General features: G+C 37.7%; 8 protein-coding genes across 9 annotated transcripts; 5 read left to right on the plus strand and 3 right to left on the minus strand.

Moving 5' to 3' along the window:
- Window positions 1–3742: 3742 nt before the first annotated feature.
- On the plus strand, window positions 3743–4129 carry LOC113271905. Its single transcript, XM_026521829.1, has one exon. The coding sequence runs from the start codon at window positions 3743–3745 to the stop codon at window positions 4127–4129; it is 387 nt and encodes a 128-aa protein (XP_026377614.1).
- A 12185-nt stretch (window positions 4130–16314) lies between these two features.
- On the minus strand, window positions 16315–19472 carry LOC113273485. The gene is made up of 9 exons (XM_026523190.1): window positions 19305–19472; window positions 18949–19219; window positions 18737–18838; window positions 18571–18653; window positions 18372–18488; window positions 17898–18000; window positions 17095–17803; window positions 16752–16939; window positions 16315–16630 (listed from the first exon to the last, which is right to left on the minus strand). The coding sequence occupies exons 1-9, from the start codon at window positions 19424–19426 to the stop codon at window positions 16511–16513; spliced, it is 1815 nt and encodes a 604-aa protein (XP_026378975.1). The 5' UTR covers window positions 19427–19472; the 3' UTR covers window positions 16315–16510.
- A 15641-nt stretch (window positions 19473–35113) lies between these two features.
- LOC113274675 (protein SAR DEFICIENT 4-like) lies at window positions 35114–36377 on the plus strand. The gene is made up of 2 exons (XM_026524069.1): window positions 35114–35445; window positions 35569–36377. The coding sequence occupies exons 1-2, from the start codon at window positions 35127–35129 to the stop codon at window positions 36252–36254; spliced, it is 1005 nt and encodes a 334-aa protein (XP_026379854.1). The 5' UTR covers window positions 35114–35126; the 3' UTR covers window positions 36255–36377.
- Window positions 36378–36536: 159 nt separating this feature from the next.
- Window positions 36537–39607, minus strand: LOC113274674 (uncharacterized protein At3g49140-like). The gene is made up of 11 exons (XM_026524068.1): window positions 39420–39607; window positions 39243–39339; window positions 38975–39155; window positions 38748–38850; window positions 38606–38673; window positions 38322–38486; window positions 38085–38213; window positions 37456–37791; window positions 37150–37302; window positions 36940–37035; window positions 36537–36806 (listed from the first exon to the last, which is right to left on the minus strand). Exons 1-11 carry the CDS (start codon window positions 39508–39510, stop codon window positions 36702–36704), a joined length of 1524 nt encoding a protein of 507 aa, XP_026379853.1. The 5' UTR covers window positions 39511–39607; the 3' UTR covers window positions 36537–36701.
- An 18267-nt stretch (window positions 39608–57874) lies between these two features.
- On the plus strand, window positions 57875–60282 carry LOC113274677 (pentatricopeptide repeat-containing protein At4g21190-like). The gene is made up of 5 exons (XM_026524071.1): window positions 57875–57966; window positions 58053–58239; window positions 58363–58506; window positions 58670–58882; window positions 59445–60282. The coding sequence occupies exons 2-5, from the start codon at window positions 58054–58056 to the stop codon at window positions 59886–59888; spliced, it is 987 nt and encodes a 328-aa protein (XP_026379856.1). The 5' UTR covers window positions 57875–57966; window position 58053; the 3' UTR covers window positions 59889–60282.
- A 147-nt stretch (window positions 60283–60429) lies between these two features.
- Window positions 60430–61953, plus strand: LOC113274678 (putative wall-associated receptor kinase-like 13). Of its 2 annotated transcripts, XM_026524073.1 has the most exons (4): window positions 60430–61095; window positions 61255–61329; window positions 61599–61676; window positions 61802–61953. In XM_026524073.1, exons 1-4 carry the CDS (start codon window positions 60777–60779, stop codon window positions 61858–61860), a joined length of 531 nt encoding a protein of 176 aa, XP_026379858.1. In that variant the 5' UTR covers window positions 60430–60776; the 3' UTR covers window positions 61861–61953. The 2 variants fall into 2 exon arrangements, with proteins under 2 accessions (XP_026379858.1, XP_026379857.1); XM_026524072.1 differs by having other exon boundaries at window positions 61599–61953.
- A 36-nt stretch (window positions 61954–61989) lies between these two features.
- LOC113271906 (wall-associated receptor kinase 5-like) lies at window positions 61990–62801 on the plus strand. The gene is made up of 2 exons (XM_026521830.1): window positions 61990–61994; window positions 62126–62801. Exons 1-2 carry the CDS (start codon window positions 61990–61992, stop codon window positions 62799–62801), a joined length of 681 nt encoding a protein of 226 aa, XP_026377615.1.
- Window positions 62802–63065: 264 nt separating this feature from the next.
- LOC113274676 (dnaJ protein ERDJ2-like) lies at window positions 63066–68278 on the minus strand. Its single transcript, XM_026524070.1, has 11 exons — window positions 68166–68278; window positions 66601–66828; window positions 66392–66487; window positions 66142–66262; window positions 65922–66028; window positions 65566–65783; window positions 65067–65244; window positions 64846–64965; window positions 64627–64713; window positions 64232–64339; window positions 63066–64124 (listed from the first exon to the last, which is right to left on the minus strand). Exons 2-11 carry the CDS (start codon window positions 66784–66786, stop codon window positions 63285–63287), a joined length of 2061 nt encoding a protein of 686 aa, XP_026379855.1. The 5' UTR covers window positions 66787–66828; window positions 68166–68278; the 3' UTR covers window positions 63066–63284.
- Window positions 68279–70603: the final 2325 nt, after the last annotated feature.

Consider the following 70603-nt stretch of genomic DNA (forward strand, 5'->3'; position numbering starts at 1 on the left):
CAAAATAGAAAAATAAAAAGCCCAAAAGATTGGGTTAATTATTACAAGCCCACAATAAAAAAATTGGAAGCCCACAGGTTGGGTTCTCTCAATGAATGGGTTTAGGCTTACCTTTGTAGCACAGCCCAGCTGCTCTGATATTGTTGCAAAAACCCAGTTGGGTTTTGGTTCTTTTCCTTGGTGGCGTCCCAGCAGAGGAAAAACCGGTTCAGAATCAGCAGGTCCAACAGCAAATGAAATGAAGCAGATGCAGATGCAAATGCTATGAAATGAAGTGCAAAATAGCTAAAGAAAAACACAGATAAAACACAGCACCAATCCCCGGCAGCGGCGCCAAAAACTTGGCAGGCCTCGAAAGGGTATAGAAATTGAGCGCAAATAAAAACGGGGGCCTACAGTAATACCGCAAGTGCACGGTCGTCAGTTGTAGCTCGTGCAAGTACGGGTCGATCCACAGAGATCGGGTGTGTTTTGTTGTTTCTAGCTATTTGGGCTCTAAATTGCTATTGGGCTTCTAATTGTGCTTTGGGCTTAGTGGGTTTGTTTGGATTAACTGTGAACTGAACTTGGGCTCAACAGTTCACTTGTGAATTGGGCTCAGTGTCTTTTGATGTGAACTGGGCTTTGGATTCAGTCAAGGATCTGGGCCTTTGGGCCTTTGGTGAACTGAACTTCAGTTTTGATTTAGCTAGGCCTTTGGGCTTACCTTAACCTAAACTGTGGTTGGGCCTTAATAATGAACTTGGTCTTTGGTCTTAAACTTAGGCTTGGGCTCAGTTGTACAAACAATAGACAGTGGACTTAGAACTGAGAACTAGGCCTTGAACTGGACTGATGGGCTTTGGAGAGGAAGCAGCAGCAGCAGCAGAGCAAAGAAAGGGCAGCTGCAGCAACAGCAAAAGAAAGCAGCAGCAACAACAGGAAGGAAAGCAATGCAGCAATGCAAGTGCACAGTGCAGTGAAAGCAACAGCAGCAATAGCACAAGCAAGGAAGAAAACAGAGATGCAACAGACAAGGCAGTGAAGCAAAAACTAAACAGATTAAAAACTAAACAGCAATAAAGCAGTGAACAAAAACAAAACAAAACAAGATGAACCAAGGCCTAAGGCCAAGGGCAGGGGTGATAAAGAAACTGAATTGAGGCAAGGCTAGGCAGAATACAGGCAAACAGGAGGTATACTAAAAGAATGGAAGAGAACTAGCTTGCTATAAGCACTAGTTTCTCCCAATGCACAATCAACACTGCATCCTAAGCATACAACAAGAATGGCAAGAAAATCAGCTTGCTATGAGCACTGATTTCTTGCCATTGCACAATTAGTTCAAAGCTTCACAGATGTATCTAACCTAGCATTCCTTCAAATGTAACAATACATTAAACACAACAGGAACATTTAACAAACATCAACAGGAATGAAATGCATTAACAGGACACAAGTATTAACAATGAACATTTAACTAACAGCAAGCAAGTTTAGCAAGTTTAACATAACAGTGAACATAAACATCAACAATGAACAATTAACAATGAACATGACTGAATTTTAACTGAAACATGGATATAAAAATTAGCAGCAAATTGAACTGAAAAGTGAACTGAACATGAAATTGAAATTGAGTAGTAACATGAAAATTAACAGGACATGAAAATTAACAGAACTTAGCAGTTCTGGATGCAGGCTAATCCCAACATAAAGTTTTTACATCACACCCACAGTCATATTTATACTTACAAGCACAATTAGGGTTCTACCTAAAAAATTCCCAAATTGACAGTAGACTAGGGTTTGTGAAAAAAAATACAATTAAACCCAAAATTGGTTCACCTAACCTTCTGATAACAACCCAATCAACCAACCCATGCTTCAATTAGACGTACAATCATGTTCCCCCAATTATCCCCAAATTATGAAATTAGGGTTTATAAGAAATAAAATCAATTCATACCTAATCTCTGAAAACTGCTACTGACTTCGACCCATGCTTCTCCTTAGTATCCTGCTCCTTCCCATGCCTTCAATTTCTCTTTCTAGCTTCACTAATTCGTCAACCATTCACCTAGGGTTTCGGCAGGGGAGAAATTGACGAATTAGGGGGCTATAAAGATGGGTAATAGTTGTAGGAAGGTAGGGGTGATGATGGTGGAGGTGTGGTGTTGGTAGAGGAGTTGGTGATGGAGTCAGAGCAGGTGGAGAAGGTGGTGGTGTACGGTGGTTCTGTGGAGAAGATGGTGGAGAGGGTATGGCTCGACTGTGTTTGGGGTAGGGGGTGTGTTTGGGTTAGGTGGATGGGCTCGGGTACTAGGGTGTAAGGCGAATGCATCGAGTCTTGATGTTCTGTGACTCTGAGCTGCGAGATGCGAAGCTGGTAGGTAGATCGGACGGTGATGCGAAGGTAAGCGATGAGCGACCGTTGGATTATATGATACAACAAAATGAACGGTACTTGATGGAGTTAGGTACTGTAGTGTTAGGCGGAGATATCAAACTTTGATGCACAGCAAGGGAGCGACCGTTGGATTCAACTACCATCTAATCTGAAGGCTTGGAATTTCAGCGCTGTGGTGCTCGGCAGAGACTTCAGATTTTGATGCTCTATGAAGGAGCGACCGTCGGATGCTTCTGAGAAATGATCTGATGGCTGAGAACGGAGGCGCTTTTGTGTGTAGAAAATGAGGTTGTGCGCCTCATTCTTCGCGGCTTCCTTGCGTAATTTCTTCCGGCTTTTCACTACTTTTCTGCTCTTTTCGCTCCGCGACTCATCCGAACTTTATTTATTACCTAAAAATGCAAAATTAATTAATAAAAATATTTATTCTTGAAAACAATGAAAATACAGAATATGGGATAAAATGTAGAATTAATGCGCAAAAGATGAGTTAAAATGCCAACAAAAAGGGATAAATATATACAATATTTGGCACTCATCAGCAAATACCTAGAAATCCATCCAAGATAAGTCTTCACAAGAAGATATACGTACCGGGGTCGGGATGAATGACACGAGAAGCTGATGCACGATTATTTTCTTCTTGACTGTGTGTTCTCTAATGAAAATTTTCAAGGTCGATTCCGCATGCCCATCCATTTGGTGCTAAAGATTATTGGTTAGCTTTGTAAGGTAGAACCTCAATTTAATTATCAGTATGATGCACTGAATATTAGGGGTCATAGCCCTAAACAAAAGGTTACTTCGGCTTTGAGGATTTTAGGATATGGCATACCTCCAGATTCTAATGATGAGTACCTTCGCATTGGCAAAACAACTGCATACAAGTATCTTGCATTTTTTTGCGAAATAATGATTAATCATTTTGGTCCCACCTATTTACGAAAACCAACTGATGCAGATGTTAGAGAAATATTAAAGCAAAATCAGGAAAGAGGATTTCCTGGAATGCTGGGTAGTCTTGAATGCGTGCATTGGGTATGGACCGGATACCCTACCTATTGGGCCGGTCAATTTAAGGGTCACTGCGCAAAACCAACGGTGATCCTTGAGGCTGCTGCTTCTTATGATTGTTGGATATGGCACGCTTTTTTTGGTCGCCCGTGATATCAAAACGATATAAATGTTTTACAAAAATCGCCTTTGTTTGAAGATTTAAAGCATGGAATTTATCCTCAGGTAAATTTCAGTATCAACGGGAATCACTACAATCATGGTTATTATCTTGTAGATGGAATTTATCCAAAATGGTCAACTTTAGTTCAATGTTACCGTCATCCACCTGCCGGTGAAATGGGTCGTTCATACTCGTATTTCAATAGTAAACAAATGTATCTGAGAAAGGATGTGGAACGAGCTTTTGGATTTCTGAAGCGGAAGTTCGCAATCATTTGTGGGCCTTATCGTGGTCTAAGTGCTCGTGAAATGCATAAGACTATGCTGATTTGCATCATTATGCATAACATGGTTATCCAGGAGACTCGTCGTAATAATAATTGGACTAACCATCAAGATGAAGACTTAAGGCCTGAGATTATACCAGCTAGAGGATTACCTGCAAGGAACTATGCGCAAATGACCAGTCATATTGAGAACAGAACTCTGTATAACAGGTTGAGGGAAGATCTCAGAGCGAATCTGTGGGCTGAGTTTGTAAGATTTGGGGGACGAATTGAGTAGTGTTGTTGTTTATGTTTTTTTATTATTGTTTCATTTGTTATTTATTTTTATTTTTTAAAATTTTTTAAGTTTCATTTTTTGTTCCACAATTTTGTTTTGTAGTTGTTTTTTAAGTTTAAATTTTTAACGGTCATTAAAAGTAGAGGTCTAGACTTAATCGCTAGCGGTCTAGACTCAACCGCTAGCATTCCTTATAAATCTTTCACTTCATCCGTTTCAAACTCACACATCACTTCTCTACAAAAACTTCTCTGCTTTCTGGTTAAATTATGGATGATCCTAGATTCACTGAAGATGAAGATTTATCTCTTTGTAGAAACTATGTAATACACTACCCGAAGAGAGGTGAAGAACGAGGGATGAACGGTTTACCTAGTATGAGTTATTTGGGTAAAATTCATGATGCCTTCTGCACAGAGACAGGTAATCCCTCATAAACGGGATGCTGCTTTGTTTTTCCGATTCATGACTATCAAAAAAGATCTTGTGGATTTTATAGATATGAAAATGATTGTCATTCGATACCGTCTTAGAGGTGAGACCAATGTTGAATTGGGAATACGAACTCGAGACGAGTGGCGAAGATGGAAACGAAAAGATTTCGAATACGAAGCACATTACCAAATTCTTAAGGAGTTTTTAATAACTCGTATGGGATGTTAGGCTTAATAATTTTTTCATGGATATTGTCAAATTTAAGTTTTAATGTAATGCAAAAAAAATAGTTTAATTCTTAATGTAATGAAAAAGGTAGAACAATTTGTAATGAAAAAACTAGAACAAGAACAATCTCATTCACCATAACCACCACATATTCATTCAAATTAAATTTGTTACATTAATTAATTAATTAAGTGGCACTACTTCATCGTCGTCTTCATCATCCTCATCTTCAGCTTGAACCCAATTTTTTTTCCATGTTTCTCTTGTTTAGTTTTTCTTCCAATTCCTCTGTTAGCGTGTCCATCTCCATCTCCCATGCCATCAATTGTCTGGCGTTCATTTTTTCGGTGTCTGCATTTAGAATCTTATTGAAAAAAGCGGGTCTAACAACACCACCCAATATTTCTCTTAGCAATCTGTAAGACTAACTCCGAAATACTTTGCTAGAGAATCAACTAGACAGTCAGACTCAATCTAGATAAAAGTATCTCAAGGAGTTAATATCTCTCTATTGTTTTTGATATTACTCAAGCTAATAGAAATCAGCGAGTGCTAATCAAACACAAGTAATACTTGGACGGTACCAAAGACCAATGTCCAAGGATCAATCAATATCAATCAACAACCAAAGGTCGGATTTCCAATTGATGATCACAAACGCACAATCTGTATTATTTCAATTATATAACAAATATAATGCAGAAATAGAAATAACACAGACACCAGAATTTTGTTAACGAGGAAACCGAAAATGCAGAAAAACCCCGGCACCTAGTCCAGATTGAATACACACTGTATTAATCCGCTACAAACACTAGCCTACTCCAATCTAACTTCACACTGGACTATAGTTGAACCCCAATCAGTCTCCCACCGATCCAAGGTACAGTTGTACTCATACGCCTCTGATCCCAGCAGGATACTACGCACTTGATTCCCTTAGCTGATCTCACCCACAACCAAGAGTTGCCGCAACCCAAAATCACAGACTTGATAATAAACAGATCTGTCTCACACTAGAGAAGTCTATCAAAGGATAAATCTGTCACCCACAGATAAACCCTAGGTTTTGTTCCGTCTTAAGATATAAAATCAAGGTGAACAGGAACCAATTGATAATACGGTCTTATGTTCCCTAAGAACAACCTAGATTAATCGATCACCTCTCTGCAATCCTTCCTGGCTACACAATTAGATTGTCGAGGAATCACAAACAGTGAGACGAAGATGTTTGTGACTTCTTTAACTTGCCTATCGGAGAACTCTCACGATCTCAAGCCAATCAATTGATGTACTTGTACGATAGAAGATGCAAGATCAGATCACACAACTATGATAAAAGTAGTATCGGTCTGGCCTCACAATCCCAATGAAGTCTTTAAGTCGTTAACCTGGTTTTAGAGAAGAAAACCAAAGGTTAAAGGAGAATCGACTCTAGCGAGCGCACTAGTATCACACGGACGTGTGGGGATTATTTTTGCTCAAAGATAGATGTCTCCTTTATATAGCCTTCAAATCAGGGTTTTGCCTTAGTTACAAAGCAATCCGTATTCACCGTTAGATGAAAAGCTGATTTAGATTCAAGCTAATATTTCTCAACCGTTAGATCAAAAACTTAGCTTGTCACGCACACTTGGGTATACGTTTAATGGGTTCGTGAAAAACCATGCCCAAACGTGTACGTGTATGTTGGTTCAAAACAGTAACCCAAAAGGTTAACCATATGAGCATTTCATATTAACCTTGTTCTTCTTCACCATAACTAGTTCAATTGACTCAAATAAAATAGTTAAAGAGTTTTTCAATTGCTATGAGATCTTATGTTACTACACAAGACACAATTGAAACAAAGATGATTTGATTCGATTGAATCGGCTCATGAACATTATAGCCACGGTTTGCATAAAGCATTCCTTAGTAATTTAATGTTTCATGTTCAGAGCACATCTTTAGATCATAACCTCTTAAGTTCACAAACAAGTTCGCGGACTTAAGTTAATCGGTTGAGTTTTCCAAACTCAGCAGAAATTCTCGGAAAGAGAACTTCCGCCAGTTCGCAGACTGGGTTCACGGACTAAGCACACAAACGAGTTTTGGAAAATCCAGCAGAAATTCTCGGTCGAGAACTTCCGACAGTTCGTGGACTGGGTTCGCGGACTTGGAAAGACAATTCCACAATCCTCCCGATTTCTCTTGATCAACAAAGTTCGAAACTTCGGTTCAAGGAATACATGGTTATGTAATCTAAAATCTCATTTCAATCATTGGGACATTCTCAGAGGACGCTATGTAGCCGTTATTCATAGACCGATTCACGTCAGAGCAATTCTCAAAGTGATTGAAACTTTTCATGACTTTCGTCACTAGGTGAAGATAAACTTGATCAAAGCGAAACGCCTTACCAACACACGATTTCGAGAAAAAGATAAGCAATGAATGCTCAGCTCGAAATGTCAAATGTGTATGATCTAGTCTATATAGCTTACGACTTTTTGACTCATAAGAAGTAGGAGATAGAATAGATAGACTTTTGAGTGATAGATAAGTTCGAGTCTCCACATACCTTTTTTTTGATGAAGTTCCACGGTTCCTTGTATAGATCTTCGTCGTTGTATGATGAATTGCCATGAAGTCCTTGAGATCAACTACACTTTTCTATCCTAGTCCGAGACTTATCCATGTAGGATAGAAATCAAGACTCATAGTTTTGATAACTAACATTGACAAACATGCTTGAGATAGCAACGCATGCGAGGTCGACTGAGCTATGCTCTAAAAATCTCCCCCTTTGTCAATTTTAGTGACAAAACTACTAATACATATGGAATACAAAAAAGATAAACTTTAGTGGCTCATATTCCATAGTCTATTCTTCAACGTTCCCTGAAATCTCCGTCCTTCCAAGTACTTCAATGATCCCAAAGGTTGTAAGTTTAGCATCACCGTTGTTGAAGATCCGTAGATATAACAATGAGAGAAATCGAGATTCTCAATCATTATTATAAAATGACATAGTATTATTATGTAACATCAAATTCCAATTGTATCACGACTTTAACAATAATACTATGGTGATATGTATCACTCCCCATTAGTCAATACTCCATCTCGATCATGGAAACCACTCCCCCTTACACAATTATACGAAAACCATATGTATTTGTAGTGTGAACTACAATATTCTCCCCCTTTTTGTCAATAAAATTGGCAAAGGTACAAGAACGGGATCATAATGAAATTTCCACAAGAGACATTTCATAGACTAAAAGAAAAACACATACCAACTTAATTTAGATGCAATCATAAATCCGAAGCTAAATGCATTCATCAAGGAGTTTTAAGATACAAGATAACCCCTATAAAGTTCCACAGCCGCACACCCCGCAAGATATTACCATTAAGCACAAGTTCAAAAGAACTCTCCCCCATTTGATGTCATTCCCGAAAGAACAATAAGAGCGACCTTAATTTCGAAAGAAAGGAAGGATTTTTAATTAGGACACCAAAAACCATAGAAATGATTTTCTATATCCAAAACTCAACCAAATTAATCACAAGTAAACCCATGATTAATTCAATTGGAATACGCAACTAAATCAAACCACAAAAGTGATCAATTTAATTGAAGGTGCTCAACATAAGTAAAATTACGGAGCTACGACTAAGATAATCATACGGAGATGACTAACTTAATCGTTCACATACTCAACATAAGGAAAACCTTACGGAATATACGACTACATTAACCAATTGAGCATGATAGTGTATCCTTTCATATACTCAACACAAGAATTTGTGTAATATATGAAAACTCAACTAGACTATTTACAAGAGAACCCATAATTAATCTAATTGGAAAACAAACAACCAAACTAATCACCGAAGTAATCAATTTTAATTATTTTCGGGCTCAACATAAGAGAACTTATGGAATCCCGACTAAGTTCATCATAGAATATGACAACCTTAACCGTACATGTACTCGACATAAGAAAGAAAACTTATGGAGTACAAACTAAATAACCAAACTGGTTGATTAATTTAGTTCCTAATGCTCAACATATGGTATCTTACGGAACAACCAACAAAGCCAAGGTAAATCGACTTAGTTGTAAGGTGCTCAATATAAGACACACAATGGAGCCTTCACGGTAAAATATAGCAAGATGGATCAATGAAGATCAATACCGTGGATAACATACAAGGATTTATTCTATTTTTCATCATAACGACATAATATACTTTATCCTTGTCAAACAAAAGATTTTATCCTATTTTCCATCAAGTACATGACTTCATAGGCATAAATTTTGTAATTGTCAAAAATCCATTCGTCCTTTCATCAATACGAATACTAATTCATGAACGACTTTACTTTTCACCGCAATATGAGACATTCAAGTTCACGGACGTAAACAATACTTATCCCATAATCAAATTGCAATATCACAAAATCATAAAGATCATTACTGCAATAACATCATCCTCCAAATATTTTTATAATTTAAAACTAATAAACCTAAAAAATAACACAAGAAGATGAAAACAAAAATAGCTATGTGTAGTCACAATCTTTGTTATTCAAAACTCTAGTAATCCTTCTCAAAAACAAGAATAAATTCTCATAAGAAGTTTCCTAGGCATCAAGACAAACTCGCAATGCACGTATAAGATGATTTGTCCTTAGAGGGTAGAATCAATCTTTTTCGCCCAGATTTACACCAAGAATAGCTACCAAAGGCGTATAAAAAGATTTTCTTGACAAAGAAGAACATGCAAAGTCAATAAAGACCATGCATCATAGTTCACATAAAATGATCGTGAACATTCAAGAACCCCAAAGTAATGCAAGTTACTTCCCATTCTTGAACTTCCTTCTTTGTGATTCACCAACATCATTCTTATCAAAGCTACATATGAGGTAAAAAAAAAGTAGTACTCCACGAATATGAAGTGCCCAAGTCCAAGAGAAGTGGAACAAGTGCAACGAAACGGAGCAAAATACTCAAAGACAAGATACAGAACAAATACCAATCTTAACTCATCCAAATTCAAGGTTTCTCATCTCCATTTTGAATATTTTTGAAAGAGGAAGAGAGTACAAAAGAATGAGGTCAATCCGAGTTTGGAATAAGAAGTTACGGCCAAAACAAGTTTACGGAATATCGACGTCAAGTATGCATACTGGTTTGAAAACGAATTTTCAAGTCCGCGAACTTGAACCAAAGTTTGCGAACTTAAACCCCTGGGTTATGATTTTAAAAGATGTTATGCATACCTGGTAGGTGTGCCATGAAGTTCAAACATCCTGAACTATTATTTTCAAACCTAAACATTTAAGAACCTTAAACACAGATCAAGTTAGGTAGAAAAGAACGATAAGAAAGGTACGTGAATCATTATAAGTTCTCTAAGCAAATAAAATCACAAAACTTGCTCAAGTTTATAGACATACCTTTTTAGATGAATCCAGTCGAAGTCTAAAGCCTTACCGAACATAATATTTGTGCCCCAATTCTCGTGCTTCCCTCACCGTATACATAACATGGCATTCCTTGGTGAGGATGCACTTACAACACAATCAAGTTGTGTTGGGGTGAAAAATGTCTTGCTCACCACAACTGACCTTTGTATTATCATGAAAGAGATCGCTTTTAGAACCTTTCACATCCAATTCCATTTTCCAAAAAAACTTGTTAAGTTCCAACATCATGGATATTGCCTTCTCCATAGTCATGGAAGTTTCTGGGAGACCATTCCGTTTCACACTCAAAAATCATCGACTTTCTTTGGTATCCACTTCTGAGTGCATTTAGGAATAATTGGAACCTTCTTCCCATTACTATCTTCTAGAATTCTCGGAAGAGAATTGGATTGACTATTCTTTTGCAAGTTAGTCTTTCTCGGATCTTGTCTTCATATTTACGAAGTTATCCTTTTGATAACCATTACGAATGTGAAAAGGATTCGTACGACGTTTATAGGAAAATGTAGGTTTATCATAGCACCGATTCCCTTTCCTAAAGGTTGGAAAAGTACAACCTGTAACATTAAGAGGATCAGTCTTAACATATGATATTGCTTTCACAACTTCTTGTGATGCCCAAACAAGAACATCATGAAGTTTCTCATTCCTTATACGGAAACGACATCTCCCATGACCTTTATTTCCGCAATAGTGGCAAACATGAGGAATGTTCTTACCTCGATCCATGTGTGCTGTCTTTGGAGGTTGATAAACTTTGCTCTTTTGAACCTTAACTGCAGGTGAAGGTATTTCACTTTTGCCATCAGTGGAAACCTTTTGTTGAGAAGAATCATTAGCCTTGACAAATTTTACCTCTTTGCTAATACTTGGAGCATTTATTCCCTTATAGCCCAATCCTCGTGTATCACGATGATTTTTACTTGCCCCTAGCATAATGGTTAATTTGCTTGAACTAGTATTGAACTTTTTCAAGTCATCTTCCAACATCTTGATTTTATCGAGAGCAGCAGCTAAATTAGTCTCAAGGCATTTTTCTCGAGCGAGACAAGCACTTTCTCTGTCATCAAAACTAATTTGTTGAGAGTTAAACCTTGCTTCAGATTCTGCAAGTTTCTCTTCCAACAAAAAGTACTTTTGATAAAGATTCTCACATTCAAGTGACTTCATACGTAGGTTTTCCTCAGAATCCTTGAGGATCGATTCGCAAGAACGATTCGAAAAATAAACACCTGCGTAACATCTTCTCAATTTCTTGTTTTCTCAACAGAGAGGTATCCGAAGAGGTGAGACATGAGAAATTGTAATCTTCTTCATTTTCCATCAATCCAAAAACTTAACATACTATGAGACTTCCTCATCAACATATCTATCAAAATCTGAATCACCTTCATCAGAAAGTTCATCCATCTGTTCTTCTAGGAGAGTTTCCCAATCAACAGTTTTTACATCAAGATAATGTTTAGATATTGACTTAGATGTGACAGTTCTCTCAGGTGAATCCAAGCTTTTAGAATCATCTCGTAATTTCTGAACTGGTACGTTATTAGAGATAGACTCGTCCATAATCAGATCGCTACAAACACAAACTTATAAGGTCTTTAACGTGTTTGTAGGCTCTGATACCAATTGAAAAAGTGGGGGTCTAACAACACCACTCAATATTTCGCTTAGAAATCTGTATGGACTAACTCCGAAATACTTTGCTAGAGAATCAACTAGACAGTTAGACTCAATCTAGATAAAAGTATCTCAAGGAGTTAATATCTCTCTCTTGTTTTTGATATTACTCAAGCTAATAGAAATCAAACACAAGGAATACTTGGACGGTAACAAAGACCAATGTCCAAGGATAAATCAATATCAATCAAAAACCAAAGGTCGTATTTCCAATTGATGATCACAAACGCACAACCTGTATTATTTCAATTATATAACGAATATAATGTGGAAATAAAAATAACACAAACACAAAAATTTTGTTAACGAGAAAACTGCAAATGCAGAAAAACCCCGGGACCTAATCCAGATTGAATACACACCGTATTAAGCCGCTACAGACACTAGCCTAATCCAAGCTAACTTCGGACTGGACTATAGTTGAACCCCAATCAGTCTCCCACCGATCCAAGGTACAGTTGTAATCCTATGCATCTGATCCCAGCAGGATACTACCACCTTGATTCCCTTAGCTGATCTCATCCACAACCAAGAGTTGCTGCAACCCAAAATCACAGACTTTATAATAAACAAATCTGTCTCACACAGAAAAGTCTATCAGAGGATAAATCTGTCTCCCACAGATAAACCCTAGGCTTTGTTCCGTCTTAAGATATAAAATCAAGGTGAACATGAACCAATTGTTAATCTGATCTTATATTCCCGAAGAACAGCCTAGATTAATCAATCACCTCTATAATCCTTCCTGACTACACCAGCGGATTGTCGAGGAATCAAAATCAGTGAGACGAAGATGTTTGTGATTTCTTTATCTTTCCTATCAGAGAACTCTCACGATATCAATCCAATCAATCGATTGTACTTGTACGATGGAAGATGCAAGATCTGATCACACAACTACGATAAAAGTAGTATCGGTATGGCCTCACAATCCCAATGAAGTATTTAAGTCGTTAACCTGGTTTTAGTGAAGAAACCTAAAGGTTAAAGGAGAATCGACTCTAGCGAGCGCACTAGTATCACACGGACATGTGGGGATTAGTTTTGCTCAAAGCTAGATGTTTCCTTTATATAGCCTTCAAATCAGAGTTTTGCCTTAGTTACAAAGCAATCCATATTCACCATTAGATGAAAACCTGATTCAGATTCAAGCTAATATTTCTCAACCATTAGATCGAAAACTTAGCTTGTCACACACACTTGGGTATACGTTTACTGGGTTCGTGAAAAACCATTCCCAAACATGTACGTGTATGTTGGTTCAAAATAGTACACCAAAAGGTTAACCATATGAGCATTTCATATTAACCTTGTTCTTCTTCACCATAACTAGTTCAATTGACTCAAATGAACTAGTTAAAGAGTTGTTCAATTGCTATGAGATCTTATGTAACTACACAAGACACAATTGAAACAAAGATGATTCGATTCGATTGCATCGGCTCATGAACATTATAGACACGGTTTGCATAAAGCATTCCTTAGTAATTTAATGTTTCATGTTAAAAGCACATCTTTAGATCATAACCTCTTAAGTTCACAAACAAGTTCGCGGACTTAAGTTAATCGGTTGAGTTTTACAAACTCAGCAGAAATTCTCAGAAAGAGGACTTCCGCCAGTTCGCGGACTGGGTTCGCGGACTAAGAACACAAACGAGTTTTGGAAAATCCAGCAGAAATTCTCGGTCGAGAACTTCCGACAATTCCCGGACTGGGTTCGCGGACTTGGCAAGCCAATTCCACAATCCTCCCGATTTCTCTTGATCAACAAAGTTCGAAAACTTCGGTTCAAGGAATACATGGTTATGTAATCTAAACTCTCATTTCAATCATTGAGAAATTCTCAGAGAACGCTATGTAGCCGTTATTCACAGATCGATTCACGTCATAGCAATTGTCAAAGTGATTGAAACTTTTCATGACTTTCGTCACTAGGTGAAGATAAACTTGATCAAAGCGAAATTCTTTACCAACACACGATTTCGAGAAAAATATACACAATGAATGCTCAGCTCGAAATGTCAAATGTGTATGATCTAGTCTATATACGACTTTTTGTCTCATGATAAGTAGGAGATAGAATAGATAGACTTTTGAGTGATAGATAAGTTCAAGTCTCCACATACCTTTTTGTTGATGAAGTTCCACGATTCCTTGTATAGATCTTCGTCGTTGTATGATGAATCGCCATGAACTCCTTGAGCTCAACTACACTTTTATATCCTAGTCCGAGACTTAGCTATGTAGGATAGAAATCAAGACCCGTAGTTTTGATCACTAACATTGACAAACATGCTTGAGATAGCAACCATGCGAGGTCGACCGAGCTATGCTCTAACACTTATTCTTGTCATAGTCTGGAACACATTTTTCTTGAGTTAATCGATGTTTTTTCATCTCCTTAGTCAAGAAATTGCGATCTACAACTCTTTGTTTTTCGACGACCTTAGGATGCTCTATCAAAGTTTCCATAGTACTACTACCTCCTTCACTTGCTTCTCCTTCTTGGGCATCTTTTCTCGCTGCTATTGTATTATTTCTTCGTAATAATTTTCTCTTAATTGCAGTACTGACATTCTAGTTGGAATTGTTGTTTCTGGTTAAGAAAATGCATTATCTGAAGGGGGATGAGATGATTGAGATGGTTGTGAAGCTGGCGTTGAAGGTGAAGAAGTGTATATGGTTAACTTGCAGGTACATTCTGCATGTTTGCTAACACTTCTAGATTATATTTAGGCAACACTTTCAAAATATGATAACAACTCTCATAAGCAAAATTTATCCCATATTTATGGTGCCAATCAGTTCGTCACTTTCGTTCGACATCAACATCGACAAGACCGCTCTCTCGACCACGAGCAGCTTGCATTAGAGCAGCGACATACAAGACAACTTGGGCGTTGATTGTAACAAAGGGGCCGGACAATCCATTTGCATCACGCTCGTTGATGTTCATATTTTCGTTTCGAAAGTTAGCAAATATGTTATCCCACAACTTGGTAGATTGTTGACTGGCACCATCGATACTATCTTGTGTAAAGAATACATAGTTTCTGCAAATGCTTTCATCTTCGGCTACGGTAAATTTTGGACCCCCTCTTCTTTTTTTATTGTTTAGATTGAGTATTAGATTGAGACATATTAAAGAAATTATACAATACGAGTGAATGAAATAGTTAGATGATGAAATTTGTTTTAGATTACCAAATGTGAAGAGTAGAGAAGAGAAGGTGTGAGTTAAAATGGTAGAGGAATGTGGTATTTATAGGGGGAAGACTCATTGCCGTTGGATCAGATTCTACTCAGCGGTGTAAACTAGACCAGACGGTGTTCTGAAAGCCGCTAGCGGTGTAGTAAACACCTAACGGTGCAAACTCTACCGAGCGGTCGAGACTCGACCATACGGTAGAAACTTGACCTGGCCTGGCTAAGTGGCAACTTTGCCACTTAGCCAGGTCGGTTTGCTGTTTTCCGCCTCCATAGTAGGGGATGAGCATAGGCCGGTATGGACCGGTTTTTACCTCATCCGCATCCAATCCAATTCACTACGGATTTCAAGTTTGGCATCCGCATCCAATCCAACATCCAACGGATTTGCATTCAATGGATGCACGAATGAACGGATGGGGTGTGGATAATCCAATGGATTTGTGTTACTTAAAATTTATAATGAAAAAGTAAAGCTAATATAGATGACTTCTTATAAAACCTACAAATTTTACACATGTATATAAATGTAGAAGTTTCATGGACAACACTCCAATCAAACACCTTAAAAATTCCAAAATTATCTATATATTTTTTTTAGAAACTATATAAATGTTCTTAATCTAACGGATATTGATGTCCAAAGGATTTTCAAGGTTGCATGTGGACCCAATCCGTAATCCGTTTGATTTCAAAAATCTCATCCGCATCCATCCCATTAGCGAACAGTCCGGGCATCCATCCGCAAAAATACGGTTGGTCCCGATTAAATCCACGGATGACAAATATAATGCTCACCCCTACTCCATTGTGGGTGTTTAAATGGCAAACATTCATGTTTGCCACACCCATTGGAAGGGGCCTTAGAATGCCTCTCATGCTTATAATGCCATGACATCCCAAGTATTTTTTAGGTTTTCTCTTTGGGCTTTTGCTCCAAATCCACGAGCAGATTGGGTCAAAGTTTAGTATCTGTATTAAAAGCCCATTCAGATTTTATCAAGCATCTCCCAAAACCTGTATCCCAAATTGTCAGTCGACCCAGTCCTACATTGAAGGATAAAATCCAAACGGTGCTACTACGATAGAACATAAAGCAAAGTGAAAAATATTAAAGTCCATTGCAGCACATATATATTTAGACATGGAGCCAGTGCAAAGAAACCCGAACACTCAATCTGCTTCAAACTCTTCTAAAGCTTTAACCTCAATGTGAATCACAATTTCTGTTGGTGGAAGAATATTAAACAAAAAACTTCATCCTTCTGGCTAATCACATATCCTGTGAAACTACTACATCATGGAATCTCAAAAATGCAAATTGAAGTTACAAAACCTACACATATTTACGACCGATTAGCTTTTCCAAAGAAATGCTCTATTTGCAAGCATCCTTGAGCCTGTTGTCCACTTTGTTTACCTCCAATTTTGGATCTCTTTGGCAAAGCTGGAGTCACCACAGTTTCCTGCAAAAAATAAATTTTTGACTTAATTTGAATACAAGAAATTCTTCAATTTGAGTGTTCTCTGTGTACTAAATGATAAATGCAGAATGAAATCTAGCAAGGATGAAGACAGAATTCTCACCGATTGGTTTTGAGATCTCAAAACTTTAATCCTACCACCTCTTCCATCGGCTCCAACTGAAATTAAACTACCGAGACTCGCGTTTGATGACGGTACAGAAGTACCCAACTGAGTCCGCTTGCACCATTTCCCCAAGTATCTGTTGGTTCCGTCAGGCCCAACAAGTCCACCAGAAAAACATTGATCTCCTGCAGGTTTTGTACAGAATAAGAAGACATAAATACTGTAGTGTGTAACTCATTCTAAAGCCTATCATGAACTACTGTTACGATTTAATTGGATTGTGTTCCCACTTGCTTTCGAAGTATCAGCATATTGATGAACTTAAACTCAAATATCTCACCTACAGAGGATGTTGGAACAGAACAAGAAGCTTCGTTTCGAACACGAAGCAGAAGTGGATCCTCTGTAACTTCGTCGAGGATTACTACCTCTGGATCTGAACTTCTCTGTCCACACTGCACCACATCCTCGTCCATAACATCAACAGTTGAACTTAAAAACACACTACTTTCCCGCTGAACTGGATCTCTTTTTTTAGTGTCAGTAGCTGACTTCAAACTTGAAAAGCAGGACTGTTCAAGAGTTATATTTTCACTGATACTGGCCTTCGTTTGAGGCTTCAGAAAAGGAGATGAGGTTGCAGGAACGGCTGGGGAAAGTTCAGCAGAGTTCTGGATAGCGCCAAAGCCTAACTCTGTATCGATATCGACAATGTCAATAGCCTTCTTGGAGTTAAAACCCGGATCTTTGAGAAAATCAGCAGTTCCAGTTTTCTTATATAAAGATGGATGATTGAGCAAGCCACCAATTTCATCTGACTTCAGCGAAGGTTCGACAGACTGCTCTACCTTCTCACCAAATGAACATTTGTTAAAGGATGAGAAGTTGGACGTCCTTTTGGCACTGCTTAAATCAACCTCTTCACGAGAAGTTCTCTTGGCACTGCTTAAATCAACCTCTTCACGAGAGGTTCTCTTGGAAGCTTTTAATGCACGTAATACTTCATTTTCCTTTTGTTCCAAGGCCAACTCCAGCTCAAGCACTCGCGACTGATGAATGACATGATACACAAAATATCTTAGCCTAATACAAATGCCCGGAGGTATAGATGATACATTTAAATTTAAGATTGAATAGACAAACCTTCAGCTTCTTCATTTTTTCTTTTGTCTTCTCAAGCTTTTTCTGAGACCGGGATTCCCCTCTTCCTAGAAGGTTACACTGGACCATCAACTCTTTGTAGCTCCTGCATTGGAGTTGGTCAAATGAAGAATTTACTATGACTGCACCAAATTCTTAATTACTTAGTCTTACATATTTGAAATTGACTTTTCTTCCTCAATGTCAGAACAAGTGCTAACATGACATTTCCACCTCGTCATTATACTTCATACTAAAATTCCAAAGACTTTGTAATCTAAACCATGTAAACGATTACTTATTCTAAGAGCTTGAGTTACCTGTCTTACAAAATAGTTCAGGTATAATAATTTCTCGCAATACTGAACTGCACAGGCTGTTCCTAAAACCTATAGTCTCAATCAATGCTGTAAGACCACATTGTATTCATATCTCAGAGGATTCAAATTCAACGTATTGACAATTAAAAAGACTTACTTGTTACGGAGGACAAGAGATTTCTTTAGAACATCTATTGTGTCCTTGTTGCTATTTCCGGTACTAAATGAAGCTAGCTTCAAAACCTCTTCTTCTTCCAGGTTTACATCCGATACCCTACATTACCATCATTAAAAAATCACTAAATCACAAACTCAAAAGAACAAAACCCCAAATCCAATAATTCAGTATTACTTACAATTTCAGTGCTGCAACTTCTTTAGCTAATCCCAAACTTCTCTGTTGAAGCCTGGCACACTCCGATTCCGCTTTCGAGAGTTCCTAACAGCAAACAACAAATCAAACCAAAACACCCCAATTCTCAAGAAACCACATTAACAGTTTCACAAATCAAATCATCAAACCTCAGAATTTGTTCTAAGCATATTCCGATACACCTCCCTTTCTTTCAATGCTTCATTCTTCAAACCCATTTCTCTCTTCGTCTCCGCCTTGCTTACACCAAGCTGCAAAACACAAACAAAACAACCCAATTTCATCATCCCAAATTACATACTCCAAAACACACAAAATGAATTCAATTTGATTGAAATTTCCAGACCCAAAATCAAATTACCTGTTCACTAGTATCTTTCAATTCCTTCTCTTTCCGCTCCAAAGTTTCATTAATCCCTAAAATCTTATCTTCTAATTTCTTTACTTCCGCACGCAAAACCCTAGGATCTTCTTCTTCAAAACGAATTTTACTACCTTTTTTCTGAATCAAATCAGCTGGATCCCCAACCGATTGAAAATAAAGACGACCAATATTATCTTGACAACATTTCTGTTTACATACTGGACATGTTTGCTTCTTGCCATTGCAGTACTCCAACCATTGCTGTAAACTGCACAGAAACAAAATTAAAGAAATTAGAAGAAACCCATTGAGGAGAATGACTGAATCAGACTATAGGGATTGAGATAACTGACCAGAGCTCGTGGAAGACATGGCCGCAGATGGAGATTGATTGTAGATCTTCAATCAGTGGTTTTAGATCTTCGTAACAGATTGTACATATTGTTTTCCCAAATTCGTTCTCATTGTTACCCATTTCTGATTGGGATTTCAGAGAAGAGAGATTGATAGATGAATAGAGAGAGGGGAGGCTAGAGATTCATTTTTTTAGGGTTATTTTAAAGAAAACCCCCAAAATTTGAAGCGCCAAATTTTGTGAAAATGAAAAAATCCTAAATTGGTTTTAGCGCCAAAGAGTGATCGCTGGTCCCTAGTTGGACCGGAACCAGGGATGTAAAAAACTGATAATGCTAGGTTGACCGCAATTGGGCCCAAGCAAAAATGGCCTCTTATTATGTTTTACAAGTGAAAGTGGGAAAATGCTCTCCCTCACGACAGCGCAGGGACAAGTTATAAGCTAGCGCCCAGGAGTCGTTGGATGACAAGTTTGTTTTAATTTCATCCGTTGATGATGAATACCCAACTGTCAATAAATATATATTAGTTTAATAAAATTAAAATGGTCCTCATGAATTTTAATATTTGGCATTCACGCCCTTCCCCTTTTTTTTGTTAAAAGATGAATCCTTGTCGAAACCTAGCACATGAATTCGACTCTAGCCAACATATCATTGGTGCCAATTGGGAGAAATCACAAGCCATATATCATCTAGATCTCTTTGTGTTTTTTATTTCCCTTCTTTCTAATTATTCTAACTTTGTAAAATTAGAACCCTAATTCTCCAAATTCTTGTATGGTATGGGATAAGAATAAAGTAGTTAGTGATAATCAATAGTTTATTAAGATTTATTCTAATAAATAAGTTTAGTAGTTTGATTATTGAAGAATTGAGTAAGATATTGTGGTTATAAGTATAATTTTTTCTACATACAGATTTCCAAGTAGAGAGCTTGTATATGTCTTGGGAAAGAGTTTGACTCACAAGAAGATGCATATGATTTCTACAATCAGTTTGCAGGCAATAGTGGATTTAGTATTCGTCGTCACTCTACAAACAAATCTAGAGTTGAGCCATTTGAAGTCATAGGGGGCACATTTTGTTGCTCACGTCCGAGACCCTCGAGCTAAGCCTGTTGAACAAAGAAAAAGGCAACGAGCAGATGTGAGAACAAATTGCAAGGCAGTGATGATGATAAGAAAGAAAAAAGACAGATGGATTGTGTCTCGGATCGTCGAAGAACATAATCATAAACTTGTTTCTCCAAGCAAGAGACACATTCTTCGATCATTGAGAATCTTAAGTGATAGCCAAAAACAGACCATTGCGAATTATGGATTAGCAGGGGTCAAAACTAACCAGATTATGTTCAAAGGATGGAGGAGTTGCGAACATTGGATTTCTTTCAAAGGATGCAAGGAATTATTTGAGTACAAGGCGACAGTTGGAACTAAAACATGGGGATGCTCAAGCTGTACTAGACTACTTTCAGCGCCAACAAATGGAAAATCCATCTTTTTTCTATTCAATTCAAGTTGATTCACAAGGTCAAATGACTAACTTCTTTTCGGCAGATGCTAAGTCAGGGATGGATAATTTTTATTTTGGAGACGTCGTTTGTTTTGATCCTACATATAGTACAAACAGATATGACATGCCATTTGTACCGATAATTGGAATCAATCATCATCACCAAACTGTTATATTTGGTGGCGCTTTACTTTATTCCGGAAGTGAGGAGTCATTTGCATGGGTAATGAAGACATGGATGAGGGCAGTGCACGGCAAAACACAAAAAGTTATACTAACGGATCAAGAATCAGCTATTGGAGGAGCAATTGCACGTGTTCTACCAGGTACTCGTCATAGATACTGCTTATGGCATATTAGTAGAAATGCAATGAAAATTTTATCTAATGTAACCAAAGAATTTGTTTCGGACTTTGCCAAGTGTTTTGGTTTGTATTATGAAATATCTCTTCATTCATAACTTCTAAACGATCCATTTGGAGAATAGTCTCTGTTACGGAGGTAGGGTACTAGTCTCTATTTCATATTTCTATCATCGAGTTCTGTCACCGCTTTTGCAATACCATGGATATTACAGAAGATTTGATCACAGCAATTATATTTGTACTTACATTATGCTTCCTCTTCTTCTTTTTCCTGATCACCAAACATGGAGAAAGAACGTTACGAGTGCAGTTATCGGTGCATCAAGAAGAAAACAGCAAAGAGATCCTTCCGGACGATGTCATTGCCCACATCTTCTCATCGTTACCTGCGAAGTCCGATTGCAAGGTGCAGGTGTGTAAGTAAATACTGGTGCCGTGGTGCGATAAGTTGAAAGACCCTAATTTCATAAACATGCATCTGAAGCAATGCATCATAAGCGAAAGGTTTAATTGTTTTTCGATAAACGATGCCAGTGAGTTTTATCTGCACGTTAGCAAATCCTCATCATTATCAGCATTTGAAGATGACTACCGCGAGGAGCCTGTTGAGATGGATTCTCCACATAAATCTCAAGTGTTTCAAAGTCGACATATTCAATGCTATGATTCTTTAAATGGTTTGATATTAATGAGAAGCATCAACTTTGCCACAAAGGAGGAAGTTCTCTGTCTTTGGAACCCAACAACGAAAGAGTTCAAGGATATAAAAGTTCCGAAAGTTTCTAATGCATTCTTTAGAAATCTAATTGGGTCTGCATCCTTCTTCTTCTCTGTTTTCTAATGAGTTTATCATCCAGCAATCAATGGTTGGGTAAGCGTAAGCTAAAGCTTACTTATTTAAAAACAGTGCAAGAAGAAAGATTGATAGATGATGGCTTGCATCCTCGCAAGAAAACCTGTAAAAGATTATTAATTAACAATCTACCAGATGAGTGTCTAGACCATGTATATCAGAGAGTGGAATCCAGAACTGATCGTAGTTCCTTTGGTTTGGTTTGCCGTCGGTGGCTCCATATCCGATTCCAACACCTCAAATTATAGTTGTGAGGCACATTTCTCTTTCTTTTTGTTCGACATACCATGGTGTTGGTATTCCCTTCTCTGGTAAAGGGTGTCGGTCAGAACCAACCTTCTCTGATTAGAACTACTAAGGAACAAAATTCGAACTCTCCGTGGAGGGAACAAAAAGTAGAAGAGAATCAATTTTTTACTCGAAAGCTAAGAGAACATATTAGGAAATAATATATGAGAGTCTATATTTAGGAGATATGCACATTAAGTTGTGAGAGTTATATTAGGAAAGTGTCTATGTTTAGAGTTTGATCTTAGTTAGGAAAGTACCTTGAGTGGTCGTCAAGTTTGTGAACAATATAAATAGGCTGTTGAGCCATGAAAGTTGACACCGAATTATTATCAATGTAGTCTTTTATGTTTCCGCGTTTATGCTCTCCTCTCTCTTGCTCGATCCTTAACATGGTATCAGAACCAGGTGAGAGGAAGAGAGGGGAGAAGAAGATCGAGTTAGAGGAGCTTTTCCATATTTTAGGGTTTAAGAAAAAAAAAAAAAAAACGGCGCAAAGTTCTAATGATAATTAACATAAAAAAAAATTGTTTGCGACAAAGGTGAAGTGAAGCTGTCTGCTATCATATACAAAAGGTTTGAAGGAGTATTTGTTTGCGACAAAGGTGAAGTGAAGCTGATGAACGTAAGGGAAGATTGCGACGTTACTGGAAGTTGATGATGGAGTTAAAATTTTAAAAAAAAAAATAATAATAAAAAAAAATAATAAAAAAAAAAAGATAGCTACACGTGAAAGGTTCGATGGCTGTTAGGGTTATCACGTGAAGTCATAGAAGATATCTAAATCTTGTTCACTAGTTGAACAAGTTTTAGACATTACTCGCCGAGATACCAGTCAAGAAGGAAGCCGTGGAGTCTGCTGCCTAATAGGTTGTTGCTGACGGTTTCAAAATCATGAAAAGATGACAGAAGAATTAGGCATTGTTGGTAGAAAACGATGGGGTTATGATGATTGGTGACTGAAGTTGGAGATCGAGAAATCGTGGTGATCACGCTGGTTTCTATGGAAAGAAGACGTATGTTGCTGCTCCAAGACCGGACGAGAGTATGTATTCTATTGAAGTCTCAGGAGAGAATAAGAACGGAGGAATAATTGATGGTGTTTGATCATGATGATAGTTATTTCCGATGGGAGTTATTCTCGAGTTCCAATTGAGCTTTGGGTTGGTGATGGATGTCTCTGTTGGTTTGCTGGTGATAATGGTGGTCTGTAATTGATTGGACAGAGAGAGCTCGAGTTTATCACGGATGTAAACCAGAAGATAAGTGATTCGAGCTCGTTGTATTATTCAGGAAAGGTGGAAGCTGTTGATTTAAATGGAGATGTTCATATGACTAAAAAAAACATAGTAATTGTGTACGACAAGGATAAACTCAGAGACGTAATGGGTTGGTAGAGCGAGAGCCTGAGATGCTGATGTTCATGGAGATGTTGACGTGCGGTTATGGTAAGAAGATGCAAGAAGGAGGTTACAGAAGAAGTCCGTAAAAAAAAAAAAAAAAAAAGGAATACATCACAGTTTGTGATAGAAGTGTGACAGAAACTGAAACATCTGACAAGTGTGACAGAAGGATGTCACATCTAGCAATACAAGTGTTACTGAAGATTTGTTGCAAAAGAAAGTGTCACAGTTCGTGACACTAAGCGTGAAAAAAGGGTTATGACAGTGCATAAGTGTGACAGTTTCGATGCAAAGGCGTTGTAGAAAGCTGTTTGTTAAAAGATGAAGAAACTTTGTGTGAGTAGATGATTCAAAGGGTTAAGTCAAGAATTTGAAATCAATGAGGATGGAGGATCAAAGCTTGTATTGCAGTCAAGAAGGATTGGTACAGCTTGATGGCGGATCAAAGGTATTTCAGTAAAAAGGACTGGTACGGTTTGATTAAATTGACTAGAATTTAGAAACTTAGAATGACAAGGTAAGTTTAGTGGTTATGTTTGAAACTAAGGGAGGATGGTATCATATTAAGTTCAAACATGGTAATTGAAGAGTTTGTGGCAGAAACTTGGAAGTCTTACAAAGTGTGGTAGACTTTGTGTTAGTTATTGCTTGTGGCAGAAGCGTAACAAGAGAAAGATTGTGAGAGAATCTTTAAGAACAAAGAAGTGTGAAGGTTTCGAAACAATAGCGTGACTGGAACAAGAGAAGAAGAAACAACATTCATGTTGTGAGGAAAAAAAAAACAATCACCAAGAGGTGATGAGAAAAAGAACAAAAACAATAATAGGTTAAAATCCTATGAGTTGTCGAGAGAGTACAAAAAGTATTCTATCGAAGAAACCAAGAAACCAAGAGTACAAGAAGTATTCTACCAAAGAAATCGAAGATAGGACCGTAATGTCCCTAAACTTCCAAATAGGACCGCAACGTCCCTAAACTAAGAAGGGGACCGTAATGTCCTTAAACTTCCGAAGATGGGACCGCAATGTCCTTAAACTTGTATTGGGACCGAAATGTCCTTAAACTACGAAGAGGACCGAAATGTCCTTAAACTACGAAGAGGGGACCGAAATGTCCTTAAACTACGAAGAGGACCGAAATGTCCTTAAACTACGAAGATGGGACCGTAATGTCCTTAAACTACGAAGGGGACCGAAATGTCCTTAAACTACGAAGAGGACCGAAACGTCCTTAAACTATGATCTGAAGATTTTTTTTTAGCAAAAGCGTTTGAAGAAAAAAAAAGAAAAAAAAGAAAACCGAAGTTAAATTTCTTTGGTCCAAGATGGGCATTCGTGATCTACATGCTCCATCTTGAGGGAGGGTATTAGGAAATAATATATGAGAGTCTATATTTAGGAGATATGCACATTAAGTTGTGAGAGTTATATTAGGAAAGTGTCTATGTTTAGAGTTTGATCTTAGTTAGGAAAGTACCTTGAGTGGTCGTCAAGTTTGTGAACAATATAAATAGGCTGTTGAGCCATGAAAGTTGACACCGAATTATTATCAATGTAGTCTTTTATGTTTCCGCGTTTATGCTCTCCTCTCTCTTGCTCGATCCTTAACAGAACAGCTGTGGAGCGTTCATATGAGATCAAGGTGCTCCGGGAGCAGAAAGATGGGCTTATTAATTGGCAATGCGATCATATGCCTATTATAGCACAGGCTGAAGATGATAGGGAAGCACTGAGAAGGCTTAAGCGGGATTATGTTGCCCTAGAGAAGGAGCGGGATAGGCATATGGTATCTTGTCCTCATGGTAACATGGTCGTGACTCCTGTAGAAGCCCGGCTTAGTGCTCTAGATACCGAAAAGATTCAATTAGAACAGAATTTAGCCGCTGTTTTGCTTGAAAACGAAGGTCACTTGTACATCAGTTTGTGTATTGTTTGTCCATGATATTTGCCGTGAGTTAATCTTTTTGCTTTGCTCTTGCAGAGGTTTACAAGAAAAAGGCTAAGTTGGAACGTCAACTGGAGGAGAGAGGGCGGCTAGGCGGGCCTTGATCAGGAGCTTAATGAGTTGGTGAGCAGTCATGAAGAAGAATTAGCTACTGCCCAGGCGGAGAAGAATGAGAAATTGAATAACCTTCATGTCGAGTATAAGGTGCTTATGACAAAAGCTTGTAAGGTTGTTGTCCTTCGAGAGCGTCAACGAGCCGTCGCCGCCGCTGCTGCGAACATCGTAGTCCCCCCCTGGTTGTCGAGTCCGAGCCTGTGCAGATTGTCACTGACGTCGAGGATGAAGGGGACGACGATCAAGAGGCTCCTGATGGTGAACAGGCTTAAGCTTTCTCATTTTAGCCTCTTTCTCCTAGCTTCTCGTGTTGAACATAAGTCTTGTAGGTTCATATGCACCTTTGTGGAAACATTTTCGTCTTTATTGGAAAGTCCTCAGTTGTGAGAGGCATGACTTTGTTGTTATTTTGTGGTAAGTCCTCGTATGTGGGAGGCATCTTTGATATTGTTACTAATTGCTTTTTGACATTGCCGTTTGGCGACCAGCTTCGTTTTAATCGTATGATATTCTTATCATGATTTGGCTGTGAAAGACTTTCGATTGTACATTGTTGGCAGGGCCGTTTTTGGCATTGGGCGAAAGGGTCGACCGCCCAAGGCCCAAAAATCAGAGGGGCCGTTTTTAACCTAGTAGTAATGAGAGGTGAAGGACAGATTAGCAACTCCTCTTTGCAGGGAATAAACACAAATTTGAGGTTTGTTTCTTTAACTTTGTTTCTTTTAACTCAATAAATTAAAAGAAAAATAACAAAAGAGTAAAGACCATATGCCTGTGCACAATTCTCTTGGATCATATCGTCAACCGTCTCGCTAATTTTTCTTTCGTATATTAATATTGGTTGCCTAGAATTATGAATCATCACTTTGATTCAATTCACTTCTTTGATCAATTCTTTTGGTTTTCAAGTTTTTCTTGTTCAGTATTGTGATCATTTTTTGTTTTTTTTTTCTTTTCGTAAGATTTTACTTTTCTATTATCATTTTTTATTAATTTCAATATCTTGGCTTATAGTCTTCTCTGCGAATTGACGAGTACATTATTTAAGAGAAGTAGGCAATCCTGTGGACTTCAATGAGTTGTTTTCCCTCAAGTGTTTGGTAGATCGGGTGATAGTCACGTGATGACATAGACTCATGACTAGAATCAAAATTCGACATACTATGCGGGTATTCTTTGTTATGTATTTATGGGTGCTCAAGAGATAAGAATTATAGCTCTATATTCTATTTATTTTGCAGCCTTTTATTGAGTATTTTATACTACGTTTGTTCGTGGATTCCTACTAAACTTCTACTAATTCCAAATTTAGCCTACTAAACAACTACTAATTCCAAATTTTGTAGTCGTTTAAACTGTGTATGTGCAGAATTTGTTAGTGCAACAACTCCTCATTTCCTAAATGTATATAAAAAAAAGACCCTTTTCTAGAGGTTGGTCCCAGGCCTATAAAAAGCTAGAAACGGCACTGATTGTTGGTCCAACCTCCGGTAATATATCCAAGGAATGATCAATTCCTTTATTAGACATGTTATCTCTCATGGTGTTAGATTAGAATTGTAGCAATTTTCGTTTAGCCTTGTATGTTTTGTTTAGTGTTAATTGTAGGAGCATTTGTTCCTTGAGCTTGTTGTTTGAGAATATTGTCAAGGGTGATATCTTGGTTGATCAATCCTTACTGTGGTGTAAGATAAAGTTGCCAAATCTGGGTATCTGCTGTCATGTCAGGACATCGTCCGATATCATGATCGGGACGACGTTACCTTAGGTCTGTTGTCCGTGTAAGGTAACTTGGGGTGATTTTACCCGCGCTGTTTTGTTTTAGAATGGGAGGTGTGGCCAGCACCGTGCCATGGTTTTTGAGTGTATTTGTGTTTGTTGGAATACAAGTATGATGCAACTATCCTATATGCATATATAAATCAGAAAGGAAAAGTGGACACATGCGATGATAAGAATTTAAATCTACACAATGTAACAAGTAATACACAAAACGAGTAGTTTTATTAATTTCAAAAGAGGGTGTGAGCCCTTAGTACATTTCCAGGGAGGTCGCATGACCTGCTTACAAGGAGGGGCTCGAAGCCCTGACTTCTGGATATCAACCTTCATGAGTTGTATATTGTGCTTAATGAGAGATAATCTATAATTGCGTTAATGCTTCTCATTAGTTTGAAGCAACATTTTGGGCTTTGCTTCTAGACTATTTTGTGAGGTAGACTTGCTTAAGGGCCTAATTGGTCTTGGCAACATTTGTGCCATCTTGACGGATGGCCAAGGACTTAATGTATCGCCGAGGACTTTAGAGAGGGTGTGCTCTCCCCTTGTGTATGTTGTGCCCGGCTAAGGTGGACATCTTTGTGCGAGGCAAGGGTTGTAACCCGAGTAACTGTCCAATAATAATAGTAAGGCGCCCGTGGACGCATCGTCTATAATCCAATCAATAGCCAATTTTTGGGAAGATTTTCCCATGGGTCATGTTGATGGCTTGTTGTTGCCAAATGGTGGATGTAGCATGATGTATCGTGATCTTGGCTGGGTTAACTCCTTAAAAGTTGCTTGTTGGTTGTGGACCAACATTCTCCGTTCCAGGTTGATTCCTGTGTGATACTCTCCATGACGTTTCTGAGGTGTGCCTCCGACCTTGTTATGAGGACGAGGTTTGGTTTATCCCTCATCGAGGAGGTTCTGTGATTGCTATAAGGGTCGTACGGTCGGTCCCGAGGTTATGGTGTTGCATGAAGTTGAGGCGTCAGACAAGCGTGCTGGTGCATCGTTTATTGCATTGTAGTCATCGTCTTCAATCGACTTATTAATATTTCTAGCCCTCCTCGCCTGTGTTTTTGGAGAGCTTACTTTGTTCTCGCCGTTTTGTACTTCCATCTTGTAGCAATAGTTTGCTTCGCCAGAGTCTCCAATAATTTCTGCCACTCCATCAGGCGTAGGAAATCTTAGCCTTTGATGGTAAGTTGAGGCCACTCCTTTGATTCCGTGGACCCAGGATCGTTCGACAATGGTTGTGTAGGGTGACAAGACATCTACCACACAGAAAGTGGTTAAGGTAAGGATTCTTCCAACCCGCATTTCTAATGTTATTTCTCCTCTTGGACGGGTTGATGACCCGTGGAAGCCAAATATTATGTAAGTCGAGGGTATGAGGCACTCGTCTTTGAGGCCCATTTGTTTGAATGTTGCGTAGAATAAGATTTCGACAGAACTACCACCATCGATCAAAATTTTGGGCATTGCCCAGGGTAGTGTTTTAGTCTTTGCTTCCTGGCCCTCGTGCTCGGGGAATGCGATGGCCATCGTTACCACTAGTGGGTCGTTATGGTTTTGTCCTCCTTCTGGTGCCTCCGAGGCTGAAAAGCTGATGGGTACCTTCATCCAGTCTTCGATTGGGGGTTCTCTGGTTACACTGAAAACTTCATCACCTTTGAAGTTTCATTTGTGAATTATTCCGGTAATATTTCCCTCTCGTACGGGGGTGGTTATTGCCGAGTGTGAAATGGTATTGCAGCCTAAATATTGTGCCTCTCGAGGGATCTCCACACGATGTACGGGTGCCTCAGTGGTGGGTGGGGCTGTTGGTTGTGCAATGTATTCTTGGAGTTTTCCCTCATTAATCATATCTTGCAATGCCTTTTTTAAGTCCCTACACGAGTCTGTCGTGTAGCTGTGAAATCGGTGGAATACACAGAATCAGTCCTATTTTTAGTCTGTTCTGGTTGCTGACCTCTATTCCATGGATAAGTGATTTTATGCTATCCGTCGATCTTCTTGAGGATCTAGGATATGGAGGTGTTCAGTTTTGTATAAACTGGGTCAATGAACTTGCCCTTCTTCTGTTGGGCCTGGTCTCTTCCTTTCCATCCTCCAATCCGATGTTTGTCGAACTGGGTTGACCCATTGTTGGATCGCCCTGCTCCTTGGGCTGTCACTGGTGGGTTCTGTGGTTCTACCACGTTTGCTCCTCTACTAGTTCCTCTTGCCGCCTTATCATAAGTTCCATCCTGGAGTTCCTCCAAGGCTATGTAGTCCTCTTGGATTTCTCTTAATTTTCCCAATCTTTTTGGCATGGCTTCATACATGCGGACAAAAAGAGGGTCTGTCTTTCTAAGACTATTCTTGAAACCTAAGATCATATAGTCTTCAGGGACCTTTCCGATCTCAACACAGAGTTTTCTCCATCGTGTCACCAGGGAACGAAGCGACTCGTTCGGTCCTCTAGATATTTGAAACAGTGCATCAACTTCTGGTCGGATTCGACTGTTATGAATATATGTTTCTAAAAACAGCTAGGATAGATGAGCAAACGACTTGACTGAGCCTTTGGGTATATTATTGTACCATAACAAGGCTTCATCTCTTAGACTATCCGGGAAAAATTTACACAACACCACATCGTAGTGGTCCCATTGAGTCAGTGTCATACGATAAGTCCTAAGGTACTCAATTGCGTCTCCTGTTCCTGTGAAAGGGGGTGTGAACACCGGTAAGGAGCACTTCCTTGGGAATGGCAATCTTAATATATTTTTGGATAAGGGAGATTGTCCTGCTTCTTGCATGACCACTGTCAACTTCTTGTTCTCCTGCTTCCCCGTAGCTTCTCTATACATTGCCTCGAGTCGGTTGACTCGGGATTGGAGTTCGTCCTCATCTCTCCTGGTTTCGTCCTTCTTTCTCCTTCCCAAAGTCTCTCGGGAGAGAAAGATGGTTCATGGGGGCGATGCCTTGATCGTCCTGAGTCTTCGTCCGATTGTTCAACGTATGACACAATCTTAGAGCGAGTTGACCTCGAGTTCTCCCCTCGCTTTGGGTTTGTGGATGCGAGATTCTCAGTCTCGTAGTCAATATTTACTTCGTCGATTCGGTTCTTGTTTCGTTTGTGTCTGGGACCAACATCTGATGACCCTTAGGATAGAATACCCTCGTGGTCAGGCACACCTCTACTTCCCTTAGGAAATCGATCTGATGTTTCCTCGTTCGAGGTGTCAGGGATGTTAATTCGTTCGTCGTCTTGCAGATGCTCGAAAGGGTTTTCCTCCTCCGGGATTTCTTCAATGGTGGTGAGTGCTACTTACTTTGTTACTTTGCGTTTTATCCTGGGGTTTCTCTATTCCAGTTTTCTATTGCCCCTTTCTAAGTTCATCATTCTCTTATCCTATGCCTCCTGGGTTTTCAGGATGGCTGCAATAGCAGCATTAGCATCGGCGAGGTCTGAAGGGTTGTCCTTCTTGACTCCACCATTTTCCGCTTGTCTCGGCAAGCGGCTCAACCGTACTGGCTGAGTAAGACGAATATCATCACACTTCTCGAAGGGGTTTCCCTCGCCCTCGGAGCTAGAATTATCAGTTAGTCCTTCCCGTTATTTGTCATCGGGTTGTCCCTCGCCTGGGATCTGAGGCTCGCCTGGCTCCATATCATCGAGTCCTTCTGTTTGGGATCCACCATTTTCTCCTTGGCTCGCACGAGTAGATCGTCGCGTCACCATTACCTTCCCTGCAACATATGCAATAATAATTAATTTGTCTTTTCTTTTAGAAAAGTGTGACCCTATAATTGCAGGTCACATACGATTACTAAGTCATAGTTCAGACTGGACAGTTTAGTACACTAAGACTTTGCAGTAGATTTTGGAGACATGTGAGAATGTCAAAACATCCCTGTTTGCATGAGGTGTTGATGATGGAGAAAAGGTATTTTTCCAGTCCCCTCTTTTCGAGGAAATATCTCCTTCAACACGCCATACCCCTATAGGGAAAGAATCTAATTATGATGATTGAGTACATTCTCCCATTCTAGGAAATATATCTCATCATATTTTAACTTATGACTTCAAACAAAATTTTGAGTTTGATGACTGATTATATACTCATTAATTCCTCCCTTGACTTAAATTCAAATTCTTAAGAAGGAGATTCCGAGATTATGGCGAGTTTGATGATGAACATCAAGAAAAGTTTGTCTTTTTCAACTCTCATAAGGTGATTGCTTCCTTATGTATTCTACTGACTAGTATCTCTTCCCAGCTCTTTCATGGAGGAGATCGTTTGAGCACCGAAGTGTTTAAAACTTCATATTTACTCTGATACACAACTCTCCTGAGCTACTTGAGGAAGACTTTGAAAATCTTGAAAATAACAAGAAATCTTAAATAAAATTAGTGAAAAAACGTAGATTTGTTGATCTTGAGGTTCTCCTAGACTTCTTAGATCGTGGAGATCATTTTTGAGTCCGAGCTCTACTCATTCATCTCAACAGAAATCTACTTTGTAGTGTGAAAACACATCTCTTACAGAGATCATGAAAACAATATAGAGTTGTTGTTAGGGAGGTAGATTAGATCTTCATACCTCCATGTTTCTAGCGCCAAAATGTAGCTGCATATTTTCTGACTACTACACCCAAGTAAGATTAAAGACCAAAAAGTACTTAAACATACGATATTCATCATGAACAAGATGTAAATAGCATGAAATGTAAAGATTAACACAAGCATATAACGTGGTTCGGCCATGAAGACCTACGTCCACAGAGAAGAAGATGTTTTCTTATTGATTATAAGGTCTTACCCTTGAAAGTGTTACAGATCTCTTCTAGATTTCTCACTTTCTCTCTATCTAAATCTCTCTCAGGAATTCTCTGTAGAAAAACCATCTAAGATTACATAAGTTGTCCATCTCTTGGTACATGGACTGGTATATATAGACAGAATAAACTCGTAGTAGCTTGATCGTCCGAGCTGGGTGAGCTGTCATCCATCGTCCTGGCTCCCTCGGACTCGTTCTATACCGTCCCTCGTGATGGCATACTTGGTTCTCCGTCCGAGTTGTCTTGCTCTCCCTTGGATCGTGTTGCCCTTCTGTGGAGAACCTCGTGCTTCATCGCCTCTGGGTCGCAGTATAGATCGTCTGAGTCTTCTGTCACGATGCCCAACTACCCAAGTCATGTTCTTATCCTTCATTAAATGCGGTCTTTCTTTTTAGACTTAAACGTCCGAACAGATTAGACCTTTACATACACGCGTCATTCATGTGGCGCTTGTGCAGTTGCCTCGACTGAGACAAATCCTTCTTCCTCAACGAATGATTCGGTGCTTCCACCTCCTCATCTTATCATGTATTCATCCCTTGGGATGTCGACACGTGGCCGTCGGGTATTTTACCCACACAGTAGAAAGATCTTTTAACGCAGAGACAAATGTTCTCTTTACCTGAGACCTCTTGCCAGATGAATAGGGAACCCTTGAACCCCATCAAGAAAAACTGTGGATCTAACAGTAGAAAAATGAAAGCACACCATATTTCACAACAAACGAACTTTGTAAACATATGGATCACAGTTGTTGACCGGAATAGCTTTAGTTAAAGATTACTAATCTCACCCAACCCAGACTGGAGACGGCCACAGTACTCATTTTATAGAGAGTGAAATTGTCTAGCATATACATTCAGCAGCACTAAACTTTGCTTGTTCATATATATTTCTGTCACCAGTTCAGCATTACTTGTACTCATAATTTCCCAAAAGAAAGAGAGATACATATGATACAGTGATAGATACTTTTTAATTGGATATCGAACTTAAACTTGACTGCAAAAGAGAACTTGAATGCCCATTCAACAGTAATAGAATTTGCCTCGGCACTGTTGACTCCATCTCGTCTTTCCTCCTATTCCTATACATATTATGGGAAGAAAAAAAAACTCAGCAGTAAGTTACCATTTCAAGATAATATTTGTTATAAAATGCCAAGATCAGTGAGCAGAGAGCATTCACCTTGATGACGTCAACTACTGGTTCCACTAAATATCTACGACTCAGTTTGGATATAACGTGCTTAATAAGTTTACACATGTTTGGACCACGAGCGATACAATCTACATTGTCTTGTGGCATCTTATGGGCTTCCTCTAGTTCTTCACAATACCCCTGTGATGAGAAGAAAATTGGTATCATTCATTGAAAATTGAGAATCGGGTATAATGATCTAAGAAACATATGTTAGATTATTACCATGAACCGGCGTTTAACTTCATCTGGGTTTTCATCCCTGATTTCTTTCAGGCTTAATATTTCTTCATTAATCGGAATCCCCAAGGCATTTGCTTCTTTCACCACTTGTGGTTCGCGTGCATTGGCCTCTTCAAGGTATTCTACCCAATCCTCGTTATATAGCTGCTGTTCAATCCATTTCCGATATTCATCATCTGGTTTGATGATACCTTCCTCTAAGATATGGCGAAGCTCTTGGAGCATCTATTGTAAGCTCAAGGACAAACAAGTTAGTAACAGCAACCGAAGAGATTAATCATAGAGATAAATTAATTAAAGACTAGCTAGAGTTTGAGTTACGCCTAATCATACCATGCCTATTTTCTTAACAGCGTGGATGACTGCAATCTCATATTGAGTATCATTTCTTTCCCCATCAACAATATTGTCTTCCAATGTAGTTTGAAGCTCCTGAAAGTACACAACTTAATTAGACATCAACATCATATTACATGAATATATCTAGCGGTTCCTAAAACGAAAAGCATCCATCCAATATGAGAATGTAATGTTGTACGTACCATTAGAATCCCCAAATCAACGTTTACATCGCTTTTGCTTCTTTCTATATGAACAGTTGCATACAAAAGATGCAAATAAGAAAAGAATACCAACTCCTTTTCTTTATATGGCATCTTACCCCAATCTAAGAAGAGATCTTTCGATTGAAGCCTGAAGTTTAAACAAAGGAAAATCAGTTGCTTGTATCTCTTAAAACTGTTATTATAAACAAAAACACCTCAATATCCAAACCATAGTTTATACCACAAAACAAATAAGATTTGGTGTTTTCATGAAATACCTATGTGTCGAAAGTCTACAACACAAACTCTGCTCGCGGGAATCTTCAGCAGGTGAAGCAGCATATTCCATCGTTTCCATACGCCACTGGCCTTGTGTCCCTTGTGCCCCAAACTACCTAAACTCCAACCCCTCACTCAGACAGTTTATAGCTGACCGAAGATTAAAGAAACAAAAGCTAATGAGAAAATCTTCGGGCCATGAACTTGTTTTTATAGGGAAAGAAGGTAGTCCGTAGTCCTATTTAGAATGTAATTCTTTTTTTGGTACAGTTTCTATAACAAGGAAACTGGCGGCCCATGATTCCCTAACTTTGTATGGGGCCTCAATTTGGCCCGTAAGTTTACTGGCCTTAAATTGGCCCGTAAGGCTACAATCAGCCCGTGTGTTGTTGGTCTAATCGATACTGAGTTTGACTTCTATATAGAGTCTACTGACTCTACTCTGCAGAAGGAAAGACCATTTGAAAAAACCCTCTCTAATGGCGGCCATGAATTTGAATTTACCAATCATCACACCAGTTTACATTGATGGTTCAAAATTAAGATCATTAATTTCATACCCATCTCTTCTAAAACATCTCCAAACAACTCTTCCTGCGATTTCAACAAAAATGGAATCACCAATTCGACATAATCATTCAGTGAATCAATCATCATCGTTGTTGTTGATGCCATCATGGTCACAATCAGATTCATTTCAATATATTGGTGTCAAAATCGTCACAACATTTCCTGAAAATTCATCAAGGAATTTGCCTGGTGTTCATGCTAGTTATCTCCTCTTTGATTCATTAACAGGTACTACCTATAACTTCATCATTCTGAATTCTTTTTTGTTGTTTTAATGAAAATACGAGCTACTGACCTCAAGTATGAAAGTCCGTCCCGGAGTCAACTAACTTGCCTATTGGAAATTTGCAGGTAAACCTCTGTCAATAATGGATGGTTCTGAATTGACTCATTGGAGGACTTCTTGTGTATCTGCTTTAGCTTCAAAGTATTTATCAAGAAATGATGTTGAGGTGTTAGTGATGATTGGTGCTGGTTCATTAGCTGAGTATTTGATTAAGGCACATCTTTGTGTTAGGCCAAGTTTGAAGAGAGTGATTATCTGGAATCGAAATGGTGAAAAGGCGGTTAATTTGGTTAAGAAATTGCAGGAGGAAGGGATTTCTAATGTGGGTTTTGAATATGGAGAGTGTGTGGAGGAGATTGTTAAGGTTGGTGATGTTATAAGTTGTGCGACGAGTTCAGGGAAACCGATTGTGAAAGGTGTGGAGTTGAAAGAAGGTGTTCATTTGGATTTGGTTGGTTCTTTTACTCCATTGATGAGGGAATGTGATGATGAAGCTATTAAGAGAGGGAAAGTTTTTGTTGATAATGAAGCGGCTTTGGTTGAAGCTGGGGAATTGGTTGGTGCTTTTAGCAGAGGAGTGATTGCGAAAGAAGAGATTTGTGGGAGTTTGGTTGATTTGGTTACCGGGAAGAAGAATGGGAGGAATGGAGATAAGGAGATTACTGTGTTCAAGTCTGTTGGTTCTGCTGTTGTTGATATTGTAAGTGCTCAGTTTGTTTATGAAACTTACTTGGAGAAGAACAATATCTGAAGAATGATCTCTTTAAGCTGTTCTTTGCAATCATGGCAGAATCTGTACTGTCATATCACTGCTGCCTTCTAAAGTAATAAAAATCTTTGTGTTTTTGGATATTTAACAATCGAATTTGCTTCATCCTTGTTTGCTGCGGGTTTTATCTGATTTTGCTGCACAAACAGAAACTGAACCAGTAGATTGTTGCTTGTTTATGAATAAAATGCAGAACCCTGTCAATAAAAATAGCAGACTCTTTGAGGGCTTCTTCCAAAGGAGTCTCTAACCGAAACGAGGATAAAGAAAATGCAATTCTGAAATAACCAGATTTTTCATTTCATGTAATGAGAGAGTAAAACACATAAGTTGCAAGTCTGTGTAAAATTTGTCAGCCTGCAAAATCTGGTATGCAGTGCCCAACACGAAAAAATTCTAAAAAAATGAGAAATGAAGAATGTAGAACTTTTATGATTCTGTTGGGCTAGCTTCTTGCTGCTTTTGCGCAGTTTGCTGGCTCCTCGGGAACAGTAACTCGTGAAATTGCCTCTCTGCACTGTACTCTGAAGTGGCCTGCACTCAGAATTTGTTTGCATCAGAAAACAGAAATTTAGCAAGGCAATTCTGGAATAACAGATGAAACAAAATCCAAACACTAATAGCAAGAAATCAATGGGTAAAGTCCATCAGGGAGTAACGACTGTACCCGTGTACTAAATGCAAACCTTAAGGTTTGCACTTGAGTTCCTGAGCAAACTCTCAGGTCGAAGCCAAGACTATCTACACTTATGACTGTTGCCTCCTGTAATAGCCAGGGAAAGAATCAATTTTAGTAAGAATGATTTTTAGATGAGTGACATGACCATAAAGCTACATAATAAACAAAAGATTACTGACAAATATGATAAATTATTACCTCTATTGGGAAACCTTTAACTCTCAAACAAAGAGACTTGAGAGCTTGTGTCGTCTTCTCCCCTCCAGCTTTTAAGCGAGACATGATTTTTTCAGCAGAATGAGCAATAGCATCTGGTTGAGATTTCTGAAAGTCGTGTACTTCCACAACAGACTGTAGAGAAGTGAAACAAAATTAAATGAGACTAAGAAATTTATTCTTGCATTTCCCCAGGTTCTGTTGATAGAATCAAAGAACTTGGTAAGCAACCAGCAAAATGAGAAAAAGAAAAGAGCAAAACAAATCATTAGAAATCTTAAAACATGCCTGATTTCCATCTGAAGAAACCAGTTGGATCTTCGCCATCTCTAGCATGTAGAATGAACTTCTCGGGGTTTCGTCTTTCCCCGATTGATCTTCCCTATCTGAACCATCTTCAGACGAATCTGTTAAACTTGACTTATCCTGCTGACCGTTGATTATAGTATCTTTTGAATCCCCATTTGCAGTCCCAGCCTTAGTGTCTACCTTATCAGAATCTTTTTGTGGTAATTGTTTCCGGAGTGCAGAGTTTTCTTCAAAGAATGAAGGTCGTAAAAGGCCTGAAATAGCAAGACCAGCTGGAGGCTGATCCATCCAGTCCATTGGATCATCTGATGCAACCTGAACATAACTAAGACAGCTTAACCCACAATCATGAATCATAAAAAAGAAAAAATCCACCTACAATTTGGAATAATCCCCATTCATTATGATAAGCAAGAAGCATAATGTTCTAGACATGTTGCTTACATTATGTTCATATAACAAGTTTGTTCAAAGTACTTGACAATCGAGATTACATATCACCTAATTTCTCACATTATAACGAGATAGAGCATGTTAGGTGGCTGCATATAAAGGAAGATGTTATGTACTTCAAAAAATATTGCCGTCTAATGAGAGTCAGAATTTACCTCAGACATCTTTTTAGCAAAATACATTGGATGAGAAGAACGCATTGTCTCTAATTTCGCCCAATCCCCAAGTGTCTCATCAGAATCGGTCTCATCTTCATCACCTTCTAGGACGGATACCCAATCCTCCTACAAAGAAGTACTCGCAGTAAGAATCCAGGTCTTAAGTATTCAAAGTTGCCACATATCAAGAACCATACGAAGACAAAAATTTTGCTACCCTGATAGAGTTTATACATCATCATAGTCATCATCGTCGGTTCCTTCATCACCTTCTCCACCGTCATCATCATTGCCGTCACTATCCTCATCCCCAATTTCTTCCATGCCATAATCAATTTCTGCTTGGTCAAGTTCCATCTCGCTAAGCATTTCTTTAGTATCTAAGCCTATAATAACTTGCTGCATATTATACACATACAACAGAGTAAGCCTTTATTAAGACCAAAAAACAAGAATAAATGACACTAATACACCGGTCAATGGCATGATTTTGAAAAACGAAATAGAAATTCTGATACCACGTAGTTTTCTTGAGAAGTTATGGTTTTCAGAATGTCCTCGTCCTCATTTACCTCAAAGTAAATATCTGAAATGGGTAACAGTCTTTAACATAAGATAACTAAACAAAATGATCTCAAAACATTATTCAACCAAACTTACTTCCATGTTCATCTGTTAAATAAGGCAAATCTGGCCAGAAAATGTTCTCGTGGACTTGATCATCGACCAATCCTGAGAACATCAGTGTCGCTTTGCTGTTTACCTAATCACCATTAACCAATGAAACCTCAAATTACAAGACTAAACATGTCTACTACTGACAATACTGAATTTGGGTCCTATTCTCACTTAAAATCCGATTTAGCAATTGTGTAGAGTACCAATACCTCAATCAGAGTTCTACATGTTTCGGCAGGTGTAAGTACAGAATCATCAGTAGATGCTCCAAACTCTTCAAAGGGATGGTAATTTGGTTCTCCATTCCACCCAGATGAATTATCTGATCCAGCTGATGATGCTGCTGCTGTTCTAATCCTCTTCTCCAAATTATTCGTTCTCGTAGGTGTCCTGTGATGAGCCCATTTTCATAAAACTTCAAAGGTCTTGAGAATTTTGAATGAAGGAGAATCTTATTAGCAAGTCTTGAAAATGTACCAATGGTGGTGGTGCTGGTGATAATGACTTCCAGCAGCCTGTGACAATCTACGAGTACTGTGATGATCTTCTGTACTCCACCATGGACGAATATTACCTGCAGAAACATAAACTTACACTCAGTTAGTCAATTTATCAAACATTTAAGCTACATATAAAGAAATGAAGAGAGCTTACCTGAGAAGAAGAGGGGGGAGGAGGAGGAGCAAGCAGTGGTTGTAGCTCCACGGAATACGACGGCTAAGGATGATTCAATCATCATCATCATTATTATTAATGGTATTTTGTTTTTTGAAGAATTTTTTCTTCTCTACTCTTTTTGAGAAGAAGTGATAAAATGAGAGGTGGAAAAATTGTTTGAGGGAGATGATGAGAAGTGAGATGAAGTCACACTCTAGCTTAGTTTCTATTAAGGCAACCTTGCGCTGGTGAAGGGCACTTTTTTTCCTATCAAAATCCGCTTGAAAACCTATGCCACCCCGAAATTGCCGAACGACCCTATTTTCCTGGAGAAGGGATCAAATTCCAAATGAGACAAACAAGAAGAAAAGCTTATTTGATTACCCTTTTGATCTTTCGATCTAGGTTTGAAAATATGTTTGCAAAAGACAAGACAAACCTAAGAAATCTGGAACACTTACACTCAGTTAGTTGAGAATTTTGGATTAGTAACCACCTCCCAATAACAATCCAAACAAATTCAAGAAGAGATATCTATCTTGAGGAATCACAAAGAAATGAAGTGAACTTTTTGATTTCTATCTATCTCGTTCATGATCTGAAATAACAAGAACCTGAAGATCATATAAACGAGATCTGGATACATGAACTATCAGTTAAAAGATAGTCGATCGGGCTTCACGAATTACTAAGTGAAGTCTTTTAAGTCTTACCTAATTATTTTTCTCAGAGGAATCCTAGGATTTTAGAGGATGACTCTAGTGAGTAACTAAGACACATAAGAGCCAAGAATTAAGAAATATATATTGTTGCATTAGTCTTTCTATTTGTTAATTTTAGGTAGCTTCGAATTCAAGCTAAAATAACTTGAGATTCTAGCAAACATTTTCTCAATTTAGATGAAATAGAAATTCACAAACCTCGATTCACAAACACATAATGATTTGGTTGACCAAGTTGTCTTAGAAGTGTTTACGAGAGTTGTAGCAATTAATGCCAAACGTATTTGTGATATAGTTTATGAGCATTTGTTTAGTTCTGTACTGGGTGGGTAGGGGTAGGAGTATGCATACCTATGGACTAGTCCGTGAACTCAGGTTGTTGAGGTACGCATACCGGGTATGTGTACCCTTAACCATTCACGAACTTAGATCCCGGGGGTACGGGTACTAGGTATGCGTACTTCCCCCCTATTCATGAACTCAAAACCTTAGGATATGCGTACTAGGTATGCATACCTACCCTAATTTGGAACTCAGATCACTAGGGTATGCACCTTCCCTATTCCGGAACTCAGATCACTAGGGTACGCACCTTCCCTATTCCGGAACTCAGATCACTAGGGTACGCGTATTGGGTATGCGTACCTGCCTTATTCCGGAAATTAGATCACTAGGGTACGCATAATGGGTACACGTACCTACCATGTGTCCAAAATTTCAGTAAGTTCAAAAACTCTCTTTAAACAATTCGAAACATTCTCAATCGATATAGATAATAAATATCATTGCTTTAGCAATTTCCAAATGATCAACTTAAAACAAAAATTATTCATGAACAATAAATTATTATTAACCTAGGCCCAACTTAGGGAACAATCCGGTTTCGATGAAGATGGTAACCAACAATCAATCAGTGTTGAAGTCTATGCAAACGTAGTGCCTACAAACAGACAGAAACGTGTAAGAGCTCAAAGATGTCATCTGGAATACTCGAGAAATGAGGATTTTGAGAGAGAAAAGCAAGAGCGAGAGGAGTAATTTAATAGGAAAATGGAAGAACGAGATGCAAAATGGGAGAGACGAATGGAAGCGCAATATGAGCAGTATAACACGCGTCAGAACCAAATGATGGAGTATGTCAGATGGTGCAGGTCAGGCCTATTGACGAGATCGGAGCAACTCTCACGACCTTCAGATCACCTCTTTAGAAATGGGGAGCATCATCATAGACCTTGGGAGAAACTATCTAGACACGGGCCGACGACTTTCATACTTTGGAGCAACGCCAAAGACCTAGGGAGCATCCTGGAAGACCAGAGGAAAAACTTTTTGGACTTGCGGAGTCGCTTTACATGCCAGGAGAGCAGCCTAAAAGACACTGGGCGACACCTTTCATACCATTGAAGCAGCGCCAAAGACCTGGAGAGCAGCTTGGCAGACCTGCGGAGCCGCTTTAAATGCTTAGGGACCAGCTCAACACATATCAAAATGATTGGAAGTGTCTCTTCCTTGGTAATAAACGTATTGGTTTGAAGCTCAATACAATGTGTCTGTTGTAGTTTTGAAAGTGGTAGTAAAAGTTCGTTGCTCGGACTTGTAAAGATTAAAGTTTTCTAAAATAATAAATAAATGATTTTATACAAAAATTTGTTAACAGGATGAAGAGACACTAGGACACAGGATTTCACACTTTTTCATATTCTTGTGGTTTAGTCATTAACTCTAGACAATATAGCTCAAAAAAAAGAAGTTGTGACTCTAATTCTTTGCCAAAACAAGATTTTATTAAACATTATATGTAAGTCGTAAGCATGACGCATCAAAAGTAAATTAAACCAAGCATGCGACATCAGACAAAATAACAAATAATTAATAGAAATCATTAAACAAGTAAATCTATGCAAAAAGTCATATAAAGAATTAATTCATTTACCACAATCGTGAAAAGTTGCTTCCTCCGTTGTCCCAGTGATGGGTTCTAGCTCCGCATATTAGAAACACGCTCAAAAGTTGATTTTATTGCTCAAAGGAGGTGTACAAATGATGAAAAGGAGAAAATAATGAAAATCGGGTGTTTGCAACATTTTTAATTGTTGCAAACACCGTTACAAAGAACGATACTTGAAAATTGTTGTGGTATACGGGATACTACGACAGCCTCTGTTAGTGCTTTGTTCTTCGTGTTCTCCTTTAATGGCAGCAGCAGAGAAAAGCTCTGCAACTTTTTTTTCTCGCTCCTCTCGGCTCTGGCTAGACCCCAAACTCTTCAACCCTTTTCCAAACTGTTTTGCCTTGTATTTATAGTGAATTGGAGCCAAAAATCCGACCATTGATTGCATATATTCTCCATTTAATCCAAATATTCTCGGCTGCCAATAATAACGAAAATTTCCATTTTTAATCCCATGCACGCGTTAACTTTGATCTTGCACGCTCCCAAATGTCTTCTCCACGCCTCAACACTCTTCCAACGCTAGTAGGACTCTTCCATGCACACAAGAACTCCATTTTTGCTCGTGTTACAGTGCACGTGCTATGTTTTGGGCTCAAGGATCATCACGCGTTTTCCAGCCACTTCTAATCGAACCCACTGCCCATAATGTGTTCCTCATGCCATATCACATCTTCCTACCAAGTTTGAGCGATTGAATCTCCCTAAAACACCTTCATTTTGTTGATTGAAACTCTAACAGTTGAGAACTTCATTTCCCGCCAAATTTTTTTTTTTGAATTTAAAGAGATGAAGTGCCCCTAATCGTCTGTGGAGTGTAAATAGCAAATTCCTAACTGAGGTGCCCCTTAGTAATTGAGTACCCCTTATCCAAATTGAGAGTCCATATAGTAATTTTCTCCCACGAGCGCAAAAACCATTTTTTTAGCCAATTTCGTCGCAAAAGCTTATTTCTCCAAAAATACCTACAGGGACATAAAAAGCCATAATAAATATAAAATCGAGCACTAATAATATATACAATTGAGATTATATAAGACACAAAAATGTTCCTATCAGTGTCCAATGTTGAAAGGGAACATGCGAGATAACTATAAGTTGTCATAACTGTATGTATGTTTGGATGATACTTCTTTGCATGTTAACATGATAATTCTCTTTAAGTGTCCAGGATCCCGTTGTTTTATTTTCTTGACGAAAAATAAGATTTCTTTAAGATAGCTATATATATAGATATAGGAATTGATTTTCAAGATGACTTTCTAGTGAATTTGAACCATGGTACTATGTGGTGCAAAATTTTAGTTCTTAATCTTTATAACTTTTGTTGACAGTAAGTGAAATCACAGAGATGATTTTATCTAATTTGTTATGATTAATCAATTGACCCCTTCAAGGTTCCATTAGACATGATGATTCTTTACATTTGTTGATGTTCTTTTTGTTTGGTGGTCTTTGTTTAGGTTTGTTTAGTAGGTACGCGGGGTCAAGGAACATACATCTGGGATTGGATACCTAGGTCGTCTGAGAGTTGATTTAACATGGACTAGACCAAGTTTGAAGTATTAGGTTTTTTTAACTTTGATTGTGTAATTTTTATTTTTCCTTATGTTTAAGTGGGATTCTCTATGCCTTGTGACAACTACTTTTCTTTAACGGAATTTAAATTCTTTATTTGGATTCAATTTTTGTTATTGCTTTACTGTTTTTTATTACCGTGCATAATTTAAAACATAATATTACAATGGCCAGTAAATCAATAAACGAGTTTTTGCTACATACAAGCTGTAGTAACAAGATTTGTCTTTCCGCACTCAAGTTGGACTTTTAGCCACGACAATGGTGTGGAAAAATAATTTTTGAATAAAATGTAATTCAAAATAATTTTATATTAAATAGTAATAGATGTTTTTGCCTCATATTAAAAAATTTAAAATAAATAATTAAAATTTAAAATAAATAAAAAATAAAAATAGATACCTTTTCTCTCATGTTATTGCCCCACAATTTTGTGTGGCAAGAAATCTAGCTTTTCCACAGTACGTTAAAGGGGTGGCAATTATTTCTTGCCACCTAGGTTGTTGCCGCAGGTGTGACAAAATCTTTTTATGTGGTAAAAAGGTTTAGCACACTAAATATGGGTTGTTGTTACATTTGTGTCGTGTTGCAATAAACCCCTTTTCTTATAGTGTGAAGAAACAAAATTTCACACAATGACTCAATATCTGTTTCATCACCTAATTTGCACGTTGAACTTTGAAGTCTAGGCTCAAAATCTATAAAATACTCATATGACCTAATAGTTGACGCTAATCAAAATCTTTGAAACTGAAAATGGGAAGGTAAAGAGTACACTACCAACTGTTTCATTTGGCGATTTGTATGGACAAAACCTGATACAATTGCAAGTATATCTAAATTAAAGATCCTTGAACAATATGTATATATAGTTTTTCTCTTATCTCTTCCACAATCAATAATTCTAGACTAAGAAGTCCCTGAACCTAATTATGTAGAAGAGTTCTTAAACGATCTCACAAATCAATATCCAATATCAATTTAGTCGTATTCGAAAATCAAGGGATCTGAATTTTGACAAGTCCGGGATCACCATGAATAAGGTCTTAAATTACCTACATTAATTAAGTACTACTTGTGATATTCCTATTATAAAAATATAATAATATAATGCAGAAAAGGAAAAACACAAGATACTAGAATTTTTGTTAACGAGGAAAACTGATATTCAGAGAAATCACGGGACCTCGTCCATCTTTGAACACAAAATTTATTAAGACCTCCGTTTTATTTATATTGAGATTTAAAACCCTACCTGGTCCTTCAGTTTTTATTATGCGCAGGGCCTTGGCCACCTCAAGAGTATCGCCAATGATTGTCCCATCATCAAGGTACCAGGCGTGTAAATCAAGTTTGCAACTGGAAGAAATAGTCTTCATCAAGGGGTGGAGTGTCAAAGCAAACAACAATGGACCGAGAGGGTCACCCTGCTGGACTCCGAGAGCAGAAGACAAAATATATTGGTCGTAGTAGAGTTTAGCAGGCCTCATGTAACAAAATTCTACCCAGCGATAAATACCTGGACAATGGAGACGAATCTCCTTGATGAGCTGAGATCTGTTCACCATGTAGAACGCGTTGGAGAGGTCAATAAGCAGCATTGACATCATGTCCGAGTGACCTTTCAACTCCAGAAGGCCATTTACATCATGTAAAGTACTCTCTCCCCCAGCAGGAACACTAACCCCGAATTGGTAATCACCTAAATAAGAATTCATGTCCTTCCCGACACTGGCCTACTATCATACTTCAGACTGGAATGTAGTTGAGACCGAATTGACGCTCTAAGAAATTCAGTTACAGTCGTGTTCCTTACGTCTCTTGAACCTCGCAAGGCTCTACTCAATTGATTCCCTTAGCTGACATCCTTTACAGGTAAAGAGTTGCTTCAATCTAAGTGAAGATACCAATCTTCCTTAAACAAATAACCGTATTTTATTTCCTTTTGATCTTTCGATCTAGGTTAAAAAATTTGTTTGCAATAGACAATACAAACCTAAGAATACAGAACACTTACACTCGGTTTGCTGAGAAACCTGGATTAGTAACCACCTCTTAATAACAATTCAAACAAATCGAAGAAGAGTATATATATATCTATCTTGAGGAATCACAAAGAGATGAAGCGAACTTTTTGATTTTTATCTATCTCTTTCATAATCTGAAATAACAAGAACCTCGTATATCATATAAACAAGATCAAGATACACGAACTATCAGTTAAAAGATAGTCGAGTTGGCTTCACGAATTCCTAAGAAAAGTCTTTAAGTCTTAACCTAATTATTTTTCTCAGAGGAATCCTAGGCTTTTAGAGGACGACTCTAGAAGGTAACTAAAACACATAAGTCCATTAAGAAATATATATTGTTTCATTAGTCTTTTTACTTGTTCATTTTTGGTAGCTTTGAATTCAAGCTAAAATAACTTGAGATTCAAGCAAACACTTTATGAATTTAGATGAAATTCATATTAGGAATTCACAAATATATAATGATTTGGTGGATAAAGTTGTCTTAGAAGTGTTTATGAGAGTTATAGTAAATAATTCCAAATGTATTTTTGATATAGTTTATAGCATTTGCTTAGTTTTGTAATGGGTGGGTATGGGTAGGTGTACGCATACCTATGGACTAGTCTGTGAACTCAGGTTGTTTCGGTACGCATACCGGGTATTTGTACCCTTATCCATTCACGAACTTAGATCACATGGGTACGAGTACTGGGTAAGCGTACTTCCCTCGTATTCACGAACTCAGAACCTTAGGGTATATGTACTTGTTATGCATACCTACCTATTCCGGAACTCGGATCTATAGGGTATGCTATTGGGTATGCGTACCTACCATATTCCAGAACTCGGATCGCTAGGGTACGCTACTGGGTATGCGTACCTTCTCTATTCTGGAACTCAAATCACTAGGGTACGAGTACTGGGTATGCGTACCTACTATGTATAAAAAATTTCAGTAAGTTCGAAAACTCTCTTTAAACAACTTGAAACATTCCCTATCGACATAGATAAGAAATATCATTGTTTTGGCAATTTCCAGATGATCAACTTAAAACAAAAATTATTCATGAAAAATAAATTATTATTAACCAAGATTGTTAAGGATTTATGATCATTGTTTGAATTATATTTCGAGACATTTACCAAGCCAAATTACAATTGAATTGCACGTAGGATCTCGTGTATCACATGCAGCTTAAAATTGACTGTTTTTCGCTATACATACACTCCCAGTGTACCGCTGATGTTTAGCCTATGCTTTCTGATGTTTCGCCAGGGTCGTACCAAGCTTATAGGAAACATAGGCAATTTCCTAGGGGCCCCCAATTTTTTTATATACTATAGTTGTGTATTCTCCTGTCAGAGAGAAAAAAAAGAAACTACTATCAACCCATGTCTTAACTATTTTACCCACTGGAACATTGTATTTTTAGCCCCATCCGACTGTCTAGTATACCAAAGTAAAAACCTAACTGGCGATGTTATCTATCGAGCTCGACATGGTGAATGACATCGATTACGATACAATAATTGATGAATTTGCATCGAGGAGGCCAGGGAGATCAATTTTTCATAGTTTAACTACTTTTGCCCAGTCGTTTAATTTTATTACATACTTATGTTTGTTTATTTGTTAATTTTATTACATACTTATTGTTGCTTTTTCTTAGGGCACCCACCCAATTTTCGGTTTTTTTCTAGGGCCGCTAAAAATTTTGGTATGGCCCTGGTTTCAACTGTAGGGTAGGCTTGGGATTTCAAAACTGTAAAGCTTTGATTACAATTTGGAACATGATTCTTGTTGTCATTTTGTGGCCCATTTGGCAGGAAGGAAACTTGAAGGCTGTTTTTAGGCATACGTAAATCTTTCTAGGCATACAAAACAATAATCTCATCTTGGGTGATCTTATAAGGGGTACCTTATGGGTAGTTCAATTACCTATATACCCTTAATACAAAACTCTAAAATCAGTTTTCTAAAAAATCAAAATCAGTTTCCCTTAACATCTCTTCTTCTTCCTCCTCCTCCAGCCGAACTCTTCCCCTTCCAAAAAAAATTCATCATCGTGATTAATTGTCGATGCGTAAAAATTTGATCGTCGATTAAACTCAACCACATAATGACTCGTACAAATAAAAGAAGGGACTAGGCAAACCAAATCGTCTTCTAAACCATCAATTGAAGAAGAAGAACCAATTGAAGATGAAGGTGTAGAAACTAAAAATCAACCACCAGTTGAACTAACTGCATCTCAAACTCCGGAAATGAGAATAAGAAAGTAAGTTTTACAAACCGAATCTCCTGTTTGTTGTTTTTCATCGATTAAATGACGGTTAAGGTGTTGGGTTCGGCTCAAAATTGAGTTGCGTTTTTAGCCGAACTGTTCTTCACAAAAGCTTCTTGTAAGTGTATATGAACAGTTCGGCATGAAATTTCATGAAATTTCAAGCCGAACCAAGTCATAGATAGAGATGCATAGGGGTTCGGAAAATTCGATAATCATAATATGTGTCGAACCTAGCACATTTACGTGGTTCGGCTATTACGATATTCACATTATGTGCCGAACCAATACAGAATTCTTACCCCAATAATTATCAGGAATATAAATGATCAGGTTCGGCTTATATAATACTTATGTAAATAGCCGAACCATGTACTACCAAAAGGTTCGGCGCTTACGATTTTCTCAATATTAGCCGAACCTCACATAACTTTTCTTTCAGATCACACAGGATTAGGTTCGGCTCATTATGACATTTTAAACAAGCCGAACTAGGGGGGATACAGGTGGTCAAATGTGAAGGCTCAATATACAGGTGGTAGGAAAGGTGTCCCTACAAGGTGGAATGAATTGGTAAATTCTTAACACCGTATTGCATTTTAAGCTATTATTCTTATGTTATTTCATTTGTTTCCCTAGTTGGATAGCATAGGATGTTTTTGGTATGCCTAGATTCCTTGTTTATACTAGTTGTGTCCTTCATAATTGATAATTTGTGAATTGTTTTCTTACTAATGGATCAGTAGCTAGATGTATTGATTTTGTCAGCTACTTCCAGTACATTGTTCTACTTGATTCATAATAAATGGATTTCTAACATCTGATTCCTTGAACCCTTGTCACCCCTTAACCTCTTAATTACTTTTTGTAGTTACTAGAAATTTGTCTGAAGGTTTGAACTAGCTGCAGACAAATCCTAGTCATATACTTCACTTTTGAATAGTTACTTCCTTACTGAAGTATCTTGCTTTTGTCTTTTGTTTCTAGTTTACAAAGTAGGCCTTTTCTTATACACAGTTTATTTATAAATATTTTTGCACGTATGTAAGTAGGTGGGTCTTATTTAAACAAGTAATTGATTGTTTATTTAGCTAGTGTTACTTGGTTGTAAGGGTTTCCCCGGATACTAAGCCGATTGTCGAGTCTGATGCAATTGATCTTCTTACTTGAATGAATTTATATAGAACCAGCCAGCAAGTACGTAAAATGACTTGATTAGAGGGTGATGACTCAATAATGAGCTGGAATGAATAAGAGATATTTAGGAAAGAAAAGATTTTTTAAGATTGCAGATTTTAATTCACCGTTAACTAGTAATGCAATGTTCAACTCAAATGTCTACTTACCTTAGCAGCTAATTAAATTTTCATGCACTTATCTTGTCAGTAAACCTCTTCTTTATTATAGCTCACAGATGTTGTCTTGTGATGCAAAATTTTGCAAGTTTTTAATGCATTGTTTTGTCACAGGAAAAGAAAAGCCCCACTGGTCAGATTTATAGGCCAGATGTGTTTCTGGAAACGCATAGAGCCACCCCAGATGATGATCCCTCGTCTTCCAAATCACAGGCAGCTGCAAAACTTGTAAGTTATTCTATTTTTATATTGTTTATTGATATTGATGATGTCAGTTAGTCTATGAATCTGGTTGGCTTATGTTGATGTGTAGGCACTAGTGAAGGAGACATATGATAAAGATCCCACAACACAAAATTGTTTGGGCACTGACATTGTTACCCAGGTTAGTGGTGAATTCGTTGTTACATGAATCTTTTTACTTCTTGAATTTTCATATTAGATGGTGGTAGTGATTACGTTGCTTTCTTATAATACTGCTTGCTGATTTGGTTCGAAATTTGTTTTCTCTCTTATAATCATACTACTACAATGTAATACGGTTGCATCTATATTTAAGTAGTCAGCATCGCTATGTATGTTTCACTAGTTTTTCAAGTAGTATCCTTGAACTCGTGATAAGATGTAACATATGCTTGAAGCCATAAGTGCTAGACTGTATTGGCTGAAGTTTCTCTTTATGGGTATACTGTAAATGCCTCCTTGTGACCATCTGCATAGTAGTAGTCTAGAAAATTCCCTTGTGTTACATTAATTGTTCGACAGAATTAAATTTGAATTTGATTCATGTGTATGGTTAGATATATGGCGCTGATCAAAAGGGATACATACGCGGAATGGGTGCTGGTATTTCTAAATCTCAGTTTCTTGCTGCTGAGTTTATGAAGGCCAAGTTGCAGGAAGTCAGGAACGAATTGCGGAAAGTGAGGCAGAAAAACGTAGCTTTGAAAGCACAGTTGGATGCTGAAGACAGAAAAACAGCATTGGAGTACATGGTCAGATCTATGATAGCTCTTATCAACAGGTGACCTCGAATATCTCTTAGTAATGTATAGTCAGATGTATACGATGCTGCTATTATGGTATCTTAAAATTTGTCCTGTTACATATATAGGGTATTGGGTCCTTTCCCCCGTCGTTTGGTCTTTGCTGTTTGAGGAACTTCAGAAAAAATGTTGTTGCACTTGCATATGTTGATACTAAGGTACTGATTGATGACCACCACGAATGCATGATTGAGGAAGTTATTGATCCAACTGCGATGTTGTGCGATAGAGATGATGATGCTGTACTTGGGAATGTTAAAAGAAGTGAGTTTGTTAAGTGGCCCAAGGCCTATATGACTATTGTAGGAGAGCCTTCAATTTAGAATGGTAGCTAGTGAGAGTATATAGATTAGTTTTTTGATTTTCAGGATGTAACTTGGAGTTGCTAGGATATGTCTGCAATTCTATGTTCGAATATTATATTCTTTTTAATAAATAATTAATAATTCTTTAACGTCTATTTTCTTCTTTTTTTAATCTGTTTGGATTTCTGATACACCAAATATAATTCTGAAATGATTTCATTCAGATTCCAAAATCTGAATTCGTAGATAGAAAATGACGAAACAATCTCGTTAGAATTGGTATTTTTTTTTAATGAAAATACCTCCAATTATAACGGTTATGAACCATTGTTTTATTTCACGCCTAATAACCGTGTTTTCTTTAATGTCATGCATCAACCATTATTATATTTCACATATATTATCCGTGATTATTATATGACATAAATCAACCGTTATTTAATGTTACATACAATAACCGTGATATTTGATAACATATTATGTATGTGATTTTAAATCACGAATTTTAGACGTTGTATTTAATAACGTTTCCTATTTGTCATTTTTTAAAAGTTACACCAAATAAATAACGATTCTAATAACGGATGAAAACCGTGATAAACTATGTTTTATAACAGATTTCATGCGTGATTTATAGCCTCTTTTGGACTAGTGTATGGGAATGAATAAAAAGTAAAAAGATTGAAGAGGGAAAGATTACAATAGCAGAACTTACGGAAGAACAATAGAGTTGCAGAGATGAGAGAATAAAAAGAGAAGAGAAAGTAAAAATAAAATGAAAAGAAGAGTAAGAAGAATATATAAAGAAGATTTTTTTACTCGAAGAAATAAACACCATTAAGACGAAAAGACGTGAGCGGTTAAAAAGCAGCGGTTACATAAGACGTGTCAAGAAACAGATGGAAGAAAGAATACGTGTGATAAATGCAGAATATGAAGAGATGAACAATTGCGGCCTTTATCACATCATTCTATACTTTGCAGAGAAGATATAAGAAGAGGCAAGATGTAGGATCAGAATCTCGTAGCAATAATGCCTCAGCGAAATTATCAACAACACAACACAACAGCGTCGCAGAACAATTTCAGAAATGACATAATAAACGGCGTCATCTAAAATCATGAGAAAAATGTGATGATTCTGCGAAAATAAGAGAGTTTGCGAGATTAACATTTGTAAGGTTGCGAGAATGTCGCAAGCCATATCCGAAAATAAAGGACAGATTAGCTGTCATCCACTATGTATTTCCCTATAAATAGTCGTTCAGTTGTAAAGGAAAGAGAGAGATATTTTCTGATTGAGAAGCAAGTAAATAGGAGAGAGAAAATCTAGAGCAGTGGTTATTCTTTATTCCTTTATATTTTCTTGTAAGATTGTTCAAAGATTCATCAATAAAATTAAGATTGTTAATCTAAAATGAGTTAAATGTTAATGAAATCTTGTGAGGGGTGTAGTGTAGGATTTCTTGCAACTACAATTGATCTTCTCATGAATGTTCTCAACATGTTTATAACAATATTATCTTGAGACGACAACTTATTCACTGAATATAAGATTTTCCCAACAGTAAAGGTAAACCAGGTCAGCCAGATTGGTTATGTAACGATATCAACTTCTGAAAGATTGACTACTTCTGCTACCTTAATAGCAGGTTTAGGAGTCCTGGATCTTATTTATGATCTGGTTTTTACTAGTGGATATCGTTATAAATCTATTATACCGATTCCAACTGAAGATAACGATAATGTTATCGTTGAATGTGCTCTCCCAGGGTTAGACATATAACGACTAACTAAACCAACAGCTTGTGCAATATCCAGAAAAGTAAAAACCATAGCATACATCAAAGAACCTACCACATTAGCATAGGGAACCTTTGACATAAACTCCTTCTCCTCAGTTGTAGTAGGACACAACTGTTTTGATAACTTAACAGTGGGCAGTATTGGAACACTAATACATTCCAAAACGACGAAGAACCTTATCAAGATATGATTTCTGAGTAAGACATAACTTCCCCTTAGATCTATCTCGAGTAATCTCCATACCCAAAATCTTCTTAGCCGGACCCAAATCCTTCATCTCAAACTCTAAACTTAATTGTTTCTTCAAAACATTAATTTCTAACTTGTTCTTGGAAGCTATCAGCATGTCATCCACATATAGTAAAAGATAAACAAAACTTCCATCTGGAAACTTCTTAAAGTATACACACTGATCGTATTCACTACGAGTATGCTTTTGCTGCAATATAAACGTACCAAACCTCTTGTACCATTGTCTTTGTGATTGCTTCAAACCATACAATGATTTTCCAAGTCGACACACATAATCTTCCTTATCAGAAACTTCACAACCAATGGGCTGTGACATATAAATTTCTTCCTCCAAATCTCCATGCAAGAATGCAGTCTTGACGTCTAATTTCTCGAGCTCTAAGTCAAACTGCGCCACAAGTGCTAAAAGGACTCGGATGGAAGTGTGTTTAACAACTGGAAAGAAAACTTCATTATAATCCACACCTTCCCTTTGTGCATATCCCTTAGCCACTAACCTTTCTTTGTCTCGTACACCACTAAATACCCTTGGAATATGGAATTCCATCCTTTACCGTATAGACCCACTTGTATCCAATATTCTTTCGACCCTTGGGCAACTTAACAAATTCCCAAGTGAAATTCTTGTGAAGAGACTTCATCTCCTTATCCATGGTTGTTTTCCACTCAACGGAATAAGTTTTACTTATTGCCTCCTCAAAGGTAAACGACTCATCCTCAAAAAAAAAAATGCGTAAGACGCATACTCATTAAAACCATAACGGGTTGGTGGACCTCCTCAAAGGTAAACTACCCACTTGTGAGACGTCAAGGACGGAATATTCTCAACTTGTTGCTACGTATATTCCTCACTAGGAACCTCAAACTCAACTTCATCTTCTACAAGAGTTTATTTTTCTTCTTCTATAGTAGATGAACTAGGAACTCTTTGATCCACATGCATCGAATCATCTTCAGCACCGCTAATACTCTCACTTTCAATTCTAGAGTCCCAACCTGTGAACTTTATTTGAATCAAGCATTGCTTTCTCATTAGAGGTCACATCACGACTAATTATGAACTCATTCAATTCTGGACACCATAGACGGTATCCTTTCACAACTAATGGATAACCTAAGAAAATTGTTTTCTTTGCCCTAACACCCAACTTATCTTATTTTACATGAAAATAGGCTGGACAACTAAACACCCTTAAAATAGAATAGTTCACGGGATTACCAGTCCATACCTCCATAGGTGACTTAAACTTAATAACTGTTGATGGTGATCGATTCACTAAATAGCACACCGTATTCACTTCTTCAGCACATCAAATCTTCTTTAAACTTGCGTTTGATAACATGCACTGCGCTCTCTCAAGTAATGTTCGATTTATTCTCTCCGCTACTCCATTTTGTTGTGGTGTACCCTTGACTGTGAAGTGCTAAGGATACTTGTTCCTCACAAAACTCCTTCAATGGGTCTTCGATGTATTCACCGCCATTATCGAACGTATCTTCTTAACCACACGACCAAGTTTTTCTCTACCATGGTCTTCTATCTTAAACACCTCGGTGACTTCATTCTTATGCTTGATGGTGTAAAGACAAACTCTCCTCGAAAAAATCGATAAAGGTCACAAACCACCTAGCACCTCCCTTAGAAACGTACGAGAGGGACCCCAAATATGAATGGATGTAATCTAACATACCCTGTGTGTGGTGTACATCGTACCAAACTGCTCCTACATTGTTTCCGAAGATACAATGCTCACAGAAATCAAGCTTCACCTCCAAGCAAGCCTTTACTACTCAACACGGACATACCTTTTCACTCATATGCCCAAGACGCATATGCCATAAACGTGTTGACTCCACCTGTTTCTCATCAATTGATTGAGAAACCATAGATCCACACAAACTATATCTCCTTATAAGAAATATAAACTACCATGTATTTCACCGGTCATCTTCAAACTACCATTGTAGAGTACCTTTAAGAATCCATATTCATCAACATACTTGTATCCAAGAGATTCAAGTACTCCTAACAAAATCAAACTCTTCCTCAAATATGGAACATGTCTAACCTCTGAAAGTGTTGTGATAACACCATGGGAACGAACCTGTACCATACCAACCAAATGTTTTGCATTAGAATTTCCCATCATCACAGTACCACCATTCACCTCTCTGTAAGTAGTGAAATAATCCTTTGAAGGACACATATGATACGAAGCACCGGAATCAAGCATCCAACCATCATTGAGATAACTCTTTGATGTAACGGTTAACACTTCCTCATCAAAACCACACATTGGGACTTCTAAAACTTCACTGACTTCAGTAATTGAAGCAAAAACATTCTTCGAATCTGATTTCTCACATTTCTCATCTCTTGCTTTAAGCTTTAGACAATCAACCCTAATATGACCAGTTTTTCGACAATAATAAAACTCAGTATCTCTCTTTTTGGAACGGTTCTTCGACTTAGACTTCTTATTACCATTATTTCCTTTATCAACAAACAGGCCCTCGAATTGTGCTTCATCATTGAATTCTTGTTTCCTTAAAGCCTTAGCTTGTAAAGTAGAGACCACATCATCGAAAACTAACTTATTGTCTCCTTCGGTTTTCGCACTCGACAAATAATCAACGAAAGCATCATACGATTGAGGAAAAGAACATAATAATATCATGGATTTATCCGTATAAGAGATAGTAACAATGATATTAGATAAATCAGAACAGATCTTATTAAACTCATTAATATGATCAACCATAGACTTACCCGAAGACATCCGAAAGGCATGAAGTCTGCGCTTCATGTAAAGTTCTGAAGTCAAATGCTTTTGCAAGTAAATCTTCTCTAACTTATCCCATAACTCATTTGCAGAGGTTTCACTCGAAAGGTTATGAGTGATCTCCCATGACAAACATAAAAGAATAGTTTAACATGCCTCCAAAACAAGGTCATCCCACTTCTCATCGCTCTAATCCTTTGGTAACGGTGCTGGTTTGTCCTTGATATCTTTGATTTGTTTCATACTAAAAAGAATATCTTTTACATCAGTTTGCCATGATGTGAAATTATTCTTCCCATTGAATTTGATAATATCAAATCCATGCACCTTCGAAAATACACTTGACGTAGAAACAAACATCTTCACTTCTAACTATGATCCTCTCCATGTTCACCTCACCACTTGTTAGGATTAAGACCTTAGAATTAATCTCTTCACAAGACACTATTTCTTTGGATCACGTAGAACTAAAGAAAACATAAAATAAGATGCACTAAACGAAACAAGAAAGAAACAAGATTTAACGTGGTTCGGCAATGTGCCTACGTCCACAAACAGCTATGATCACTTCTTATTATAGAACAAATTACAGAGAGTAAACTACAACTATGACCAGCAGGATGTTGTTCACCAACCCCTAACAATTCTCTATGAACAGGACGTCCTAAACCCTAAAATTCTCTAGTTATGAGAACTCTTCTCTAGATTGTGGTGTGTGTATTTCCCTAAGACTTGTATACCTATTTATATAGGTTACAAACTTGTCTTCCAAGTATATGAGTTATATTAGGAACCTAAACATATCTAAGAAACGAAACCTTGAATTTAACTAAGTCAGGAAACCTCTAGCTATACCAAAATAAGGAAACACTTAGATGATTCTAGAAAATTCTAGAACCTTCCTGAAACATCGACAACTTAACATACTTATGCGTTCGTAGGTGAGCATGAGCAGTTCACGTTCAATGCAACGAATGTTCTTAAAGTACCTAAATTTATCCCTATAGTTCTTCATTGGGCTATATGGAATAAAACATGTGAAGAAGCACAAAAATATCCGACCACTTTTGCATGTCAGGGAACAGTTTGTGTATAAATTTAGATCACATTCCTGGGTATCGCTGCACTTGCTCCGAAGGTTACAAATTGAACCCTTATCTCAGTCATGGATACCAAGGTTTTGTGCATCTCCTTTTATATATAGTGATGTTATGTTGTGAAAGGCGAACTAGGTGCCCTTATGAGCACGAGTCGTGCAAGGAGCGCCTAAGAGAACGGCCGATACGCAAAAATGTGAGCAACTTTTTTTTCTAAACGCCTAGGAGAGCAAGGCGAAGCGATTAACGCCACGTGTTGCCTTGCCTAGCGCTTGACAAAATGTTGTTAAACAAAAATAACATATACTAACCTATACTTATAAGCGGTTTTCTATTATAAGTTTGCAGTTTTAATTACATCTAAATCATTTATGTTCACTATCTCATGTGTTATATGGTACCGAAAGACGAGCATATCATCTCATAAGATGTCAAGTGAAAACATATCTAACTTTTAAATAATCATTAACGATACTACACAATCCATGATAATTTACTAGTTAAAGAACAATAATAAAACAAAGCAATTTCTTTAAATTGAAAAAGATAAGATTAAGAATAAATAAGAAAAAGAGCCAAGATAGCACCCTCCAAAGATGCACAAAGAAAGGCGAATAGTGAATTCACAACGAACTACTCCCTAAACACACTCGCCCAATCAAGCTTGATGTTCTTAAGTGAATCAACATTAACGGACCAACTAAGTGACAACAACTTGATATCCAATATAAGGAAATTCAAAGTTTTTCTTCTTTGTTTTCTTTTCTATTAAATTCTTAGCACATGATTAACATAACATTAAATTCTTTTCAATATTATTCTAATCACACATTTATGAAAATAAAAAAGCTTTTCTTCTTTGATTTCTTTTCTATTAAATTCTTAGCACATGATTAACACGACATTAAAATTTTTCAATATTATTCTAATCACATATTTATGAAAATAAAAAGAAAATATTTGTTCACACATTGTTCTATCATTTTTCATCTAATGATTCACAACCAATCATTAGACCTGGATACTTACTAAAACACTTGACAAGTAAGAAAGTTGTCAAAATTAAAAGAATTGATTAGATCATATTCTCATTTTTCAATGGTTAATTATGATACTGTTAGAAGAGTGCACGACCAAAATAGTTTTTGGGAGATGATATATTAGCCTAGCATAATTCCAATCTTAAATGGTAGCTCCCCCATAGACAAACCATTTCTCCTCTTAACATCATTTTTTTTAAACTTTTGTAAGTACCAAATTTTTGCTTTAACTCTCTCGCGTGTAGAGGATAAGAGATATTTCTTTCTCACTGACAAGACTTCAAATCTCCATTCCGGTCATCAAAATTCCCGGTAAGCTCATTATTTTCTCACAGACATCAATTTACTGTGCTTATACGGAAACCCCACTAATTTTTTTCATTTTTTCTTCTTACTAGAATGCTAAGTTTGAGATATTCTCCAGCTATTCTTCTCACTAAAAGGTTGGAAACCATTAAAACTTCAAGGACACCAAAGAGTGTTATAGTATGTGCAGCAAAAGGGCCTCGGCCGAGGTACCCACGAGTATGGAAAGCTAACAAGAAGATTGGGACTATATCAAAATCCAAAAAGTTTGTTGATTGTGTAAGTTGTTTTTGTGATTTTGGTTAATTTGAGTATGATGATTGAATAGTGCATGGGTACTGTTTGATAAATTGCTCGACTGAAAATAGATTTTGTGAATTTGGGTATGTTGTTTATGTGTAGATAAAAGAGTTGTCAAATGTTAAAGAGGAAGTTTATGGTGCTCTTGATTCGTTTATAGCTTGGGAGTTGGAGTTCCCTTTGATTACAGTTAAAAAAGCTTTGAAAACACTTGAAGAGGAAAGGGAGTGGAAGAGGATAATTCAGGTGCCCCATAAGCTTATTTTTCCTCTGTAATTGTTCTTTCATTCTAAGGCTAATATTTTGTGCAGTAAAATGAGAGTGCTGGGATGAAGTCACTGATTTAGACTACGTTTTCCCCTGTAAATGAGTTTATAATCTAATTTGTGGACTCGATTTTGGTTTGTAGGTGACAAAATGGATGCTGAGCAAAGGTCAAGGAAGAACGATGGGGAGCTACTTTACATTATTGAATGCTCTGGCTCATGATGATAGAATTGAAGAAGCTGAGGAACTTTGGGCAAAAGTATTTTCAGAGAACTTAGAAGCGTTACCTCGGATTTTCTTCAATAAAATGATTTCAATTTACTATAGCAGGGACATGCATGACAAGATGTTCGAGGTATTTTACACTTATCAATGCGCTGCTAATTTTCTGAAGTTTGGTATTACTTTCATCTCTGCGTTTACATTGCAATTTAAGAAACAGAGAACTCGCGTTACTATGAGTCCAAGTGATTGCCCATCCTTCATCAACTAACTAGTGTGGCAGGATTTCTGAAACCACTGACCACCGGAAACCTGTAGAAGCAACTTCTCACATTTGAGCCTTAAATTATTGATGTTGTATCCAGGAAAATTGAGTAACTTAGCTTTTCTAGATTGTGAATGTCAGTAGTATTGCTGATTCGAGCAGACAAATAACATCGGAAAGCATAACATCATTGTGAATTTCTGATGTATGTGAACCAACACCCAAGAAGTTTCGAACCTTGTAAGGACTGACACCATGAGATGCCCTTCTCGTTATCTTTAGCCGTGCACAAAAGATTTATCCAACTTTATTTGGTGTTGTATATCCATAATTCCAGTGCAAAGGAGACATTAGGGGCTCATATGAGTAATATTATTTGGTTGTTAGATTCTTCTGATACCAGCAAATTTACTATCTTGAGATTGTTCAGATATTTGCAGATATGGAAGAGCTTGGTGTTAAACCAAATGTCGCTATTGTATCTATGGTAGGAGATGTATTTCAGAAGTTAGGAATGCTAGACAAATATGAAAAGTTAAGTAAGAAATATCCACCACCAACATGGGAATATCGATACTTCAAAGGGAAGCGTGTCAAGATCCGAGCAAAGAATCTAAAGCAATTTGATGAGGATCAGAGGCGTTCAAGGGAACCTCATGTGCGAGGCAACAAGCTTCTAGGTGAAGGATCTGTTGTGGAAGCTACAGAGCTTTTGAGTGAAGAATCGAGTGCGAAGAATGATGGGCAGTTGGATGAAGCGGACGAGGAACCTAATGAAATCCTGAATAAATCTGATGAAGCTGACCAGTATTTGGATGAAATTGACTCGGATTCGGGTAACATCGATAATGGACGTGGAATCAGCCCTTCTTGACAAGTTCTGAGACATTATGAGTCTGTCTAGTTACAGCTGACATGAACCTCCTTTTCTCTTACATGGAACTGCAGACCCATATGTTGTATACGTAAATAGAAATGCAGAATTGGTGTCACAGACTACATGTTGAACATTATCATGGATATGGAATTCACTTTTAATCTTAATCATCTGTCTCATAGTGAATTTCAAGTCGAGCAGCAACAGGATTTGGTAAAAGGAGGTTAGATTCGGGGTCTTCGGGTAAACTCTGGTCAGGTGGCAGATTTTGGGTCACATTTGATGCATAGATTTTTCATAGGATACCCGATCCCTTTCTAAAAAGTCAAATTTGACAGCCATTCAGTGTGATATCAACTGGTACTTTTGTTTATCCATTTTTTTACCAGAAGTTGGTGATGACTTTCTTTTTAAAAATCCATTTGGTGATGAACTGTCAGAATTGATGTTGAAAAAAGATACCTGAAACAGATTATCAACTCTACACTCAATTGTCAGAATTGAATGTATAATTGCAAACACCGGAATAATCCATCTCTTCCTGCACAGCTTTCTGAAGCAAGATACAAAAATCATTAGTTGTTGGTTAATTTTAGCAGCATCATCTGTATCTGCGTTCGGCGAGGCAAAGCCAGGTTGCCAGGCTAAATGCGGTAATATTAGCATCCCTTACCCATTTGGTATAACTACTGGAGGTAGAGCAAGAGGGTGTTGCATTCAAGGAGGGTATGGGAATCATAGCTATCATATTAACTGTGATACTTCCTATGATCCTCCCAAGCCCTTTATTGGTACAGATCACTTTGAAGTTTTAAGTATATCAGAAACCGAAATTCGCATATAGAATTAACGATAGCAAAACTATGTTACGATGTGTCTGGCGATATGGTGCTGAATAAATCAAGCATCGAATATGGATGTCTAGTAACTCCATTCGCGTACTCTACAAAGAACAGGTTTTTTGTGGTCGGCTGTGACTCGGAAGGGTATAACACTGGACACCACCTGCTTAAGGAAAATGAATACTACAACGAGTGTAAAACATCATGCGACAGTAAGGAAAAAGTGCAAGAAGGGGGTTGCAATGGGCACGGGTGCTGCAACAGGACCGTCCTCAAGGGGACAAAAATGTTTTGGACAGAAGTGGATCAAACTGATGGCACCACCTTCTTATCTTTCAGTCCCTGCACTTATGCGTTCGTAGGTGAGTATGATCAGTTCACATTCAATGCATCCCATCTTCTCGAAATATAATATGTCACTGTAGTTCTTGATTGGGCTATTCGGAATAAAACTTGTGAAGAAGCACAAAAACATCCTATCACTTTTGCATGACAAGACAACAGTTTGTGTATGAATATAGATTACATCCCTGGGTATGGCTGCTCTTGCTCTAAAGGTTACAAGGGGAAACCTTATCTCAGTCCTGGATGCCAAGGTATGTCTGTCTGTCCCTACTATACTGTTGTGAAAGGTGAGCTAGGCGCACGAGTTGTGCAGGGTCGACTAGCTAATAAAACACCCAAGGCGCAAAAATGTGAGCCATTTTTTCTGGGCGCCTAGGCCCTAGGCGAGGCAAAGAGCTTAGCGCCTTGCCTAGCGCCTCACACAATTTAAGCAATAAAAACTGTTTTCTACTACGATTTGCAATTTTAAAAACAACTAACCGATGTCGTGTTGTCTATGATTGTGTGTGTGATTCAACAGATGTAAATGAGTGTGAGGATATAAACAACAACCCATGTAGCAATAATGAACACTTTCCGATGCTAAGGGTAACTCTTGGTATTGGTTTAGCTCTCTTGTTTATCATTGCTGTATGTTCTTGGATATACTTGATCGCAAAGAAGAGAAACTTAGTCATACTAAAAGAAAAATTCTTTAAGCAGAATGCTGGTTTGTTATTACAGCAAAAGCTATTGTCGACTTATGGGAGTGTGGAGATGTCAAACATCTTTACGGCGAATGAGCTGAAATTAGCAACAAACAACTATGACGAGAGCCTGATTCTCGGACAGGGAGGTTTTGGGACAGTTTAAAAAGGAACCTTGACTGAAGTCCAAAATAGTTGATGAGAGTCAGATTGAGCAATTTATAAATGAGGTTGTTATTCTAACTCAGATTAACCATCGAAATGTTGTGAAGCTCTTGGGTTGTTGTTTAGAAACCGAAGTTCCTTTGCTTGTTTATGAATACGTTTCTAATGGCACCCTCTCCAAGCATATTCATTCCAGCAACGGAGTGCCTTCCATTTCCTGGGAGAGTCGTTTAAGGATTGCGACCGAAACTTCAAATGCACTTGCCTATTTGCACTCGGCAGCTTATATACCCATTGTCCATAGAGATGTCAAGGCTGCTAACATACTTCTGGACGAAACTTATACTGCTAAAGTTGCAGACTTTGGAGCATCAAGGTTGATTCCTTTAGACCAGACAGCATTATACACACTTGTTCAGGGAACCATAGGATATTTGGATCCAGAATACTGCACTGCAAACCAGCTAACAGAGAAGAGTGATGTTTACAGCTTTGGAGTAGTTCTTCTGGAACTCTTGACGGCTAGACTGCCCATTTATTCGGAGACGTCTGGAGAGATAAGAAATCTTGCTATGTATTTCATTTCGTTGATGGAAGAAGGCTATCCCTTTCAACTTCTTGAGGCTCAAGTTTTAAATGGTGGACACCCAAAACAAGTCATTGCGGTTGCTGAGCTTGCAAAGAGATGCCTTAACTTTATGAGTGAAAAAAGGCCTACTATGAAACAAGTGACCATGGAGCTTGAAAGTTTGAGAAGGTTAGAGACAGGAGCAAGGTGGGATCTTCAACCAAACCATGAAACTGTTGAGGAATTACTGTCAGAGCCAAGTGGTTGCAATTCAGATGATGAACATCCAATGTTGATTGTCTAAAAAACTTTGCAATGTGGTGGGATGCGTTTTCTTCATCCTTTTGTTGAAGTAGGATAAAATGTAGAATTAGAGAGAAAGCTCCATTCAGTTGTTTTTGCTTTACAGAGCTATCTCAGTAGTGAGACCTCTCCTGCCTTTGTCTATATGTATGTAACACATGATTGTAGTTCGATTTTGGCCTCTGAATTATCAGTTTATTGTGGTTTTAAGGAATTAAGTGTTCCGTCTCCAAAATTACAAGCTCATGAAGCGCAGAAGGAAACATGGAAAAGAAAGAAAAACTGTCTCAAAAATTACTTTCCCCATCCAATGATATCCCATATTATTCTTGTAAGGACAAAAAAAGAGAAACAACAGTACATTAAATTCATAAAGCTATTTTGCTGTGTTGGAAGCCAAGTTCATCCACCCAAAACTAAATGGGGGATGCCGCGAAAGGCAAATACCTAAATTTTGTCTATGAAATAGAGATTAAAGTGTGTTTTACTCTTCGTCAGAGCCTGAACCTTCTTCAGAACTTGACCCACTTCCTTTTTCATGAGCAGTACCATTGGTCACCACTCCCTTTTTCTTTGTATCCTGTTCATTTTCAGAGTCATCACTGTACTCGCTTTCGTAATCATCGTATTCCTCTTCTTCCTCATCTTCTTCTTCCTCAATACCATCCTCTACAGCTGGTCCTTCTTCTGCAACTGCGCCTCCTCTAGATCCAGCTCGGCTTCGTTTTAATACCTTTAACTTCAGATTGGTTTTCTTGTCACATCCAATCCAAGTATCGCACAAGCAAAATGACGTAAGATTATAGTTTCCTTCTGCAGGGGCCTGAAATTTCCCCATAACCAACCTCGACCCACTTTTCACTTTCGCCACAGCTTCTCTAACCGCAGAGCTTATCTCCTTTACGGTTGCTCCTGAACCCTCCTTTGTCTCTTGAATCGCTTTTGAGGCAGCTGCAATGGCTGCTGCTTCATCCAAGAAACTGACCTTTTGGGACATCCAAACCTCATTAGAGACAGCGTCAGCGAGAAGCAACCAGAAGTTCTCTTCCTTGTGAAATGGAAAGTAGGGAGCATGGGGTAGAGCACCAACTAGGCCATTCCTGCGCTTGAGTGTGACCCACGCTTGCATTGTGACGATATCACCTTCTTGTATACCCTCTTCACCTTCGGTTTCACAAATGATCTCAATTGTTATCGAAGGCATCATTTCAAGGACTATTTCAACGTCTTGTACTTCCGCAGGCGTGAATCCAGCAATTTGTGTCAATAGCTCCGCACGTTCCATCTCGGTCATGTCCTGTAGTTCTTGGAACGAGCGCACCTTCTGCGGAATTTTGAAAATGTAAGGCACTCTTAAAAAGAAAAGAAGAAAACTTAAAAATAAAAGAAGAAAAGACAAAAGGATGATAGACCCTAAAATTACAATTTTACCTTGCGAGCGATTTTCTTAATAACAGCCTCGCTAAAATGTGGCAACTGCAAGAAGGGTGCATTGCCATCCCCAGATCCTGTTGCTTTTCTGGCACTAAGAGGAACAGCCTGCATCGTGGTACATTGAAAACATTCAGCATTTGTCAGCTTTGTATCCACCAAATACAAAATTAAAACAAATTCAACTTTTGTTTTCCTGAATTATGTTTAATTTCACGAAAACTGCAGTGAGATAACCAACTATGTTAAAGGCACTTTAGTGAATCAGGAGTTTTTTGGATAACCTAGACAGGTGATCCTGATACTGACTGATTAAGGATCAGTCAAGAACTACATGAAAACACATCAAATATCGTACGAGGAGAGCTACATTGAAGCACTTTAGTGAACTGCACCTGAATGATACTCTGAGAAAGCTCAACAACACCAATTGCAGGCCTCAACCAGCCATGTCCCTGCTGATTGCGTGGAATCACCGCCATCTGTGTTGACAGAAAACAAATTAATGCATCAAAATTCTAATTCACACGTCTAGGAATCGCTTAAAACGAGATCTGTAACTTTTTTCTATGTGAGAGACAGAGAAAGGGGGTGGAAAGCTTGACGACACTCACTTTCATCAGTTCTTCAAGGAGGCTAGGTGCGATTTCAAGCACTTTTCTAAAATCAGCTTGAAGAGTAGATGGTAATTCTGCTGATTCACGAGTAAGCTGAGCCTGAATCAACAATTCTGTCTGAACAGGAAAAAGTCATGAGGGTTAGAATGAGTACCACTTAAATTAGTTACAGAACCTTAATAAGATGAGCATAAACAAGTGATTATACAGAACAATACCTTAACAAGAGCAGGGTGCTGCTTCCAAAACTTTGCCTGTTCTTGTCGAATATTCTTAAGGTCTAAGTTTAACTCACTCCTAACCAACATGAACAATTTCTGAAGAGGTTCTGCGTCACTCCGACGAACTGGAATTTCCATGTACTCAGCAGCTTTTATGAAGACATCCATAACTTTGCTGTGTAATGAAGGCAACATCAGAACAGACGAAACAGTATCTAAAATGAAAGGCTTCCTGCTTGATTATAAGTTTCTAACTAATAAATACTAGTAATACTAATTAGTGTACAATAATACTCGACAACTGTTTCTCTCTTAATGATCAAGAAAATGAAAGATATGCTTAACTAGACAGAAACAGAAATACAAATGCCATAATGGCTCAGTACAACTAAATCAAAATCTGACTGTCTATTGTCAACAGATGGAGTTTTGGGTTTATAAATTACGATAAAAGCAATTTGAATGATCATAACCATGAAGACATAAATAATCTTACCTTGGAGCCAAGGAAGGTTTCATGAAGTAATAATAACTAGACAATGTTTGATGCATGACATAGTTCCCAGTATACTTCGATGACCTTGAGAGATATATAACAGCCATCACCAGTGGCAAAAGAATACAGACTCCGACAATCCCAAGTAACAGTATTCCACCAGATGCTCCGTCAATATTTAGTAAAAATGAAGGAAGAGCAATTCCCATTTGCATTCCCTGTTAACAAGTAGAATGTAATTAATAATTTCTGAACTATTTGTTTGAAATGAATTATTTAATGGCTTTTCCACTTGTGAAGAACATGAAGGGCAACTATTTGTTTGAAATGAATTATTTAATGAGAAGAATATCTACCTGTCTCCCATCTGGATGACCATACTTTTCATAGTTCTCACGGGATACTGGATCTGTCAAGGCCTGATAAGCCTTTGATATGAACTCCACGAAATATAAGTTGGCCTCTGAAATTCAAAAAGCAGTTGTTAGTAAACAAAGATGTTTCCACAAAGCACCATGTTTAATGCCGAATCCAAGGTCATAAACAACTATAACAGAAAAACTGAACATTTCTCACCTGGATCTGGGTTTTTATCAGGATGATATTGAATGGAAAGCTTTCTGTATGCCTTCTTTATATCTGACTCCGACGCTCCAGATTCTAACCCAAGAATACTGAATGGGTCAAATGGTTGGCTCTGTGAGGTTAGATTTATGAGTTAGTGAGCAGTTGCTATAACAAATCAAATCATGAAACAGTATGTTATAAGCTACAACTATACTCGATAGCAGCAAAGAAATTGGGAAGGCCCAGAATTACATAATACCTCACGGCTTATTTGTTGAATGTAATAAACCAAGAAGCCCATAATGACCCAAAGCAACACAACTGTCATGTTGCTCCATGTTGAAAAATTAGAGATCTGCAAAAGAACATTAGGATATTGTATGAGTAAGGTATCATTCAGTATGCAGTAACACAACAACACAGCTTCCCAATTTAAATTAGAAATAAAATGGAAAGAAAAAGGTTTACCTTTTTGAATATCGACTTCCGATATTTCCCGGAGCGTGCACACACAGCGCACTGACAGTGTATGCTTTTTGCCTTCTTGGAGGCAAAACGACATAACTTGACTATAGTGTAAGGCACTAAAGGCAGTGCCATTATAGTCAAAATGAAGATCGGGAACAACGAGCTGGTCTCTTCTGATGCAGCCATGGTTGCCCTCTGTCTAAGAGAACTAGTGGTTAATTATTATACCTGCAGATAAGAATCTAGTTAAGAAACAGGGGATGTGAAATTATTAAAAAAATTATCTAGTGGTGCTCTCATGACAAAATTCATCTAGGGTTCTCAGGAAAAGCCCCTTCAAGTTCTAACTAGAAGGTGACCAGAACCAACAAACCAATGATTCCCATATATCTAAATTACTGACTGTGGAGAACATTCATTATTTAAGAAGTAATTCTTGGACGATGAACCAATTCCTTTTGTAACCAACTAGCATGAGTTCACAACAGTGCTATATTATTGTAACCAACTCAGTGTTAACGTTCACTTTTTTCACTTAAAACTGCTTACACTTAATATTTCATACTCGTGAATAAGAAAATACGCATTAAATTCTTTAAAGAGTCAACTAGCATGCGTTCATAATAGTTACCAAACCAGACAAGACTTTATCATATACATCAGAGCTGTTTTACTCGAACGAAACCAGTCAAGACTTTATCATATACATCAGAGCTGTTTTACTCGAACGAAACCAGTCAAGACTTGATCATATACAATCAGACTTATCAGAGCTGTATTACTCCAACGAGACCACATCAGTTGTAACCGATTCATATGTCAAGGTTGGTCATTTATTTCACTAAAAAACATAATCCTCAGGAACGTCAAAATGTCAATTAGCATGAGTTCACAGGCAAGCAACATTAATGTACAACCAATTCATATTTTTTAGGTTCAATTTTTCATTTAAAACTGCTTAAACTTACAATTTCATACTCATGAATAAGCAAATACGCATTAAATTCTTTAAAGAGTCAACTAGCATGGGTACATAATAGCTTCAAAACCAGTCAAGACTTGACCATAGAGCTGATGTCGTCTCGACTTACCACACCAGTTGTTACCAGTTCATAGCCTTACACTAAAATTTTCAGAAAATTCGCATTAAATTCATCATTAATCCAATTATACAACCCTAATATAATCCTGAACTCCATAACTCAAACAGCACCACACAATCACACACTAACACGAAGTCCTCAAATCCATAAGATCACAAAACCCCAAAAAACCCCAAATTCCAGCTGCATCTCATTGAAACCAAGTAACAAAAAGTCAAAACCCCAATTCTCAAAAGAAAAAAAAAACGAATCTGAACTAATTAGCAGCACACTACATATATAAAAGCTTAGAAGCTAATTACATCCTCTACATAATCGAAACCCTAGACAAAATTGACGAAATTCAATAATATGTAATTAGAGATATACAGATCCATTAAACCCCATAACAAATCAAATTAAACCCATTAAATCCTCCTAAAATCTGAATCGAAATTACATGGGAATCGAATTGGAACTTACTTTTGAGATTTTAAGATCTGAAATTCTTCTCCAAATTGACACGCCAAACATATGACGAACGATGATGAGAAGAAGAAAGAAAGAAAGAGAGAGAGTTAACAACTCTATTGAGATCGAGTCTTGAAATACGTAATAAAGAAAAGATTTTTTTATTTTTATTTTTCCTATTTTACCCCTGTCCTGGCCCTTAATGATATTTTTACTTTTTATTGTGTGTGGTAACAGCGATATTCTCAGGGAGAAGCTCCTGACCGGGTGCATACGGCATATCCTAATCTTGTTGTACAATTTAGCTCAACTTTATGGCATACACTGTCAAAAGCAACTCGTATATTTTGAAATCATCCAAACGTTTTATCATCCCACTAAATTGGAAAGTTTCAGTTTTGATATATTCATCTAGCGATTGGATACATAAGATGTCTCTTTATATTTGTGAATTGACTAAGTTTGGTCTGGAACAGGCAAAGAGCATTGGGCATAGGAGCGACTAAAAGTAGACTCTAATCCTCCCAGCAATTGTTGTTTATTTTTATTTATTGTTGAAGAATATGTTAATGTATTAAGAAGAATAAGAATTACAATCCATCACCTGTGCACCGCAGCTAATTGAAGACTGCATCCCAATTGTAATCGTCGTTGTCTCGGCATTCTAATACAATCATACCAAATTGTCTTGCATATCAACTTATATACACTACACCACGTACATACATAGATGTATATGCCTGATGCGTCATCTCATAAGGTCATAAAGTTCAAATGTTGTAATAGAATGAACTTACACGATTATTTGGGGACGGTGTGATAGGATATGATGCATGTCATCATTCGTCACCTTAAAGTGGGAGTTGCTTCAGCCTTCATAAATTAAGTTTGCTTCAACGGTAGATCAGGAACTCTCTTTTTTATATTTGCGTGATGTATATAGGTCTCTAACTTCTCTTCTTAGTACTTCATGTCTTTTCGTCCTTTTCAACAAATTAGCTACCACCCATTTTAGCAAACTATATACATAATTATTGGAAGGGTCTGTTATGACATGGAAATAACATTTTCGGTCTCTTTTGTATTAGACTATTAGTTGCCTTTCATGCAAGTTTTACGCAAAAAGACGGGTCTAATAACATGGAAATTGAGTAGAAGAAGTTTTTTATTCATTTGTTCAACCTTTTCGCCGAAATCTGGATTTCGCACTTCACTTGTGTTACATTAATGTGTCTTCTCTTCCCATTCTCTCGTCTTCCCATAATACATATCTTTGTTTTCAACACATTTGCGGTAGGTTTCCTTTTGATGGAAGAATGATAATTAATTTATCCTTTATACGTACCTGCATCCCAAACAATGTAGGTCTTGTACTGTTAATGAAGGCTGCCAACGTTCGCTCAAAATTTTACATAAGTTAAGTCTTAATTTACATCCATCTATTGAATAGCATTTGTATTATCAGAGCTGAAAAACATTGCAAAGTCAGTTATATGGTAAACGAAAACTAACCCTCTCTGCTTTTGGATCGTTGTAATGACTTTTGTTGCAAGTTTTCACTTCATCTTACTTATGTTTCCTTTGATTGCCCACATCATCTTTCTTCAAATATTGCACGATCTTTTGTTCGTATATATATATTTGAATAGGAGATTTATTTGAGCCTTTTTTACAGCAACCCATGAATCGCTTATTTTACCCTTGGTGGAATTGCAATTCCACACTCAATTCTTTGAACAGTTGCAAGGCGGTGTGCAGTTGTGATGTTAGTGTTTGCACTTTCATATTGTTCCCAGAAGATGGGATTTGGTAAAACCCAAAACTTTAAAAACGCTTGGGGCTGCATGCTGTCGTTTCAAATCTTTTTAGGTGTCGTTTCAAAGATAGAAAGTTGTGCGAAAGAGATTCATGACCATTGGAGGTGCCAAATAGATTTGTGATGACTTGGAACGTGTTGTTGATGTGGCTTTACTACAATCAAGAGCGATTGTGGTGGAGACATTTGTCGATTTTGGGGTCTCTTATCATAAAGAAAGATAGGTAGTTGTGTATAATCGACGGCGATTATCTCCGGCAACTTTCGTACCAGAAACCTATATTATATGTATATCTGTTTTTATAGTATCTCGTGTTGAAGTGGAATCAATTTCTTAGGAATACAGTTTTGTTAGAGCATAGCTCGGTCGACCTCGCATGCGTTGCTATATCAAGCATGTTTGTCAATGTTAGTGATCAAAACTATGAGTCTTGATTTCTAGTCTACATAGCTAAGTCTCGGAGTAGGATAGAAAAGTGTAGTTGAGCTCAAGGACTTCATGGCGATTCATCATACAACGAAGAAAATCTACTCAAGGAACCGTGGAACTTCATCAACAAAAAGGTATGTGGAGACTTGAACTTATATATCACTCAAAAGTCTATCTATTCTATCTCCTACTTCTTATGAGACA

The sequence above is a fragment of the Papaver somniferum genome, chromosome 4 (genome assembly GCF_003573695.1).
Source record: "Papaver somniferum cultivar HN1 chromosome 4, ASM357369v1, whole genome shotgun sequence".
Classification (NCBI taxonomy): Eukaryota; Viridiplantae; Streptophyta; class Magnoliopsida; order Ranunculales; family Papaveraceae; genus Papaver; species Papaver somniferum.

Coding starts and splice junctions, on each gene's coding strand:
- LOC113271905 (XM_026521829.1), top strand. CDS start 3,743: ATGGGTCGTTCATACTCGTATTTCAATAGTAAACAAATGTATCTGAGA.
- LOC113273485 (XM_026523190.1), bottom strand. CDS start 19,426: ATGGGTAACAATGAGAACGAATTTGGGAAAACAATATGTACAATCTGT. Junction 18,839..18,948: donor TGAAAGATACTAGTGAACAG/GTAATTTGATTT, acceptor TGTGTTTTGCAG/CTTGGTGTAAGCAAGGCGGA. Junction 16,631..16,751: donor TGAGATCTCAAAACCAATCG/GTGAGAATTCTG, acceptor TATTTTTTGCAG/GAAACTGTGGTGACTCCAGC.
- LOC113274675 (XM_026524069.1), top strand. CDS start 35,127: ATGGCGGCCATGAATTTGAATTTACCAATCATCACACCAGTTTACATT. Junction 35,446..35,568: donor CCTCTTTGATTCATTAACAG/GTACTACCTATA, acceptor GGAAATTTGCAG/GTAAACCTCTGTCAATAATG.
- LOC113274674 (XM_026524068.1), bottom strand. CDS start 39,510: ATGATGATGATGATTGAATCATCCTTAGCCGTCGTATTCCGTGGAGCT. Junction 39,156..39,242: donor CACCAGCACCACCACCATTG/GTACATTTTCAA, acceptor GGCTCATCACAG/GACACCTACGAGAACGAATA. Junction 38,487..38,605: donor CTTCTCAAGAAAACTACGTG/GTATCAGAATTT, acceptor TATAATATGCAG/CAAGTTATTATAGGCTTAGA.
- LOC113274677 (XM_026524071.1), top strand. CDS start 58,054: ATGCTAAGTTTGAGATATTCTCCAGCTATTCTTCTCACTAAAAGGTTG. Junction 58,240..58,362: donor CCAAAAAGTTTGTTGATTGT/GTAAGTTGTTTT, acceptor GTTTATGTGTAG/ATAAAAGAGTTGTCAAATGT. Junction 58,883..59,444: donor TGCATGACAAGATGTTCGAG/GTATTTTACACT, acceptor GAGATTGTTCAG/ATATTTGCAGATATGGAAGA.
- LOC113274678 (XM_026524072.1), top strand. CDS start 60,777: ATGGTGCTGAATAAATCAAGCATCGAATATGGATGTCTAGTAACTCCA. Junction 61,096..61,254: donor CTGCACTTATGCGTTCGTAG/GTGAGTATGATC, acceptor GTATGAATATAG/ATTACATCCCTGGGTATGGC. Junction 61,330..61,598: donor TCTCAGTCCTGGATGCCAAG/GTATGTCTGTCT, acceptor GTGATTCAACAG/ATGTAAATGAGTGTGAGGAT.
- LOC113274676 (XM_026524070.1), bottom strand. CDS start 66,786: ATGGCTGCATCAGAAGAGACCAGCTCGTTGTTCCCGATCTTCATTTTG. Junction 66,263..66,391: donor TTCAACAAATAAGCCGTGAG/GTATTATGTAAT, acceptor CTAACCTCACAG/AGCCAACCATTTGACCCATT. Junction 66,029..66,141: donor TGATAAAAACCCAGATCCAG/GTGAGAAATGTT, acceptor TTTGAATTTCAG/AGGCCAACTTATATTTCGTG.